Source organism: Myotis nattereri, assembly GCF_964212035.1.
Source record: "Myotis nattereri genome assembly, chromosome: 7".
In the NCBI taxonomy this organism is placed as follows: domain Eukaryota; kingdom Metazoa; phylum Chordata; class Mammalia; order Chiroptera; family Vespertilionidae; genus Myotis; species Myotis nattereri.
Window position 1 is genome coordinate 15994835 of NC_138082.1, and position 72089 is coordinate 16066923.

Here is a 72089-nt window from a genome sequence, read left to right on the forward strand (position 1 = left end):
TAACCTACAATGACAGCAGATGAGCAGTTGTTTAGGCCTAGGGTGGGGAGAATTGAGTAGGAAGGGTATAAGGGATGATGGAAATACTCTATATCTTGATCATGATGGATGTTAAATGGGTGTGTGCATTTGTCAAAACTCATAAAAATGTACAGTTAAAATAGGTACGTGTTATTGTATGAGGATTATACTTCAATAAAGTTAATTTTTAAAACAAGGGCTCTCTGATGAAGGTTGAATCAGAACTATCAGTGATAGTTCAAAAGATAGGCAGAAAAATTAAAAAAAATAGTCTGTATCAGTCAAGATGCAGGTAGCCTATGTGAATCGTATCTAAAAGCCCCAAATAACGATGGCATAAAAAACCACACATAAGGATTAATTATCGCCCTTATAAGTTATTTTATCTATTCTAAGACATATTATTTTTCACAACTTAACTTTTCTGAAATAAGAATGACCTCTGTATTGATGCAATAACAAAGCATTGAGTCCATTTTATTGCCAGTGGGCTTTTTCTTAATATATAAATAATGGTGCATCTTAAGATTTAATAAAACATGGTTTAAAAAAGAAACTTTAGAGAAAGATAGTCCAGAGCTGATATAACAGCTCTAGGAGGTCACCAGGGACCCAGGTTCCTTTCTATTATTCTTTTCTGCCTCCATTCTCAAAGTACTTCATAGTCCCATATGGCTACTGGTGCTCCAGCCATCATATCCACTTTCCCAGGCAGGATGCAGAAAAGGGATAGAAGGCAAAGAGGGCCTTTAACTGGCTCCCCTGAAGTTCCTCTCAACAATTCTATAACTCCATTGTGTGGACATATCTAGGTGCAAGGAAGACTAAGAAATACAGCTATTACATTGTCAACCTCCATTAATATAGGGATTATTATCTAGGAAGAAAGGGAGAATAGATGATGGTTAGGCAATGGTCTCTACCCTTTTCGAAAACAAAATGTCTATAACAGCTGAACGTAACAAGCTGGTTTGGGAGGAAGGGAGGTCAAACAAAGAAACAGCTAAAAGAGATTTGTTAAAAGTACATTCCCTTTTTTCAGGCTCTGTGGTTTTGCCCAGGATTGTTAAGAATGAGGAAGATATTGATGTAATTAGAAAGAATATTCTCATTACAAGTCTTCAAAGGTAGGCAAAGGTAGTTTAGGACCAAAATATGGAAGGATATGATGCAGGTTTAAGTAGGGAATGTAAAGTTTATTCTGTAGGTATTAGTGGAAACATTGAAGATTCTTGCATTAGTAAAATAACAAAAGTGTTGTTTTTGAAACACTAATCCCATAAATCGTTACACTGAACAGGCATATCCAGAAATACTGGTCAAAAATAACCACAATTAAAACATATCCCAACATTCTGATTCATTTCATATGAAATGTGAACATCATGGCAATTTCTTGAGGTCAACTGAAGGTGTTACATAGATATTGTAACACCAGTTCTATTTCCTCAATAACATATCATGTGTAAGAGCATATGACAGTTGTATTGATCATGATGGGCCAGGTTAAAATGCAGTAATACATAACCCCAAAGTCACCGGGACTTAAAAAAAAAATGTTTATTTTTACCACACACAGAGTTTGTTGCAGGTCCAGGCAACTTTTCAGAGCACTTCTCTTCCATCTGTTGAATTTTTATTTCATACTTTGATCTTAAGTTGCTCCCACAGCACTTTTACAATTGCAGCTACAAGATAAGACACGTCACTTACATCTATAATCCTTTGGGAAGGGCTGGTCACACAGTCCTGCCCAATTGTAAGGGAATAAAAATAAGTAAACTTCTGTGCAGAGATGAATATTAAAACTCTCTACTGCAAAAGTCATGTAAAAATTTTTTTAAGTGGCATCAACAGATGAGACTACATCTAATCCCAGCAACCAGGATCTAGTTGGCAGTTTTTGTAGCAGGTATTTTTAGTTACCTATTTGGTTTCTATTCCATAATTTCCCTTTCCTAATAGTTTTTAGATTTTCATGCTAGTAGCAGCCCTCCACACAGCTCTTGTGTTATGTATTCCTACCTGTATGTCTCTAAATGGGTCCTAATTGACTTAAGCCAACTAATACATTCCACTTCCCTTGGCACATCATTGATTCAGAGGTGGGCATGTGACAAAAACTAGCCCCATGAGAGGGAATTTCAGCACTTAAGCCTAACATGCTGGGCAAACATGCATTCTTGCATTCTCTCACCCCAGACATGAACAGGAAAGCCCATCCCATGACCCAGTTTTGGAAGTAGGCCTGCACTAGAAATGGTAGAACAGACATGGAAAGCAACTGGTAAAGTGAATCCTATTGACAAAGTGAAACTGTTCAGTCATCCAGCTTTGAGTTTGCCCTAACTCTGAGCTTTCCAGTTTTGTGAGCTCTTTCTTCATCTTTTTAGCCAGATTTGATTTGAGTTTTGTTTCTTGCAACAGAAAAAACTCTAAAACTCTAATATAATACTGTGTGTGTGTGTGTGTGTGTGTGTAAATTATTTATTTCAGAATAAGCCCATAAATGTTGGATTACTTGGGCAGAGCTTCTGTGCATTTTTACGGCTTTTTTTTTTTTTTTTTTTTTTTTTTTTAATTTCAGAGAGGAAGGGAGAGGGAGAGAGAGAGAGAAATAGAAACATCAATGATAAGAGAGAATCATGTGCCTCCTGCACATCCCCTACTGGGGATCGAACCCACAACCCAGGCATGTGCCCTTGACCAGAAATGAACCTGGGACCTTTCAGTCTGCAGGCCAACACTCTCCACTGAGCCAAACCGGCTAGGGTTCTAATATAATACTCTTGTAAACTGAAACATAACTTCACTTGGGATATGTTAAGATAAACTTCTGGTGAATTTAGGTTTAAGGAAAAGTATGATTTTTAATAAAGTAATTTCAGGAGGGATTTTATGAAACAGAATATAAAATAAAATTTAAAATAAACAAATAAATTTGGTAGTAGCTTGAAACTAGAAAAATCCCAACTAAAATAAACTAGGGATCTTTGGAATATGGCTGATTTCAGCTATAGGGCAAAAATTGTAAGTGATGGGCATGGGTAATTTTGTTGTGCTGAAGTACAAAGACTCTATAATAAGTAACACAGTATTACATGATACAGTATCTGGTATTTGCCTTAAAATAATCTATGACTGTAGGAGGTACATGGGGTTATAGATTACTAAAAATTAGTCATGAATTGATCATTGTCAAAGCTGGGTGATGTATCCATGGTGGCTAATTATACTAGTCTCTATTTTTGTATGTTTGACATTTTCTATAATAAAAAAGAAAAAATATAATAACAAACCTGAAGAGACTTTATCAATCATTTTGGCAAGTTGATTCAAAAATTTGTATAGAAAGAAAAATTAGAATGGCCAAAAACAATTTTGAAAAAGAAGAATAAAGTTGGAGGAATCCTATTATCTGATTTTAAGGCTTTCTGTAAAGATACTATAACCAAGCAGTGTAGTTTTGGCAAAGGAGGGAGGGATATACATAGATCAATGAAATGGAAGAGAGTGCAGAAATAGACTCGTACAAATATGGGAATGTAAGAATGTAAGATTGGTTCAAATATAATTTGAGAAATATGGTCAATTAATTTTTACAAAAATGCAAAGGCAATTAAATTTTAAAAAGGATACTCTTTCCAGCAAATGACATTGGAAAAATTAGACAACTAGATGCAAAAAAAATGAACCTCAGCTTACATCTCAAGCCTTATAAAATTACTAACTGGAACATAGATCTAAATGAACAATGTACAATAAAAGTTCTTGAAAGAAAACTTGAGTTTGGTCAAAGAGTTCTTAGATATGATACCAAATAAATTTGAATTCAAAATTAAAAACTTTTGCTCTACAAAATACCCTGTCAAGAGGATGAAAGGACTAGATACAGCCTTGTGACCGCCTCTGGAAGGCAGGTCTTGTTAGGAGCTGCTACAGATCATGTCTCACTTGTTTCCCTATCTACCAAGGAGGCAGTTATGAGACATTTTCTAATTAAGAGTTTAATGGTGGGCCTGGCCGGTGTTGCTCAGTGGTTGATCATCGGCCTATGAACCAGGAGGGAGGCCACGGTTTGATTCCCATTTGGGCACGGTCGGGGCACATGCCCGGGTTCCGTGGCTGGATCCCCAGTGTTGGGCCTGCAGAAGGCAGCCAATCGATGATTCTCATCACTGATGTTTCTATCTCTCTCTCCTTTTCCCTTCCTCACTGAAATCAATAAAAAAAATTTTTTTTAAAAAAGAATTCTAATGGGGTCTGAGGCTTTCTGCCTCACTCCCCACCCTTAAGGAACACCTGTAGCTATAAAACTTAGTAGCATCATACATTGGACCACTCAGCAATAAAATGTCCCATCATTCTTGCTTTTATTTCACTGTCACCCTGTGCAAGGGCCACAGAAAACTAACACCTATGGTTACTGATTTTTTCACTTTCTGTGTAAGCAAAAGACTGAGTCTCAAAAAGGCTTATTGCTACTTTACTGGCTGAATTTGTCAGCCTGACTTTGCCTTGTGCTTGACAGTGTAGGGATATATGAAGAATTCTCAAAGCTCATTATTTAAAAAAAAAAAAAAAAAAAAAAGCAACCCAAAGGAAATAATGAACAGACAATTTGCCAAAGAAGGTACTTAGAAGTTAAATATGAAAAGCTTTTCATTATCATTAGACATTAGGAAAATGCAAATTAAAACCACAAACTTATTAGAACAAAATAAAATAAAAAATACAAGTGCTGAAGAAGATGCAGAGCAATTGAAACTCTTACATTGCTGGTAGGAAGGCAAAATGGTGCTGGCATTCTGAAAAACAGCTTGGTAATTTCTTAAAAAGTTAAACATATGCTTTCCTTTCTGGCACAACAATTCCTTTCCCACGTATTTAGTCTGGGCAACCAAGATGTCCTTATCCAGGCGAATGAATAGATAAACTGTAGGACATCTGTACAGTGGAATACTATTTATCACTAAAAAAGGAAGGTACTATTAATTCATGCAACATGAATGGATCTTAAATGCATTTTGCTAATAGAAAGAAGCCATTTGTAAAAGGTTACTCTTTCCATGATTCCATTTATATGACAGTCTCAAAATGACAAAATTATAATTAACAGAGAACAGATCAGCGGTTGCCAGGGGTAAGAGGTACAGTGAGAATAACCATAAAGGGCATGAGAGAATTTTTGTAGCAATGGAACTGTTGTGCATCTTGATTGTGTTGGTGGTTGCATGGATCTATACACGTGCTCAAATTCAGAAAACTAAAAAAAGGCATTTTTACTCTGTATGTAAACATAAAAACAGAGGGTGGGGATTTGCTGGATGTTAATTAAAAAATAAAATTTAGAAAGAGGAACAAAGAGAAAGTTTCTGTTATAAAATAAAAGACACTTGGGAGACAATACAAAAATATGTAATTTGTGGACTGTTTGGATCCTGATTTAAACAATCTAACCCCAAAAGGCATTCTTCATACAACCAAGAAAAATTTAATGTTAATTTGGGACTATATGTGAAATTTAAGTTTTTAAAGTATGGTAATGGCCTTGTAATTATGTAAAAAAAAAAAAACTTCATCAGTTAGAAATGAATTCTGAAATATATGTGTGTGAGAGAGAAATAGGATTAAATCTGCTACTTGCTTTAAAATAATTAAGAAAAAGTAGCAGGAAAGATACATTAGCAAATGTTGAAGCTAAAGGCTCATTATAATATCTTTCTATTTTTGAGTGTGTTTGAAGTTTTCTGTAATTTGTTTTTCTTAAAAATGGAAAATTAGGTTTTAAAAATAGAGAACTTCTCTTCTACATGTATTATAAAGCAGTAGACACAATAGGTCTATGGTTGGTTTCCACCGTAATGTCAAATCTTTCCAATGACTCAAAATAAATAAATGCTGTGTGTGCCAAAAATAATACTGACATATGAAAAAATCCAGTCTCTCAGAAATCTTATACCTTAAACAATAAACTACTAAAATTACTAGATTAGTAAAGATTTGCAGTTAGAGTTTACAATAGCATATCAAAACAGCTTTTTTCCCCACAATGTCATTTCAATGACACCACCAAAGAAATAAAGGGTAAAAATAATTTTAAAACAATAATTATGATTCTAAAAATCTCAGACAAAACCCCAAAATTATTCAAGATTTTTGATTCTCATTAATTATTTACACAGTGTAGCTTTCTTGCTGTGTTGCTCCAGTCTGTTCTTTTGAGCAATATTGTTAATTGTTGTTTCTTGAGCACTTAGCACTGTGTGAGATACAGACCATAAATTTCCTCCCTAGGGGACAACAATCAAAGCCACACAAGCAAAACACAAAGATTAGCTATTTAAGAAATGAAAACCCAATGAAAGGTTAAGAAGCATATTCTGAACTCCCTATATTTTTCTCAGCTTTAAGCTCATGATATAACACATGCTTCTTTTGGGGATGCAAAACAAGACTAGTTGGCAAGATAAACAACCAGTTTAGAGGAGATAGGAAACATCCCAGAGATCGTCCCAAGAAAATATCCTTCCTTAGAGAGCCTTTCAGTTTCTGGTATATATAAATCACTAGAACCCATTCCCAGCTCTAGTGGGCTGCAATAGCTTTGTATGTGAGTATGATTTACGTCTGCCCAGCAGACATTTCTGTTCCCTTTCTTTTGATAACACCACTGTTTCAGGAACTGCTTCCCCAGTCTCTGTGTTCCTGATGGGACTATCAATCATAGTGCACCTTTCCCAGACCTTATAAAAACACTAGAGGCCCGGTGCATGAAATTTGTGCACTGGGGGGGGGGGGCGGTTGTCTCTCAGCCCGGCCTGTGCCCTCTCGCAGTCTGGGACCCCTCAGGAGATGTCCACCTGCTGACTTAGGCCCGCTCCCTGCCCTCCTCACTCCTTACAACCCACCTGCTTGCTGCTCCTTAGCACTGCAGTGAAGGCGGGAGAGGCTCCTGTCACCACCACTGCGCTGGCTTCTGGCTGAGCAGTGCTCCCACTGTGGGAGCGTACTGACCACCAGGGGGCAGCTTCTGCATTGAGCACCTGCCCCCTGGTGGAAGTGCGCATCATAGCGACCGGTTGTTTTGGTTGTTCCTGGTTGCCTAAGCTTTTATTATGTAGACTAGAGGCCCGGTGCACAAAAATTTGTGCACTTGGGGGGGGGGGTCCTTCAGCCCGGCCTGTGCCCTCTCGCAGTCTGGGACCCCTCGGAGGATGATCACCTGCTGGCTTAGGCCTGCTCCCCGGGGGTATTGGGCATAAGCTGGCAATCAGACATCCCTCTGGCAGCCTAGCAGCCCTCGAGGGATGTCCACTTGCCAGCGGGGAGCAGATCTAAGCTGCAGTCGGACATCCTTAGCGCTGCTGAGGAGGCAGGAGAGGCTCCCACCACCACCATTGTACTGGCAGCCATCATCCTGGCTTGTGGCTGAGCAGAGCACCCCCATATGGGAGCGCACTGACCACCAGAGGGCAGCTCCTGCATTGAGCATCTGCCTCCTGGTGGTCAGTGTGTGTCATAGTGACCAATCATTCCCAGTCTTTCTGCTGTTAGGGTCAATTTGTATATTACCCTTTTACTATATAGGATAGAGGCCTGGTGCACAAGTGGGGGCCAGCTGGTTTGCCCTGAAGTGTGTCCCGGATCAGGGTGGGGGGTCCTGCTTAGGTGCCTAGCCAGCCTGGGTTAGGGGCTGATGGCTGTTTGCAGCTGGTCACACTCCCTTCAGGGTGGGGATCCCCAATGGGGTGCCTGGCCAGCCTGGATGATGGGCTGATGGCTGTTTTCAGGCTGGTCACACCCCCTTTATGGTGGGGGTCCCCACTGGGGTGCCTGGCCAGTCTGGGTGAGGGGCTGAGGGCCGTTTTCAGGCTGGCAGGCAACTGAAGCTCCCAGCCTCTCCTTTTTTTCTTTATTCTTTTTTAATTCTGGGATTTATTTACCTTCTATAATTGAAACTTTGTTGCCGTCACTGGCGCTCCCACCTCTGAGGCCATGGCTGGCTGAAAGTAGGTATCTGGGGTTTGTTTGGCTTCTATAATTGAAACTTTGTTGCTTTTGGAGCTGTTGCTTTCGGAGCTTAGAGCAGGCCATGGCAGGCGGGGAACCTTGGCTTCCTCCATCACTGGAGCAAGCAAGCCTCCTGCTTGCTTCAGCTGCGTGGCTGCCAGCCGCCATCTTTGTTGGCAGTTAATTTGCATATCTTGCTGATTAGCCAGTGGGAAGTGTAGCAGAGGTATGGTCAATTACCCTTTTTGTCTTTTATTAGATAGGATTGTGCTCAAGGATGTGGCCCTGGGGCAGCCCAAGGTCATTTTTATAGGCCCTGTAATGAAATTTCTCTGCAGTTTCCAATAGGCCAATTTGCAAAGAAAAGTAAAAATAAGTGTACATAGTGTAAGTGCTAGCAGGTGTTAAGCCATAGAATCAGGCCCTTGAGACTGTAGTTTCTACAGTTCTTTAGATTATATGAGCTACTCCCCAACCTTTTCAGCTAGCACACTCAAGTTTTCGCTTGGGATGGTGTGAATTGGGTTTCTTTTGTAATTTGCACCTGAAAGAATCCTAAGTTAAATAAATTTCCCAGGGCCCAGTGGCTCCTAAATGACAGGGTTATCATTCAAACTCAGTCTGTCTACTTCTACATGGCAGAGTTTTTCTACTATGCCAATTTACTTTGTATCCTAAAGGTGTTGTATTCCTAAAATATAGTTTTGTTTAAGACTGAGAAAGAAAAGGAAAGGCGCTGAGGTGAGGAGCTTGGTCTATCTGATTCTATACTGTTTCCTGGTGGCATGAGGGAGGTGAAAGCTGCAAATACAGTAATATCTAATAAAATATTATTTTAGCTCATTTTGGTGTTTAATGCATATCATTAATGCAAGCTGGCAATCATACAAACTTCCACCCAAGCACAAATCAAAGGTGTATAATTCCAGGAATGGTATCCAAGTATTTTCTCTCCCCTCTGCTCTAGCAAGTCTGTAAAGATTGCATTAAAAATAATGTTTAAATAAATAAATTACAACAACACCAAGAATACATATATTTGTTTCCATTTACAAACTACTTTATTCACGGTTTCACCAGTATATGCAAAGAAAAACAAGTACTGAAATGATGCTAACAGTTTACAAATTAAATTAATGGCTTATTTTTTGATAAGAATTACTTTTATGTCTCAAGTCAAATGTTTCCTCCCTTTCCTATTTTAAATGTTTACTTTATTTCTCTTACTGCATTTATGATTTGAAATTATCTTGTTTATTTACTTCTTACATTATTTATTATAACTTGTTTCTTCATTTTTTAGTAGGAGTCTTGCCAGTTTTATTTGTCATCATATTTTTAACAGCCTGGCATATAAGAGACATGAAGTATTCATTAAATTAACTTAAAAAGCACACTCTTCCAAAATAAAAGTCACTGTTTTGATACTGATAAAATGTACCAATAGCTTAAATCTAAAGGATGGTGGATTCTTCTGTGTCCTCCTACAAAACTGGGCTGGAATTCTGTTGCAAGCCCAGGTGTCAGCAGATGAGAACAAACAGCATTCTCCAATGGGGTTAGGCAAAGGCTTAGCTGAGTCCTAAGAAGGCTTCCTGATTCAACTAGAGCAGCTCTTCATTTATCAGCATTTTACAGGGACTCTGCATGAGCTTTTGTTTGAAGAACGGGTTCCATTACTTAAAAACAGGATCTTGGGGTAGGTGGTAGAATTCTACTGTTCTAGGAAATTTGGACCAAAAAATAGTTGAAATTATTTACAATTCTAAATTATATTTTTTCCCTTTTAAAGTAAATGTGCTGTAAGTACTATTAATGTTTTTGTAGTATAATAACAAAATTACTTCTGCCTCAATTTTAAAGATTTAAGCAATTATGCTTTATTAGAATTTTAGGGGAAAGTGAGGCACTAAGGCTTCTAGAATCAGAAAAATCTTCACCTTTTAGCTATGTAAAAAATTATAAAAGTTAACCTTATGTTGAAGAATTTTAGAATCTTTGGATTCAAATATTTCTTCTTTCTTTGTGTTAATCTTATATTTACATTTGACTTTTTTTCTATAAGACAGCATATGAAGACATGTTTAGTATTTCCACCCTGTCCAGGTTGCATTTTATCTTGAGTAGATTTAAAACCAGATTAGTTGTAATAGGATTCCAGGATGTGGGCAGATGTCTATTTGTCTCGGACGATGTCTCTTGCAATCAGCTCCTTCATTATTTCATTGGTACCACCATAGATTGGTTGAACTCGGGCATCCACGTAAGCTCTGGATAAATCAGAAGATGATTGAATGACTAAAGATATTAGAAATTATACATTTTGTCTTACGATGTAACTCTTAATTACTTTAAGGTATTCAATTAATGAAATCCAAGTAATACATGTTTTTCATAATTACTTTTTTCCAGTATGGCCTTCATCCTTGACTGGTATAATTATCAAATTCTATTAAGATAGTAATCACCTGTATAGCTTTGTTTTAGTTTGCTTAAAGAGGTTACAAATTCAAAGTAACATCTATAAGTTTGTTTTAATTTAATTTTGTAAAATTCAGCACATATAATAGCATTCTAAAAGAGGGCATTTTAGATAGATATTGATAGAATGTTTTAATTTCTTGTTATCTTTCATTATTCCCAAAGAAGTTGAAATCCACTGGTTTCATAGAAAACAAAAGAGAAAATACATATTCTCTAACATTCTACCACTGCTGCTGCCATCAGGGGTATAAACTGATGCTGTAGAAAATATTACTTCCCACAAAGTTAACAAGTAACTTATTTTTTTGGAAATGGTTAATAGTCACTCCAGTGGTGTCTGAGGTTAAAATACTGAGTGTCTGAGTCCACTAGAATGTGCGCGCGTGCGCGTACAAACACACACACACACACACACACACAGTTATAAAAAATTCACTTTTGGTAGGCATGACCGTAACCATGACACTGTATAGTTGTTTTTACCTGTTCTCTCAGCTCTGGGGGCAGAGAGAATAAATATTATATTGTTTTCCAGCTAAAGGAACTGAGGTACAGAGAAGTTAATACATTTACTATTTAATGGGCAAATAGATAATTGGCAGACTGCAATGAGAAGGTAGGTATCCTGCAAGTATCTTTTTTATTATATCACAATAGTTTCATTGACTCAGGCATATAGGACTAGTTATTGAGCTTTGGACTTTCCTAGTAGAGAAATTCAATGGCATTTCTTTTTCAAGCACAAAATCTTTTTTTAAAAATTGAAATTTGAAATGTGCTAGCTCTCTAGGAACATGACCAATTCTGTATTTATCCTTCTTCATGCTTATCATAGGGCCCTGCAAAGAGTAAGCACTCAGTAAATACTGACTGAGTTGATTTATTGTATTACAAAGGAATTTTAGTGTCTCCATACCAACTTTCTGAAGAAACTTGAAATCTGGAGACATTAGTGTTTTCAAATATATATTTTTTTCTTTTGAACACATTCCACTGTTGCCTGCAAAATCCAGCCCTTGCATTTAGAGGGCCTGCCTAGCATTTCAATCTACTTCAGCAACCTCAATGCTTTCAGACATTTTTGGTCTGGGTTGGTCTTTTTTTTTTTTTTTTTTTTCACATTACAGAAGTTCCAATGGAATTGGTAATGACAAGAGATCAGTAGACCTTTTTATAGGTTACTAATTAAATTCAGTCATCAACTAGAATTAACAGGGAAAGACAGCAGAATAAATGTTTAACCACATAAATGTCGAAGCTCTGTATCCCAGGCTGCTCTTCCTAGCATGGCAGGGAATCTTGAAATGGCAGAGAGTAAGCCTCACTTCTCACAGGCCCCAGGCCTAATGGGTAAGACTGAAGTAATTCATGCTAAAGAGCAGTTATTTAAAAACAAACCAATGAAATGAAATAAAACAAAAAAGCACCTCTTTTATTTGTGAAACCAAGATTCAGACACACACACACACACACACACACACACACACACACACACACACAATATAGCTTAATCTGAGGACATAAGAAACACAAATAGAATGATTTTTTCCCCTATTAAATCACAGTCTGTACACATCCACATACTGCCTACGGTTTCTCATTAAGTTTTTTGATATTATCTATTATGTTCTCTCTTGCTATTTTATATTAAAAAATTCCTTCCCTATGTCTTGGGAAGAAAAATAGCAGTCTCGTTGAACATTTCCAGGGATTTCAAATATGAAGCCATCCAGCTGCAGTGTTTGCTTGCTACTGGTCTGAAGGAATAGCCTTTTGGGCCATGTACGTAGTTCACTCCTCTTCACCTCATCGGCCTTCCTCAGAACCCAAACTAAACCAGACAAACACCGAGCTACCACTTGTCTTCTTGCCCAGCAGTGACAGCTGCTGCACAATTGAGTAGAAAAATACACACACCCATTATTATTCTACTTTCCTAGCTTAGTGAATATTGGAAATGGACTAATATTGTGAGTAAAACATGAAAATGTACAGGAAAAATTTCAGTAATGATTTAATTTGTGCTAGCATAATTCAGTGTTTACTTTTGATTTCATGACAATGCAAAGTAAAAAAATAAATAAATAAATCTGTGTTGGATTAAGACTTGTTTGAAGTAGTTCTAAAAGGATCTACTGAAATCCAAACCCAAGGATTGATTTAAAAAAAATTGTTTAGCTACTTCATGCCCAGTCCCAAGAAAGGAAAAAGCCCTACTTATTGCTGAGATTTTATAAAAGGTTATAAATTATATACATCCTGTGATTAAAGCTTTACAAGCTGCCCAATGGCTACAGAAAATTAGTAAATTATATCTATGCCGAAGCTTCTGTTCTTAATGTAACTTTAATAAAATGTTTATTTTCCTCGTTAAGGACTAAAAGTATATCAAATGTTTTCAATTATGCTTGCCAAAATGATGCATTTGAAAGTCAGTTTGAATGCTAATTTGATAATTTCCCCTTTACATATCTGTATTTAGATTAAAATTAGAAAAGGTTTTTAGAAGTCCATAGCTTTCCCATTCTCTGATTCAAAACTAAATTTGACTTCTCTTGAGACAGCAGAAACTTCCTCGGGAAAATTTTATAAGCTGAAAATATTGCTAAATAAGAGGAGAATATATTTTCTAGAGTGGTGAGAATTGCCAGGGAGAGATTATTGAGGCAAAGATTTATGGAAAGAAGGAAAGAATAAATTATGAGATTATGAAATAGAGGAAGAAATATAGAAAAGGATGCTGCCTTATTGATAAATTGGTATTGCTTTGAACTTATAGCAAGGATATTCATATGTAATGCCATCATTTAAATTATTTTAGTTTGAAGGAAATAAAATTTCTATTTGGAAAAAAATACTTTCATTTTTTTTAGAGAAAAATAATCAAATATTTAAGATATGAAAACTTAAATTCTTTTCATACGCAGGCTGATTTTTCTGTAGGGTCTTTCCTCTTTTTCTAATTTAAAAAAAGTGACATTTCCATAGAAGAAATATAATTGACCAACAGGTATATATATGAAAAAACGCTAACGTCACTAACCATCAGGGGAATGCAAATCAAAATCACAATTAGAAATCGCCTCAAATATTGACAAGGATGTAGAGAAACTGGAACTTTGCCTATGGTTGTAGGGAAATGCAAAATGGTACAGCTGCTATGAAAACAGCATAATGGTTCCTCAAAACATTAAATAAAACTACCATATGATCCAGAAATCCCACTTGTAGGAATTTATTCAAAAGAATTGAAATCAGGACCTGCAGGCAATACTAGCACTCACACGTCCAATGCAGTATTATTCACAGTAGCCAAGAAGTGGAAACAGCTTGACTGTTCCTGGACAGATAAATGGGTAAAGAAAATGTAGTGTATACATATAGTAGAATACTATTCAACCTTAAAAACAGGAAACTCAGCAGCATGTGATAATTTGGAAGGACCTTGAAGACTTCTGCTTAGTGAAATAAGCCAGTCACAGAACGACAAATACCACACTGATTCCACCTATATGAGTTATCTAAAATCCACAGACTCAATAAGGAATCTTGGTTGCCAGGGACTAAGGGGAGGGGAAGATGGAAAGTTACTAATAATGGGCTTAAAATTTCAATTAAGCAAGATGAATAAGCTCTAGAGGTCCATACTGCAACATTGTACCTATAGCTTACAATACACTATAGTACACTCAAAAATTGGTGAAGTGCCTGGCCGGTGCAGCTCAGTGGTTGAGTGTCAACCCAGGAACCAAGAGGTCACCGGTTTGATTCCTGGTCGGGGCACATGCTGGGGTTTCAGGTCCATTGCCAGTAGGGGATGTTTCAGGTCTATGATGTTTCTCTCTCATCAATGTTTCTATCTCTCTCTCTCCCTTCCTCTCTCTCTCTCAAAATCAATAAAAAAAATTTGTGAAGAGAGTAGATCTCATCTTAAGTGTTCTTAAAATGGTAAAATAAAATAAAATAATTAATAGTCAATGCAAATTAAAGGAAGAATGACAACTTTTTTTTTTACCCATTAGATTAGCACAAAGTTTAAAAGACAGTAACATTCATAGCTTAGGAGGAAAGTCATCGGTCTTTGTTCATTTAAGTATGAGTTGCTACTACCTGGAGGAAATAATCTGGAAATTATAAACATTTAAAATATGCATACTTTTGAACTTGCAATACTACTTTTGAGACTCTGTCTTGTTACAATAGAAAACACATGTATCTAAGATACATGTAATAAGGTGTTTGTTGTTGCATTGTTTATCAGAGTAACAAACGGAAAAATAACCTGAATAATTGTGGTTAATCTATAAAATATAACATATTACGTAACAATTTCAAAAGTGATATTAGTCCTGAATAAGAATTCAAATAAAGCCAAGCTTTATGCTTTAGGATACTGCTCTCTTCACTTCCTTTAAAAATGACAAAATCCTCGGGGTGAGCCAATAACAGAATGCTGTTCCATCTGCTTGAATACACTCTGTAGTCAGTTGAAAAATGAAGACTTTGCACCTTCTTTCCTTCAGTGTACAAAGTTCAGTAATTTCCCTTTTTCTTCACATTGGCAGAGGAGTGTAACAGAACAGTCATACTCACTTTGCAATTGGGTACTCCCACATGTATCCCCAACCGCCATGGAGCTGCACGCAGTCATAAGCCACACTGTTCTGTAACTCAGATGCCCTAGATGAACAAAATAAAAAACAGAAATGGAATATTTGAAATGGATTTGCATGAGGTGCTTCACAATCAGGAAACAAGTTATTTATCAAATGCATACATTTATCGAACAATTAAAAGTAGGCATATAGCCCACCAGAGATATAATTGTAATTGTGTATAAATTACACATGAAATAAATCTCAGGAGAATTTTCACATAATGAATACCTTCTTCATCAATTATATTTTTGGCTGAGTTTTTGTTAAAGCTATAAACAAAATGTGGAAAGCATAGACGATTAGGTTTTGGCCACTTTATGCCTGAGAGGGATATAGTAAAAACTTGAAGTTGGTCCACTTTATTTAGATTCTCTATATGATCTAAGTCAGGGGTCCTCAAACTACGGCCCGCGAGCCACATGCAAATACAAATATTGTATTTGTTCCCGTTTTGTTTTTTTACTTCAAAATAAGATATGTGGCCAAAACCGGTTTGGCTCAGTGGATAGAGCGTCGGCCTGTGGACTGAAAGGTCCCAGGTTCGATTCCGGTCAAGGGCATGTACCTGGGTTGCGGGCACATCCCCAGTGGGGGATGTGCAGGAGGCGGCTGATCGATGTTTCTCATCGATGTTTCTGACTATCTCTCTCCCTTCCTCTCTGTAAAAAATCAATAAAATATATTTAAAAAAAAAATAAGATATGTGCAGTGTGCACAGGAATTTGTTCATAGTTTTTTTTAAAAAACTATAGTCCGGCCCTCCAACGGTCTGAGGGACAGTGAACTGGCCCCCCGTTTAAAAAGTTTGAGGACCCCTGATCTAAGTTAACAGTATAATTATACAATTACCTATTTCCTTTTGTCTTTGAATTATGTCATAACCCCCTACCCCCAAAATGTCACTTCCTACCTTAACGCTACTAGTCTGAATTCAAATAATTGTGGAAAAATTTTTTTTAGGGTTTTCAGAAATAAACTGAAAGTAAAAATGAAAGCCTAAGGAGGGTTCACTACTGTTAAAGTGCATGTTATCATATAGGAAACTTATTAAAGATTATGTAGGAATTATTGTCCTTGAGACAATATGAAATACTTGAGAAATATTCTTTTCTGATCTTATCACAATAATTTCAACTATCATTAAAGGGTTTTTATTCATCTTAACATAAAAGATCAGTTAGTTCAGAATTACTTTCAAAATATTTTTCAGTAGTGTGAAACAAAGCAAAGGTAAGCATGGACACATTTTCCTATTAAAAATAATTTTTAACTCCAATAGGACAGGTGAGGATGTTCCCAAGAAATACAATAATGGTATAATGATTAATAGACAAGACTCAAGGGTAATAATATTTGGAATTCTATACATTTTTGTATTTGGTAAGTACTTCAGTGAACTATTTACCAGACTATAACTAGTTGCTTACTCTGCTACAAGATGAAATGCCATATGTTTATGCGTCTGTAAACCCGGTGTTTTCAAGGACAGTGAAGTCCATAATTATCCAAATATCTCTTTTCTGAAAATACCTAAAGCTATTTTTACACTTTTTAAACTAACAAGAAACTTGCTGTAAATGTCTCCCCTTCCCAAAGTGCAAGTTCCTAGTAATTCCACCTCAATTTCAACCTGGCAATTTTATTATTTTGGAATCATTACAGAAAGCACTGTTCTGTATGTTTTCCCATTCTACTTCTGACTGAACTGAACACAAGTTAATGAATAATGACAGGAATTTTTTCTAGGTTATTTTGGGCTAATGAGATGTGAGAATGTTTGCTTTTAAAACAGAGACCAAACCCATGTCCAGACTCTGATTTAAACTATGTTCTTGCATCATAAAGTATACAGAAGCCTTGTAGGAATCTTTTTTCAATCAACTCACCTTTAATACCATTGCTAATCAACTTTAGCACAAATGAAAGTCTTTCTGAACATAATAGGATATTCTTTCCTTTCACTTAATAGAGCATGTACAAGTTTTGAGTGGACAGTCAATTCTTCAGAAATTTTTCTTTGATCTGAAAACACCCTGAATAGGAAAATCCTGTCCAAGCTACTCATTTCACAGATATCAAAATGTTGTCTCAAAAAAAAATTAATGATTGTTATTTAATGAAAGAACTGTGACTCTTTAGGACTTCAAGTTTTACTGTAAATTTTTGGTCTCACTATACTGACACTCTTCAGATAATTTTAAATTAAACTTAAATAAACTAATCAGTCATCCTACTTCAGTCTCTTAGTGCTTATTTTCAATGGCATGCTAAAAGTTAAATACCAACTCGAGTAATTTTTAGCATATTATAAGTAGGCTAGATGGAACCTTTCAGCATTTTTTATAAGGTGGTTCTTATTGCTAGCTTACATTGACTCAGCCTTCTTCCTTCAGGACCCTCCAGGCTGAGTTTAAACTTAAGAGAATTCCATAACAGTCTACACAAACACCACATTTTAATTACTGTAGCCTGCATACCAGTATTTCGCCATGGAAGCCGAGGCAGAGTCCAGACGTTTTGCTTCATGCAGCTGGATACAGCTGTCCACAAAAGCTCTGGTTACACAAATGTGTGTTTTTAATTCTGCTAGTTTATGCTGCACCGTCTTGAGTTGAAAGGAAATGAAGAATAAAATGAGCATGGTAGAAAAGCATGTTTTGAGTTACCTAGTACATCAAACATAATATAATAGAAGATTGTTAGAGCAAAACAAAAGTGGAATTACTGGGTTGTGTGTTTTTCTTTCCTTCAACAAAAAACAAGCATATGTTTACAAAAGAGCTTAAATTTAAATGCTGCTGTATTTCAATGCTAAGGAAACTTGTAAGAAAAAGATGCAAAAATAAATACATAATTATCTGATGTCTTAGATGAAAAAGTTTTAGACCATGTAGGGAAGCTTCTTGAAAACAGCATGACTGATGGGTGAGCACCATCTTGTGGTACAGTCCTGTAGGTACAGCTGCTGAAAAAACGTATTTTCCTCTGGAATCTAAACCCATGAAGACATTTTCTCTATTAGTGAAATTAAGTAATCACATTCCTCTATTTTGCTTCTTTACCTTGGAAAAAAATAAAGTAACAAGCTGGAGTGACAACATACAAAATATTATTTTATATTGCAAAATATTTACTCTAGATCTGTAAAATGCAATAAAAGAAAAGAACTAAAATCTCAAGAGATCAGAGTCCAGTACCCTCAACCTCTTCTGAATTCTCCCCACCCTTCTTCTTCTCTCTCTCAATAGCTTGTCTAGAAGAATCTCTAACTTGAATTAGATGGTCAGGAATTGTTAGCACTAATATACCTATATACCTTCTCCTGTTAGCCATAGACAACCAACAGTGCCCTTGAAAATCATCTCATCTAGACCATTCTCAATCATCTCAACTGCTCTCGCTTCAATCACCTTTTCTTGTATTCCTGACTCTTGGCTCCCACACCTTGAACTTTAAGTTTATATCTGGGCTCTTTACGCACCAACCCTTGAACCTCCTTCAGGAACTGGCTTAGATTTGAAATACTGGCTTTCTACTCCAAAAAAGGCACTGCATTAATTGGCCTCTTGGGTTCCAGGTCCAGCTATGGTCAGCTGGCTCCACCTTCCTTGTGGAAATTCAGATAGAAATAGAGTTCTGATCATTCTGCTGTGGAATATGTGAGTGAGACCTACACTGTGGCGAATTAAAGGCATGGAAGTTAGTGACACAGTGACTCAGTGAAACTTAAACTAGAAATTAAATGTACCCCACACTGGCAAGTCCAAAGTCATGACTGAGTTCTCAGAGGAAGGTTTTGGGGACCAGATTCTCAGAGGATGCTGCCTTTACTCCTGGTTACAGCAATTCTCAAACCATAAAACTAAACCTTTCAGGATAGCTGTGGTGGGGGAAGTTTGGGTACTTTACATTTCCGGAAAAGGGTAGAAAAGGAGTCTAATCAGACCCAGGACCAGGCAAGACCAGGGTGTGTCAGAGAGAGTAGGTACTCTGATGAACAGATTCCTTGTAAGTGTACCAACATAACGGCTGTGCTGAGGAAAAATCCAACTGACTGCCTTTCACTTAGCTTCACACCATCCTGTTCTAGAAACAGACAACGTGACTGGCATCTAACGATTCCAAAACCAAGCAGTCAGAAGGCTGATGACACACTTTTCCCACCTCTGTGCCTTGGACTCTAATTCAGAACATTTAAACCTTCTCATTCTTTCCATTATTTTTTCTATTTCTCTTTCTACTCGCTTAATTAAGCCAACTCCTTACCCTTTCATCAGCACAAAGTTTTCCACCCCCACCCCACATATCCGCATTTACTCATAGAAAATCTAAAGAGGAAACAAGGAATGAAAAAAGGTGGGGAAATACTCTTCTATGCGCTGAAAACAGATGAGGCTATGTTCCACAGAAATCCCTGAAACTCAGTTCGAAGCCTGCTTCCATCTCAGTTCAGTGACCCTCCATTTGGAAAATAAGGGGGAACCTGACAAGTCTCAAGACACTTTTGCCCTATCCACCCCAGTGGGTGGCACGTTTGAGAATTTATGCACTATTTATAGGAGAGGATCAAGAACTCTAAGACCAATTCTCTCATATGAGAGCTGTTCCAATGGGAATGCTGGGAGCTTCCAGAGGCTGAAGTTAAATTTCAGACCAGTATGGGCTCATTTAGAATTCTGTGTCAGCGCATTCAGCGAGGTCCAGAGGTCTGAAGGAATGAATGCCTCCAGTGGTACATCATTCACTCTCCGGAGATACAGAGATTAAATATTTACCTGTTCTTGGCATTGAGTTGGGTGTTACTATTTGCTCTTTGCTTTTCAGACACTGTGTCATACTTTTAGAAATTATTCTCTAATGAACAGCAGTTACTAATTGTACCACACATTAGCAAGGTACTTTTTGTGAATGATCAACATGCTCATAGCAGTATTGTTTAACATTCATTAACAGTTGCTAATAGATAATATTGCAGCTAGCATTAAAAAAATTTCCTTAAGTTATTAAGTAGACCAGATAGAGTCTCTTTCAGACTTCTGAGTAAAAAAAAAAAAAAAATTCTTAGAATCATAGAATTGTGGAAATGGAAGACACCTTGGAAAGTTATCTAGCCCCAGTATTCCATTTAAACAACACCATTAGTTGAACTCTCATATGTTGTGCCTGAAATATAAAATATAACATCTTAGGTTTGCTATCTAATATTGTAGTTAATTAATCCTATACTCAAGATCTTAAGAACTGGATATTCGGTTTTTGGAGGAATGTGAGAAAGAAGTGTTGTTTTCTTCTCCTATTTCTTTTTCTAATACTTTGTGTCTTTAGAATCAAGAGCACATACCACCTAGGAAATAACTAAAGCTTGTGTTAAGAAAGAACACTGAATTTTCACTTCATTGAACATGGGTGAACATGTAGGAAGGGAAGGAAAAAGAATAAAGTCTATCTACCTTAAATTTCCGGGTAGTAAGACTAGTGCCTGAATTAAGAGTGTAGGTTCCGGAGTTAGAATATCTGTGTAATCTTGGGCAAGTTACTTAACCTCTCTATGCCTCAATCTCCTTATCTGTAAAATAAGGATAAATATAATAGTTATTATGCAGAGTTGCTGTGAAAAAAAAAATGAGACAATCCATTTAGCAATGTCTGGTACACAGGCACAATGCAAAATAATGACAAATGACAGTCATTATAATTATTGAATATCAGAATTTTACTGTTTTATTGTCTATTCCATGAAAAATCATAAGACAACATCAAATATGGAAAGTATGAATGAAATGAAATGGAAATCCTATAGCTACTTAAGTATGATAGATCTCCATCTTATAAAAAATTTATTGATTGATTTGAGAGAGAGAGACCAACTTGTAGTTTCATTTATTTACATATTCATTGGATGTGCCTGACCAGGGATCAAATCCTCAAACCTGGTATATCATAATGATGCTCCAACCAACTGAACTACCCGGATAAGACTAAATATGGTAGGTCTCCATCTTAAAAAGAAAACAAATTTTTGTGAAATGCATCCAAAAAGTCAGAGAGGATCAACATGTTCAAAATTCAAGGATAAAAAAGAGAAAGAAAACAGAATTGTTATGTGCTCATAAAATGACATTTGGCTAAGTATAATATGGCATTTAAAGGTCTTCTATTTCAATTTAATAACCAGAACCATAGTGTACCCAGCACTAGAATAGGCTGTGTAGGCATGTATTGGTCATTCATCTTCTCTGAATAGATTAAATTCCTAGATTCAATATGAAAATATTATTCAAATATATTTAGATAAAACAGAAAAATTAGAAGAAATATATCAGAATTCTCAAAACATACATTTACTTGGAAAATACTACTTGACAATAATATAGTGGTGGAAGCAGAATGCTACTTTTGAAACTACCTTTGAAAGAAGGCAACCAAAAAATGGCACCTGCTTTGAAAAGGATTAAAACTATTTCTTCTTTTTTTGGTATTTTACATATATATTACATATATATTAACAAATATTTCCTGCATATTTAAAATCCAGAAAATGTCAAAACACATTTAACATTCTTAGTTATACAATCTGGATAATATTATAGTCATCTTTGTTGTGATTTAATATGAATTCCATAAATATAGGAATTGTCTATTTCTAAGGGGATGGAAAATGTATCTATTTAGTTCATTTTTATTTTAATTTTATTTTTTTTGTTAATTCTCACCTGAGGATATTTTTTCCATTGATTTTTAGAGAGAGTGGAGGGGGAGAGACAGAGAGAGAGAAACATCAATGTGTGAGAGACACATTGATTGGTTGCCCCCCACATGAGCCATGACCAGGGCTGGGTATCAAGCCCACAATCGAGGCACATGTCCTTGACTAGAATAAAACTCCCGGGACCCTTCAGTCTGTAGGCTGATGCTCTATCCACTGAGCCAAACTGTCTAGGGTTTGAATGTGTTTGTTTTTTTTAAGATATATTTTATTGATTTTTTACAGAGAGGAAGGGAGAGGGACAGAGAGTTAGAAACATCTATGAGAGAGAAACATTGATGAGCTGCCTCCTGCACACCCTCTACTGGGGATGTGCCCACAACCAAGGTACATGCCCTTGACCGGAATCGAACATGGGACCTTTCAGTCCGTAGGCCGATGTTTTATTCACTAAGCCAAACCGGTCAGGGCTGAATGTTTTTAATAAGCATTTTTATGTGAAAGTGGTGGTGGCTGGATTTCAGAAGCAAATGACACTAATTCTATTTTGGGTAAAGCTGGGACAGTCACAGAGTGATTCCCAGTAGTATTACTCCCTTCGTATTGCTAGAAGTCTCCTGAGTGTGTACTTCCAGAGTCACACCTATGAAATTACATCTGAGCGCACAACCTTTCGAAGGCGATCAATAAATATTTTCTCAGTGAAACAACGGATGTTGGTGTTTTTCAGGGGGAGACTACTGGCATTTGAGTGAGAAATTAGTTGGTGATCTCTGAGTTACAGAATGTTTAACAACACTAGACTCCAGGGCTCACATCTCAAGTCTCTGTACTATCCTCCCTGACTCTTCTAAATGCCTGGGGAAGAGGGCAGTCATCGAGAATCATTAATATCAGTAAATCAGTGATACATAAATGAAAGGGAATATAAAGTATAATATCTAGGGAGGTCAAATCATACTGTTTTAAAAAATGTTGTCTTGACCAGGTGTGTGCCTTATGTTTACAAATTCAGAACAACTGTATTTAGAGCTGTTATCTCAATAAGGATGGAAAGACATATTTTTAGAATGGGAAAATGTTAAGTTGATGAACATATAGGTAGCAAATAGGTCCCAAAATGACATAGAGTTTGTCCAACTGATAAAAAAGACTCCCTCTATTGGAACAAAATAGAGGAAGATATTAAATAAGGGGGTGGGGTGGGGCAGCTAATTTAACGAGAGCTTACTTTGCCAGACAATATTCTGAGCACTTCATGTATGTTACCTCATCTAGTGCTCATAGTAATCTATGGGGTGATATTACTCACATCTTACAAATAAGAAAATACTCTGAGAGAGATAATACAACTTGCCTAAACCACAGATATTTGAGGAGCTATGCTAAGATTTAACTGGATTCAGTAAATTTAACTGAATTTGCTTTCTATAATGTTGCTTCTAAAAAGCTACCATTGTGTTCATTTCTCCTTTTGCCTTCACAAGGCCTTTCAGCCAAGTCATTCTGTTATGGGGGATATATATGAAATCTTATGCTAACCAAGAAAATAACCTTCTTAATTAAATAACATATAATGAACAATGCATCTCGCCAAATCAGGGAAGAGTAGGTATACCTTAACACGAAGGCCCGGTTTGTCATGCCGGCCATAAATCACTAACAACCTTTTGAGCATATTACAGAAACTATCTTCAGGAAAGGAGGTTGACTCCAACAACCAGATGTTCTGGTTCAACCATAAAAACTGGACCTTCACTTGCCCGCTTTGAAAATAATCATCTGAATGGACTGATGCTAACTTATACATAGAGAACTTTCAACCCTCCTGCCCCTCATTTATTTGTTCTGCTTTCCCTATCCCTCCTGCTAAGAACCCTAGCCTGCACTGAGATGTTAAGATGGCCTTTGGGATGAGAGTCCCATCTTCTCAGGTTGCTGGCACTTGAATAAACTGTTTTCCTTCTTACCAGCACCTGTCTTAGGAGTTTGGCTTTCATTGCAGCAGGAAGCCATACCTGCATTCGGTTACAATTCTACTTAAAACTTTTCAAGTAGATTTCCAAATCCAGGTGTTTTCTTTTTGCTGATAAAATATTTCAACAATTGGACGACTGCATTGTTAATAAACTGTTCCTTCATATAAGGCAGCGGTTCTCAACCTGTGGGTTGTGACCCCTTTGGGGGTCGAACGACCCTTTCACAGGGGTTGCCTAAGACCATCGGAAAACACATATATATTTACATATTGTTTTTGTGATTAATCACTATGCTTTAATTATGTTCAATTTGTAACAATGAAATTGGGGGTCTCCACAACATGAGGAACTGTATTAAAGGGTCGCAGCATTAGGAAGGTTGAGAACCACTGATTTAAGGTGACACTTGAGGGTCTAAAATTTGATTGGAATATTTAGTGATTATGGCCACCATATACTGCATTCTTTTGAAAATACCTTAAAATACTGGCAAAACCCACACTTAATTAAACACCATCATCCACTTCCTCTGTGCTTGAACCTAGGCCGCTAAAACCTTCTAGAAAGGCTGATATACAAAAAATCAGAGAAGGTGCCCCTATAAATTCATGATCAGTAACTGGAATGGGTCCTCAACACTGCTAGCAGGCTCACCATATTTCTCTAGCTAGTTCTATTTTTCACTCTGAAGAGGGTATTTCAAACTTTCCTTACTCTCCTCCAACACTGGCATCCCCCATTTATTCACATCTTTTCCCCTTATTGTTATGTAAGGAAATGCAAGCCTTCAGAAGAGAGCTTTTGTAATTTTCTACCAGTAGAGCTGAACCCATGCCCACCCCTTCCTCTTTTCTTCCTGTTACAATGGAGGAAGCAACTCTCCTGTTGGGATGGGAAGGCCTATCTTTCCATGTGCTTTGGCACCCATATCCTTATACTTCCTCACAGATCCTGTGCAGTTAATTATATGGTCCATACCTACAATCTATCCCTCTTTAGTAAATCCTGTTTCTAGTTCTTAAAATATGCTCCAGCATTTTCATCCTAATAACAACAACAATAATCTCCAAATATCTCACCTGGCCCCAATATACCCTTCCCCTATTCCTTCCCCACCCTTTCTCTCCAATTAATATTCACAGCCAAACTCAGGAAAGAGTTGCCTGCCATCAGTATCTTTACTTCCTCATTTCCATTTACTCCTCTGGCATCACCTCCACATGAGTCCATTAATGGCCCTTACAAAATGACCTCCATATCATGTCCAGGGGGCACTCTTTGACCTTACTCATATTTTCCCTCCAAGTAGCCTTGGGCCTACTTCCTCCTACTTGAAGTTCTTTCTCTCAGCTTCTGTGATGCTTGCCTTATGAGCTGTCTCCTTTGTAGGTGTTCATTTTCAGTTGCCTTTGAAGGCTCTTCCCTTCCTATTTCACCTTTAAGTTCTGTAATATTTTTCTCAGGTTTCTGTCCTAGGACCTCTTCCTGTCTTACTGTCTACTCTCTCTCCCTCAATGATCTCATCCACTTCCATGGACTTTAATACCACCTGGATGAAAATTACTCTATATTTATGTTGAGCCTAGACCCATTTCAGAAGGGTAAATTGATATCATCTAATACTAAACCATGGCAACAGGCTTACCTGTATATGTGCAACTGTTTTCCCAAAAGCTTTTCTTTGTTTAACGTAGTCCCTGGTTTCTTCAAACATGAATTCACTGGCTGAAACTGCTATCTCGGCAATCAAAAGCCTTTCCTATAACCCAGAAATTAGGTCTTAAACGAGTGATTTTCACATGATTTCAATGATAATAAATCTCATAAGTAATCTTTATAAAACTCCAATTAACTTAGTTCTTAACTTTTTTATAAGAATATTTTGACATATCTGTAACAGATCCCTAAAGCAAACCCTTCATTTTTATGATTGATTTTCTTTACTATATATAGATATATATGTAATTTATTAAACTCCCTCTTCTTTCTATGTATCTATGAGAAAAGAAATTCTGAAGTTGTTGATTTTCATCTATTGATCTCTGAACAGCACATATCCTGCAATATTCGTGGAAAATAACATTTTAAAGTACATAGGTTAAATTCTGCCTATTAGCGTAAAAGCGTCCACAGTCAGTTAAATTCCATCTTGCTGGTGATTTTCATATTCCACTTCTGTGCCAGTGTTCCTCGCCCTGGTCTCAGTTTCATGTTTAGCCCATGCCGTGGCAGTTACTAGGCAGGTGCAGCCTCTTATGTAAGGCTCAATGATCACTCAGCCACTACACTCCAAAAACACAGGTGTGAGGGCGGATCCTATGTGGCTAAAACTATTTCATCTGAACTTAACATTTCCCCTTTAGATTCCCAGGTATTATTAAAAATCAACAACAAAAAACTACCAATGTTTTGGCTGATATTTCTTTGCAAAGGGATATAAATTCTTTTTCCCCCCTTCAGCATGTGAGTGAGAAGGCATAATCTACCCAGAAGGAACTTGGGATTGAAGTATACATGTAGGCAGCCAAAGAAAGGCAATGGAAATTATGCATCGCCTTCTCTGAAAACCTGAGGCATGCCAGATTTTATTCCACATTGCCCCTATCCTGAGGAGGGGACTATTAGGCCCCTTGGAGAGAGAATCACCTTGGTTGAGATAAAATGCCTTTTTTAAAAATCTTTTATCCTCTATTCTTCCATTTTATTCCTCTCTCTGCTTCAGTTTAAATGTTTGCCTATTGACCTGTCATTAATTCACTATTCCTGTTTTCTACTGTGCCCAGACTCTATATTCATTCAATGGAGAGATACAAATTCTTGATTTGTGGTTCAGAAGCTAAAATCATTCCAAGAAGGAATCAAATAACTGAAATATCTATTTTCCCTATTCACTTATAAGCTCTGAATGAATATCCCCAAGTTCAGTTATTTACTTATGTAGCCTATAAAATTCGTATTTTCTTTTTACTTTAAGTTACAGTCGAATGATCGGCTATATCACAACTTTTGTATACATGGATTTATATAGTTCTATATTATTCTATTCTATTTAACACTTCTCACCTGTGGAAGCTCTTGCATGAGGTAATAGAAGCCTTTATTCTCTTCTCCAAGCAGGGCGCTAGCTGGCAACCGTACGTCTTCAAAGAATAATTCTGCAGTGTCCTAAGAGATCATACAGCTAAGTACAAAATTATTTCATTTAAATCTCACAATAACCTGATGAGATTATTTCCATTAAACAAACAAACAAACAAAAACAACAAACCAACTGGGAGCCAAGTTGGCATAATTAATAAATACAACTAGTCAGTGGTAAACCAGGGATGCAAACCCAGGTTCAACTAATTCCAAAACTTCTGGCTTTTCCAGTGCAATACACCATCATTTTGGCTCCAATACTGTCAGATCTGTGGGTACTGAGGACTAAGGGTTTCTAATGCACATTAAATAAAATGTTTTTCATTTCAGCAACAAAAAATTACCAAGTCATTAGCAAAGAATAGGAAATTTTTCTGTTCTTAGTTCTTCCTTTTATTTAATCAATTTCATAAATAGGAGGCCTATTATAATTTAGTTAATTTTGCCATTTCTAAAGCAGATATCTAAAATATCCTGATTCACTTTTATTGCCGACCACTAGGAGGAGGTAAAGCTGCATGAACGGTGGAAAAAATCTCCATTATCTTTTCTGAAAAGCATATTTTAGGAATTCAGCATTGGAAGGTATGATTTGCTTTATGCAGTTCTCTATATAAGGCATAATTGAGTAAATTCAATAATTTATAAATATTAATACAAATTGAGTAATCTCAATTATTACCTAAATATGATTCATAGTATGACTTACCTGGGCTTTCATTCCCATTTTATGTAGCTTTCGTCCCTTGATAAATCCTTTCATTCCATCTTCCACCAGAAAAAGGCTAATGCCATGGGCAGGGGAGCGAGCTTCACGATTTGTGACTGCCACTACTATCACGACGTCACTTAGCCACCCATTGGTAATGAACACCTGGAAAACCCCAAGGACACTGTGATGCTCCACTCTAATCCAAGTCCATGTGCAAGTTATGATGAGGGGAAAGCATATTCACGAAGACTAAACCAGACAAGGTATGTTTTTAACTCTATATTTCATCCATACTTTATAACTCTACTAGAGGCCTGGTGCACGAAATTGTGCATCAGTGAGGTCCCTTGGCCTGGCCTGTGGGATGGAGCCAAAACCAACTCTATGACATCCCCTGAGGGATCCTGGATTGTGAGAGGGTGCAGGCCAGGCTGAGGGATCCCACCGGTGCAAGATCGGGGCCTGGGAGGGACCTCAGGAGGGCTCCAGGGCTTGTCCAACCCCATCTTGCTCAGTCCTGATTGACCGGACCCCAGCAGCAAGCTAACATACCGGTTGAAGCATCTGCTCTCTCGTGGTCAGTACACGTCATAGTGACTGGTTGGCTGGTCAACTGTCTGCCCCCGGTGGTCAGTGCAAGTCATAGCAAGTGGTTGAGCAGCCTTAGCATATCATTAGCATATTTTACTTTGATTAGTTGAACGGCTGACCAGACTACTGGACACTTAGCATATTAGGCTTTTATCATATAGGATATTCTATCTGAAGCATTAATTATTCATATATAAGGTTATTAAATAGTAGAAGGAAAATAGCCCAATGCTTCAAAGAAAGAAGCCTATGCAGACCTTATAGGAAATGAACATCTTTTCTTAACACTCAGTCAACAACAAATATTTACAGAGTTTATACTAGATAGTTTTAGGCAAACAAATCCTGTGATCAGTGACATTAGATTCTAAGGGATATATTTACTCTGGAGCCTGTGTGTAAGCTTACTTGGAGAAGCTTTTCAATTTTATCGTGGGTTGATGGGCTCTCAGAAGGATTGAAGGGCTCTCAAATTCGATCAACGGTATCTTTTTCTCCTAAGATCTTTTGAAACTCTTCCTGATAATACAGGAAAGAGTTTTCCCCAGTTTCTCATCAACATCAAATTCATTGCTATAGTTAATCCCATATTTGAAAAATGTGAGCCTTACATTCCCCTTTTCTGGTTTGATGAGGGTTGTTTGGAATCAAAAACAGTATTTTCTATATGAGTGAGGAGGTGTGCAAAATGAAACACGGAAATGGAACAGATCTTATATAATATAAATTTGCAAAATTCTGTTTCCAAAACACAACAACTCAATTCCTATGTGAACTCAAATAATCTCAGTTCCTGTGTGAGCCTCCCTAGATATAATCAATAATCAATAGTCTTTGAGACACTGTCACCCATGGCATCACTCTGGAGAGAAGGGCTATGAATGCCCCTCTATACACACCTTGCTGCCATTAAGAATCCAGTCACTTCCATCCTTTTTAGCATGTGTTCTTACTCCTTGCAAATCACTGGAATTGGGGGGAAAAACATGATGAAATTTCATTAGCTAATAAAAATTGAATTATGCCAATGTTGTTAGGTAAGTATGAATATAACATGATAATTCAAACTGGTTACACAATTATAAAAATTATTCTTTAGTATGAAAAATGCTCACACAAATGCATTAAAATCATATCTGATATATTCTTAATCACTTATACAAATAAATATGTGATTTAAAAATACATAAACTAGCCATATATTATAGAGCACAACAAGGCCCAATAAGCATTCTAGATCCCTAAATTGGCCTCAGGTGACTTTTCAAGGCCCACCATATCCCTGAGATCATTTGCCATACTGTTCTTGCCTATATTCACCTTGCTTCCTTTCCCTACCTCTATTCATCAAAAGCTTAGCTATTTAAAAGATTGTTTCAGCCGAAACCGGTTTGGCTCGGTGGATAGAGCATCGGCCTGCGGACTGAAAGGTCCCAGGTTCGATTCCGGTCAAGGGCATGTACCTGGGTTGCGGGCACTTCCGCAGTGGGGGATGTGCGGGAGGCAGCTGATCGATGTTTCTCTCTCATCGATGTTTCTAACTCTCTATCTCTCTCCCTTCCTCTCTGTAAAAAATCAATAAAATATATTTAAAAAATAAATAAATAAATAAAAGATTGTTTCAAATGCCACTTCTCCTAACAAGCCTCCTCTCAAAGTAGACTATTTTTCTAAATATAAAATAATTTATATTTTTAATAATATAAACAAATATTCATGATTAATACATGAAAAATACAGACAATATTCTAGACAAAGGAGAAATTGATTTAATAAATAATTTTGCTTCCTGGAATGAACATTTAAAAAAATATATTCTTTCAGTATTTCTCCAGGGAAACAGATACACACATATATGCATTTTTATAAAAATGGAACCATATATATAACTTTGATCTCTTAATAATATCTAATGTTTTTCTATAAGATACATTTTATTAGCAGCATAGAATTTCATCCTATGGATTTACAATGCTTTTTTAAAAAAACAATCTCTTCTTGTTGAATGTTTAGGTAGCTTCCAGTTCCAAATATCCTATAATGACGAATGACCTCAAAGAGGGCAGGTCCTAATCCCTGGAATCTGCAAGTGTTACATTATACGGAAAACGGGTGTTGCAGTTATGTAACATGAGATGGGGATTACCTAGCTGGGCACTAAATGAAATCACAAATGTTCTAATGAGAGAGACACAAGCGAGATTACACCGACGGAAGCGGAGAGCCAACATGACTACAGAAGCAGAGATTGGAGCTATATGGCAAGGCAAGGAATGCCGTCAGCCACCAGAAGTTGGAAGACGCAAGAGGTGGATTCTCTACAGAAGGATCACACTATCTCTATATTTTACAGAGATTATGACGATAGCCCAATAAGAAAATCAGCATGAAAGCATATAAATTATTAAAGTACAAATGTACGTAATTATACATAATGGAGTTTCCTATGTATGCGGAAGGGGAAAGGGCCAGGGTTTTTAGCAAACTCAACCTTTTTCTGTGAAAGTCAAATCAAAGCAAGAAAACGGTGCCTGCATCTCTGAAAGCAGGTGACATGAACCATGTCCCATCTGCTTTCCTCTTTCACTCCCATATGCTTTTGCTTTATTTCTCACCGTAATTCCTCAAAACTTCAATCTTCTTCATGTGCGGCTTTTCTCCACTCTTGCATTCTCTTGCCCACATGGCCCCTTTTCATATCTCTAAATAAACAAACTGATTGACTATTTTTCCATTACTCTCACAAACTTCCAAAAAACACTGCCTCTATTTTCTCCATTTTTATTCTCACTTTCCTTCAGAATTAATAACTACAGATAAGGACAGATAATCTAAATAAACAAGAATCAAGCAAGCCTTTGTTTGTATGAGTTCAATTAGAGCTAAATCAAGATCTCTCATTTTGTGTTGCCTCTAACATGAGGTAGGTTGGAATTGGAACATAGAAAGTATGATGCATCAGAATACTGGGCCGTCAGCCAGTTATCTTAGAGAATTATCTTAAAAGCAAAGGAAGAAGATTCAATTACTACTTCTGTATGTCACATTTTTAGGCAAAAGAAATAGTCAAAATCCTTTTATTTTGGCAAAATTAAGTATCAGTGTTGGCTTATAATTATAGATTTATATCTGAGAAAGATAAATACAATTTAAGCATATTGCCAAATGACACTATGAATATTGACATTTAAAAATAGCCCTGGCTGTGTGGCTCAATTTGTTGACACGTCATTCCATACACCAAAAGGTTGTGGGTTTGATTCTCAGTCAGGGCACATACTTAGGTTGTAGGTTCTATCCCCAAGTCAGAGCGCATATGGGAGGCAGCTGATCTGATCGATGTTTCTTTTTCACATCGATGTTTCTCTCTCGCCCTTCCTCTCTCTAAAAACCAATAAAAACATATCTTCAGGTAAGGATTAAAAATAAATAAAAATAAGCAGCACTATCAAAAGAGAAAATTTAAAATATTACGGCCTGAGCTTGGCAGAAACAAGTCTTAGATGTTCAATTCTGCTTTGCCACACCTATACGCTCTTCCTCTGCATTGCCTGTTTCCCATTGGTCTATATGTCACTGCTCTCCTTACCATGCCAGCTTGTCAAACTACTGTCCCCTCTCTACACTTCCTTTTACTGCCCAACAGAAAAAGATTAGTCTCTATTCTATGCCTGTTTCTCAATACCCATATCACACCTTCCAAAGTAACTTCTGCCCTTCCTCTACTGAAATCACAACCAAAGATCACCAGTAGCTTCCCATGACCTTTTCTCAGCTCTCAAGCTCCTTGTGGCCTTGACATTACTAACTCCTCACTCCTATCCTACTGTCTTTTCAAACTCACTTCTTCTTGTGCTTATGACGGAACACTTGGCTAGATTTCCTTCAAAATCAATCCTCTCTATTGCCACATTTTTTTTTTTACAGGTTCAAGGCAAACGTAATATCCAAGCTTTCCACCCTTCTGTTTTACTCCTTAAAATCCAGTTCCACCATGTGGAAGCTTTTCTCCTCGTTCTTGAATAACTGGTTATTTTTCATTTACCAGATCTCAGTGTAAATATAGCAACTTTTTTTCCTGTTAATCTCACCCAAGGGTATTTTTTTTCCCCATTAGTTTTTTAGAGAGAATAGAAAGGAAGGGGAGAGGCATGCAAGAGAGATTGATTGCCTCCTGTATGTCCCCCGACCGAGTCTGCAACCAAGGTACGTGCCCTTGACCAAAATCAAACTCGAGACCCTTCAATCTGTAGGTAGATGCTCTAACCACTGAGCAACTGACTAGCTCAATATAACAACTTTCTATAGGCTTTCTCTAGCATTTCTGGCTCTAACATAATAAAAGTACTTCTCATATCTAAGTTTGTTTTTCCCTTCCCTACCAGGCAAACATGCACCATTAGTCTCTAGCATAGTACCTTGTTTTCCTCACAGTACTTAGTATTTATCCCAATTTATAATTGTGAATATATCTGTTTATTTGTTTTTTACCTCAATAAGGACATAGGTTGCATCTGTTTTGTTCACCACTATATACATGGCACCCTAATGGGTCTTACTAAGTAACAGTCAAAGGACTGAGTAAATAAACGTATTCATTTTTATGAATGGCTTTTAAAACCTATTGCCACTCCAGCCTGTATCCAGAGTTCCAAATCTGTATTTTAAGAACCTGCTTAGCCGAAACCGGTTTGGCTCAGTGGATAGAGTGTCAGCCTGCGGACTGAAGGGTCCCAGGTTCGATTCCGGTCAAGGGCATGTACCTGGGTTGCGGGCACATCCCCAGTGGGGGGTGTGCAGGAGGCGGCTGATCGATGTTTCTCTCTCATCGATGTTTCTAGCTCTCTATCTCTCTCCCTTCCTCTCTGTAAAAAATCAATAAAATATATTTTTTTTTTAAAAAAAGAACCTGCTGAAAATTTCCATGTGAATTTCGCACTACCTCTAAAATTCATTATGCCCCAAATTCAACTCACATCCTACCATTTTATTTGCATTGAATTATGTAAATAAGATCTCAAGCACAGCAGATATTACAATCAGCTTTGTAGCTATCTACAATAATAAAAGACAAAGATGCTAATTGACCATACCTTCACTATGCCCCAAGGCATGCCCACCAGCCAATCAGAGCGACTATATGCAAATTAACCCAACCAAGATGGTGGCTGGCAGCCACGGAGCTGGAGCAAGCAGGAGGCTTGGTTGCCTGGGCGATTGAGGAAGCCAAACTTCCCGCCTGCCCTGAGCCAGCTGCAGCCTCCGCTCATGCCAACAAAGTTTCAATTATAGAAGACAAATAAATCCCAGATACCTGCTTCCAGCCAGCCTCCCTGGGAGCTTGGATGGCTGGGGGCTGTGGCCAGCCTGCAAACAGCCATCAGCCTCTCACCCAGGATGGCCACATCCTCATGGGGTGAGGGTCCCTGCTGGGGGGGTTGGCCAGCCTGCAAACAGCCATCAGCCCCTCACCCAGGCTGGCCACACCCTCATGGGGTGAGGGTCCCCGCTAGGGGGCTTAGCCAGCCTGAAAACGGTCCTCAGCCCCTCACCCAGACTGGCCAGGCACCCCAGCAGGACCCCCCACCCTGAAGGGGCTGTGGCCAGCCTGCATACAGCCATCAGCCCCTCACCCAGGCTGGCCAGGCACTCCTATATAATAAAAGGGTAATATGCAAATTGACCCTAACTGCAGAATGACTGGGAATGACTGGTCACTATGACACACACTGACCACCAGGGGGCAGACGCTCAATGCAGGAGCTGCCCCTTGGCAGTCAGTGCACTCCCCCAGGGTGAGCTCTGCTCAGCCACAAGCCAGGCTGACGGCTGTCAGTACAGCGGTGGTGGTGGGAGCCTCTCCCGCCTCCTCAGCAGTGCTAAGGATGTCTGACTGCAGCTTAGGTCTGCTCCCCGCTGGCAAGTGGACATCCCCCGAGGGCTCCCGGGATGCCAGAGGGATGTCTGACTGCCAGCTTAGGCCCAATCCCCCAGGGAGCAGGCCTAAGCCAGCAGGTGGTCTTCCCCCAAGCGGTCCCAGACTGCGAGAGGGCACAGGCCAGGCTGAGGGACCCCCCTGAGTGCACAAATTTTTTTTGCACTGGGCCTCTAGTGTGTATATAAGGCCTTATTTTCCTATTGGAGTTTGAAGTTACTTGAAGGTGTGAATTACGCTGTGCTCGTCTTTGTATTCTTCCTAGCATATTGCTCAGAGTTTTGTATGAAGCAAGTAGAAAATATTTTGCTTCCTAGACTTCAAAACCAGCTGACTGATCATTTACCTTCCAGCCCCAGGCTCTGTCATTGCTATGGCACCAATACATTTCCCTGCAGTCATCCGGGGAATGAAGTTCTTAATCTGTTCTTCTGTGCCATAGTTTGCAATATAGGGCATGACGATATCTGAATGAAGACTGAAACCTGGGCCTGTACAATTCGAATATGCTCTTAGAAAAAAAAAAAAAGAAGAGAATTTAAAGCACAGAATAGTTATTTTGTTCTGTTTGTAGTTTCTTTGATTTTCACTTAAAACAACAACATAATATTAAAGGGCTTAGTTTTATAATACCCTGTCTCCTCCCAAACCAATAAAGTTCCTGAAGGTTTTCTTAGTTTTTACTATTCTTTTCATTTCTGGTTCTAACATAATAAAAGTACTTTAATGAAGCTCAATGAACACATTTAGTGAATTAAAAGATAAAACATTAAAAATATTAATCACCTACAACTGTATTCTCTAACACAGCAACTATTTTCATTTTGTCAAATTACCTTTATCATAACAATAGATTCTAATATAGCTGCAGTCATGGCATGAATTTTGCACTTAGCTGTCTTCTTAAATTATAGGAAAAATATCTCATTTTTTTACATAGTTGTTGTAATAATAATCTTCAATAGCTACAAAATATTACAAATTGTTTACATACTACAATTTACCTTTTTTATTTTTTCACTGCCAGACATTTAGAGTGCTTCCAAATTTGGGGATTATGATCAAACATGATTAATTATTTCTCTACATATCTGATGTATTTTTCCATTACATTATTTCCTTAAGTTAAATTCCCCATAGTCGCATCCTAGATCAAAGAGCATAAATATTTTCATTTTTGATATGTATCCATATTTTTAATCCACCAAACATATATTGTTCTACTTTATAATGCCACCAAGAGTATATGAGTGTGCCACTTTCACTACAACCTTGTTAGCATTGGGTATTATAATTTTTTGTTTATACTAACTTTTGTAGATACTCCCAGTTAATTTAATTTACATTTGATGGTAGTAAGGATGAACTTTTTGTTTTGTTTTGTTATTTTTCTTGTAATGTCTTTATGTGTTTTTTAAAATCTTTATTGTTGAGACTATTACAGATATTCCTCTTTTTTTCCCATTGCCCCCTTCCATCTGCTTCCTGCCCTGCCCCAGGCCTTCGCCACCCTATTGTCTGTGTCCAGAGGTAATGCATATACATATATATGTATATATATGCATATAAGATCGTTGTTTAATCTCTTCCCACCCCCACCCCTTCCCTCTGAGAATCGTCAGTCTGTTCCATTTCCATGCCTCTGATTCTATTTTATTCACCAATTTATTCTTTGTTCATTAAATTATTCGTTTATTTTGATTTTTAGATTCAATTTTTGATAGGTATGTATTTGTTGCCATTTTGTTTTTCATATTTTTTATCTTTTTCTTTTTCTTCTTCTTCCTCTTCCTCTTCCTAAAGAATGCCCTTCAACATTTCATATTATACTGGTTTGGTGGTGATGAACTCTTTTAGCTTTTTCTTGTCTGTGAAGCTCTTTATCTAACTTTCGATTCTAAATGATAGCTTTGCTGGGTAGAATAATCTTGGTTGTAGGTCCTTGCTATTCATCACTTTGAGTATTTCTTGCCACTCCCTTCTGGCCTGCAAAGTTTCTATTGAGAAATCAGCTGACAGTCATATGGTCATTCCCATGTAGATAATTAACTGCTTTTCTCTTACTGCTTTTAAGATTCTTTGTCTTTAGCCCTTGGCATTTTAATTATGATGTGTCTTGGTGTGGTTCTCTTAGGGTTCTTCTTGTTTGGGACTCTCTGTGCTTCCTGGACTTGTAAGTCTATTTCTTTCACCAGGTAGGGGAAGTTTTCTGTCATTATTTCTTCAAATAGGTTTTCAATATCTTGCTCTCTCTCTTCTTCTGGCACCCCCATAATTTGGATTTTGGTATGCTTGAAGTTGTTCCAGAGGCTCCTTATACTATATTCATATTTATTTATTCTTTTTGCTCTTCTGGTTGGGTGTTTTTTTGCTTCCTCATATTTCAAATCATTGATTTGATTCTCAGAACCCTCTACTGTTGAATCCCTACATATTATTCTTTATTCCAGTCAGTGTATATTTAATTTCTGACTGGTCCTTTTCCATTTTTTGAAGGTTTCTAGAAGATTCTTGAATAACCACGTTTTTCAACTTTGTATCCAGTAGTTTGCTTTCTTCCATTTGTTTTATTTGTTGCCGGGAGCTGGTTTTTCATGCTTGCTGTTTCAAGGGACCTGGCATATATGGCATACTATTCTTAAAATGTTTGCTCACCTTATTGGCACTATGTGTTTTAACCAAGGTCTCCTCTCTGAGAAAGATTGTTTCCCCAGGTAGGGATTTTCCCCTGAAGTTAGGGAGGGAATAAAACCCCTCAACTAAGTGCCAGGAGGGTAATTAATCACTTTAACTACAAGCAATCATGCTTAAGCTACATAATCTTTACTCCCTGGAATGGAGATAAGAAACGCCCTAACCTTTGTAATAGAGATTGATAGGATTGAATCAACTGGTATAAATACAGATGTAAGAACACAGACACAGAGAGAGACAGAAATTGGCACAGAACCTACACAGAACGTTCTCTAGAGACAGAAGAACTTCGCTGGAGAGAACATGGCAAAAGATCCTGGACAGAAACTGGCCTCAGAACCTAGAGACAGAACCTAGCGAGAGAACATGGCAGAAGATCCTGGACTGAACCTGACTACAGAAATTGGCAAGAGAACCTGACTAGAACCTGGTGACTGAACCTGGCTGGAGAACCTGGACAGAACCTGGCTGGAGAACCTAGCGAGGGAACTTGGCTACAGAACCTGGCTGGAGAACCTGGAGAACCTAGCAAGACAACATGGACACAGAACCTGGCTGGAGATCCTAAGCAGAACCTCTCTGGAGATCGAGACCAGAACTTGGCTGGAGATCCTGGCTAGGCTGCTGATCAACTGAACGCTGTCTCCGTGTCATTCCTTCTTCGCCGACTCAGTCCACGCCTTTGGGAACCCCTGGACCTGCTGGGGTTGGACCCCGGCAATTTGTGACATGTTTCTTTGGCTCTGCATTTTGGCCGCTTCGCTGTGTTTGTTTCAATGTATTGGGTAGAGCTGCTATGTCTCCTTGAGTTGGTAGAGTGGTCTTGTGTAGTAGGTGTCCTATAGGGCCCAGTGGCTCAGCCTCCCCAGTCACCCGAGCTGGGAGCTCTAGGTGCACCCCTTTGTGGGCTGTTAGCACAGTCTTGTTGTAGTTGAGACTTGATTGCTGTGGGTGTCCCTGGGAGGAATTGACTTCCAGGCCAATCGTCTGTGAGGACCACCTGCTACTACAGTGGGAGAGCTGCTGTGTAGAAGTTTGGTGCTCACTGAGTCTGCCCCTTGAGTGTGTTGCTTATAGATGTGTAGAGTTGTAATCTGATATGGTCTGACACTGACCACTGGGTACACTAGCTCTTGGGTCTCCAGGGAAGTGCAAAGTTAGCCACTGCCTGGGGCCACCCACCAGGAACTACAGAGAGATCAGCAGATTCCTCCACTTTGTATCAGGTTTGGAAGTGCCCAGATGAGGCCCAGCTGTGAAACAAGGCAGGCTGGTGCTGGTGCCGGGTCTTGGGTCTTTTATTGATAGGTTTGTGGCTCCCTGATCCAGCTGCAGCTTGTTTGAGATTTTAGCCTAAGCAAAGACAGGCCGTTCATATGCAACAGCTGCTGCACACAGCTTGGGTGTGGTTGTAAACTGGATGAGGTGGGGGTCTTAGGGAATCACTGGGGCAGAGCAAACAGAAATGGCTGCCAGTCATCCCTGCCATCGGGGAGGTCCCAGCACAGGAACAATGATCCCTGCAAACACCTCCATCTGGGAGTAAGCCACCCCGAGTTCCTGCCCCGATGCCAGACAATCCAGTCCCTCTTCATATGTGTCTGTGTTCCCCAGAGCCTCAGAGGAAGCAGGACCTTGTAAGTTCAGTTCGTGGTGCCAGCCTTTTAAGAGGAATAGTTGAGTCTCCAGCAGCCTCTGTTTCACTGAGCCCCAATCTGCACTGGTTTTTACAGCCCATAGGGACTTCTTTTCCCAGCTCTGGGACCCTGGGTGGGGTTCGGGTGTGGGTTTGGTACCCCTTGCTTCCCTGGGCGGCCTCCGCAGAGAGGATCTCCCTCCCAATTAATAAAGAGGCACATGTGGGTGCTGGGCCAGCCCTCTCTGGCCTCCGCACCTCCTACCAGTTTCAGGGTGCTTTCTTCTTTACTTGTCTAGTGCTTTACTTCTTTACTTCCATTCAGCCAGCTTTTCAGCAGTTCTGGATGATAGTTGTTCTGTATTTTAGTTGTAATTTTGATGTGGTTGTGGGAGGCAGCGAGTACAGGTATTTGTTTACCTATGCCACCATCTTCCTACTGGTCCTTGAGCTTTTATTCACCTAAGAAAAAAAGCCTATTTGCATTTCTTTTCTGCTGAATTGTTGGTTTAAATCTTTTGCCCATTTATCAACCAAAAATACTTGTATTGTAAACTTTTAGTATATTTGATGGAAATATTTTTCCACTCTTCTTTTCTCTTTCAAATATCTTTTAAAAGAGATAAAAATAACCAAGTGGGTCAATTAGAAATGAAACTCTCTCTTTAATTTTCAACAGCACCCAGTTAAAGAACATAAAAGCGAATTTTCCTACCTTCCCCCATTTAAAAATGTGCAACAGTACATGGGGAGTATAGACCTTCACATTTTATATTGAATTTTCAATCTCAGAAAAAGATTAGAACGCATTCTTTATCATTTCAGAGAAGTGGGCAATGTGCTTACAAACAAGACTTAACTTCACGTGACCCCGTACTTACTGCTCCTCCCAAACCACAGCTGCGGAGAACAAGTCCCCACCAATGCCTCCATGTTTCTCTGCTATGTTGACCCCGAGCAGTCCTTGTTTTCCGGCTTTTTCCCAAAGCTCCCTACTCACTTCTCCAGCTTTCTCCCATCTGCAAATAAGAAACGTTTGAAAATCAGAAAAGCTTTTTTTCATATGATTTTAAAAAGTGACCACTGAAATTCACAAACAATTTTGTGCAGAAATGCCCTTTTAATTTAAGGTAATTTTGTTGACTTTGTTCATACCCTTCTATTTGCATCTGACTTGTTTATTATTTCTCCTCCTCCTTGTTCTCTTCTTTACTTCTTCATTTTGCCACTTTTTTTCACCTGTACTCCCCATTCTTACTGAAAGGTTACTGCCTGTCCACAGGCAGGCTAAATAGCCATCTCAGACGGTGGATAGAGAAAAATTGAATTTATTTAAGGGAAGGGGATGCGGGAAAGGATATTCAAAGAGGAGACCTGCACAACACGGAGCCCAGGGACATTGGGTCGATGATGGCAGTACTCAGGAGCTGGAGTTTCATCCTATGTGCAGTCACTGGGAAACTTTTGTCAGTGGGTTTGCGGGCTGAGGTGGTGGGCTGGGAATGCGGATGGAATGCAGGTGTGAGATCGGGTGTCTTTAGGACACTTTCAATTCCTTATATGGTCTGACTCCTGGTGTCCAGCAAGCTTTTCCTGGCCTTTGGTGGAACGTTTACAAATGGCCATTAAGGATTATATTGCCCTATAGTCTTAACACCTACTATTTATTGGGCCTGCAAATTGCATCCAGGGATATTCATGGGTGTAGTCTCTCTCAGCTGGTACCCTTAGGTGGTTGTGTAAATAATCATGGAATTTGCCCAACCTGCCCTGTAAAGGCAACTGCCTCCTTCATATTTCCTTAAAGTGCCGAATCGTGGGATAAGCACATATAAGGACTGACAGTTTAAGTAGGAAAGCAGAGGAGAGAAGCACCTTGCAGCATAGCTCTGTCAAATGAACTTCTGAAAGGGTTAAAGGTTTGCCTAAGATTGTGCAACCTCTGATTTTCTTCTTTGAAAATGAAAATGGGTCCTACCTTGTTTGGCTCAGTGGATAGAGCAGCGGCCTGTGGACCGAAGGGCCCTAGGTTCAGTTCTGATCAAGGGCACATGCCCAGGTTGCAGGCTCCATCCTCAGTAGGGGGCGTGCTGGAGGCAGCTGATCAATGATTCTCTCTCATCATTGATGTTTCTCTCTCTCCCTTCTTCTCTGAAACCAATTTAAAAAAATGAGAATGGCATGATGAGGAAAGATATGGCTAGCTGGAGGTAGTTAAAGAACCTGAGATTTTTTTTTAAAAAAGTGGTAGTTAGGTATAGTGAGTAAGATATGGGCTATTTAAAGATACTAATTAAAGGTAAATACAGATCAGATACCTCAAGAAACTTTAAAGGAAAGAGTTGATTATCATGTGTTTTTTTGGAGTGTTTTGTATACTGCCTAAATATTTTTACTATCAACTCCAACTTGTCAACTTCTATCATTTTTACTGTAAGTTCTCACCAACAATTTTCTGGAACGGAATTTAAAAGAGTAAAAAAAGGAACAAAAAACTGTCTTAGAAGTATACTACATTTCTTTTGTCTTTAAACATTTAATTAGCTTATTTTTACCTTTACAAATGTTTGAAGCATCAATTTAAACTTCGGAGAATAACTACTTTTTATGATTTAAAGAGTGAAAACTCTAGCTATTTCAGATATCATTGAGATTGGAATATTTACATTTAAATGCCTAACTGCAGGAAAATATTTGTCCTTTGGAAGGCGGCCCTGGTGAAAGGTGCCTGTGGCAAACCGCCAATTACAATGTTAGGTCCTGGATATCTGACTGTACTGCCAGTGCCACCACATCTTAAAAATACTGCATCATTATCATCATCATCATCATGCTCAGCCAATACTCGCTAAGCTCTTTAGGACAGCAGTGGCATTAGGAAGTTTTAAGAGAACATTTACTTGGTAAATTACAGAGGTAGAAAAAGTAATTCGTAGATGAAATGGGCTTAGGAAACAAGTTATGGAGGGAAAGGAAGGGCCCTTGAAGTTTGGAGTGAGGAGGCTAATGGTAAAGTGCCTGGAGCGTGGGGGGAGAGGGGAAAGTGGGGGAGGAGGAGGGCCCCTGCTCCCAGGAGGGAGAGCACCCAAAGATTAGTTATGTGTGGCGCCAGAGTTTAGTTAGTTTTGGTCAGTCTTACCAAAAACTTAATAGAAGCTATTTCTAAATATTTTTTAAAACCACTCTAATTGTAGGAAAGTATTTGGCATTGAGTAACTTTTGAAAACACAGCAAAATCCTATTTTAATAGAAATGACAACTTTTGGTCAATGAGGTTACCCATCCAGTAATAAAAATAGTTTGAGGTAGCCTGTTGGCTACTAAGATTTGCAGTATGCTGGCCTTTGAGCTTTTACGCATTTTAATTCATTCATGAAGCAGAAAAAGAAAGACTATGGAATGGACTAATATTTTATTGTCACTTCACCGGTTTTCCAAAATATTATTCTTAGATTGATTTGAGATTTTCACATTTAAAAAAACTGAGATATAACACTATATTAGTTCAGGTGTTCAACATAATTCATTGGATATATTGCAAAATGATCACCACAATAAGTTCCATTTACATTTGTCTCCATACATAGTTACAATTTTTTTTTCTTTTGATGAGGACTTTTAAGATCAATTTTCAAATATGCATGTAATTATGGTATTAACTATAGTCACCACACTGTACATCACATCCCCATGATTTATTTTATACCTAGAAATTCATACCTTTTGACCAACAACCCTTCTTATTTTAGAATTGTATATTTTAAATTTCATTGACAAAGCTTTGAACTAGCTTAAAAATCCTGTAATCTTACAGCACTATACTGAAAACAGTAAAAAAGGTTTATAAAGCCCTAAACACGATTTTTTTTTTATAGAACAACACACAGCATTCTATGAAATAGTTCTTATTTTACTCCTAGGGTGCATTAAAGAAAATGTGCCACTTACTCTGTGTGATGAGGAACCACTTCTTCTTGAAAAAACTTTCTTACACTTTCCCGGAAAATGTCATGATCTGAAGAGAAGATTCTTCTAATTCCTATATCTGTTAATTTTTTAGCAGAAGAAGTTTCTAGACGATGCTCCCCTCCGGAATGAGAACATCTTAAAAAAAAATGAATATATGTACATTAAAAAATTAAGTAAATTGTGGATTCTCACAGCCAGTTGGCCTGGAGGTCAAATCCCCCCCAGTATTACCTACAATCAAGGCTTACCTACAAGACTGCGCACAAAGACCACAAGGGGGTGCACCAAGAAAGCATAAAAAATGTGGAGACAAAGAAACAGGACACAAATGACAGAAATGGAGGATATAGAGATCAAAACCACACTTTTAAGGTCTCTCAAGAACTGTCTAGAAGCTGCTGATAAACTTAGTAAGGCCCTCGAAAAGACTGGTGAGACTGCCGATAAATATAGTGAGATCCTCATGAAATCTATTGAGACCCTCGATGTTGTGATAAAGAACCAACTAGAAATTAAGCATACACTGACTGAAATAAAGAATATTATACAGACTCCCAACAGCAGACCAGAGGAGTGCAAGAATCAAGTTAAAGATTTGAAATGCGAAGAAGCAAAAAACACCCAACCGGAAAAGCAAAATGAAAAAAGAATCCGAAAATACGAAGATAGTGTAAGGAGCCTCTGGGACAGCTTCAAGCATACCAACATCCGAATTATAGGGGTGCCAGAAGATGAGAGAGACCAAGATATTGAAAACCTATTTGAAGAAATAATGACAGAAAACTTCCCCTACCTGGTGAAAGAAATAGACTTACAAGTCCAGGAAGCACAGAGAACCCCAAGCAAAAGGAATCCAAAGAGGACCACACCAAGACACATCATCATTAAAATGCCAAGAGCAAAGGACAAAGAGAGAATCTTAAAAGCAGCAAGAGAAAGAAACTCAGTTACCTACAAGGGAATACCCATACGACTGTCAGCTGATTTCTCAACAGAAACTTTGCAGGCCAGAAGGGAGTGGCAAGAAATATTCAAAGTGATGAATACCAAGAACCTACAACCAAGATTACTTTATCCAGCAAAGCTATCATTCAGAATTGAAGGTCAGATAAAGAGCTTCACAGATAAGGAAAAGCTCAAGGAGTTCATCACCACCAAACCAGTATTATATGAAATGCTGAAAGGTATCCTTTAAGAAGAGGAAGAAGAAGAAAAAGGAAAAGATACAAATTATGAACAATAAATACGCATCTATCAACAAGTGAATCTAAAAATCAAGTGAATAAATAATTTGATGAACAGAATGAACTGGTGATTATAATAGAATCAGGGACATAGAAAGGGAATGGACTGACTATTCTTGGGGAGAGGGGTGTGGGAGATGCGGGAAGAGACTGGACAAAAATCGTGCACCTATGGATGAGGACAGTGGGTGGGGAGTGAGGGAGGTGGGTGGGGTGGGAACTGGGAGGAGGGGAGTTATGGGGAGAAAAAAGAGGAACAAATGTAATAATCTGAACAATAAAGATTTAATTTAAAAAAATTAAGTAAATTGCTACCCTTCATACCCAAATTAATGTCATAAAACAATATGGAAAAATATTGATCTTTTTTCCTCCAGAGACACTTTAGAGACAGGGAGAATCTGAAATTTGACAAACCTGCTCAAATTTGAGCATCACCACTTTTGAGAGGATCTACCTTACCTGGATGAGATTAAGAAGTAATTTACCCTTCTTTAATGATCTCTTCACTTCCCAATTCATAAAGAGGAAATCATGTCTACAACTAACTACATGTGTGAGTTAAGGTAAAATAGTGTTGTCAACGATGTAGATTAAATTACATAAGATTCAAATATTACAATAAAATATACTGTTAAGTCTTCATGTCATGTACAGTGTTTACAATAATGCAACACTCTCCAAATTAATATTTTATCCAGAATCATATAATTTCAAATGGCAGGTATATAAGACATAAACAATGTTGATGCTACTGCTACATTAGAGAGCCAATTTGGGTGTAAATCTAAATCAAAATGCCCACCAACCTTTATAAGGATTATTATGAAATTACTCAAGGTCTTCAGAAACTGGTCCTTCCCTCCCTCCTTCCCCTGTACTAAGCTGAAAATCAGATGCTGTGTAGTTCCTTTAGTTCAATGGTCTTCAGATTCCTCCCTCCCCCACAAAGTACTCTTAAAAAGGTTTGAAAATAGATGTATCACTTTCTACATATTCAAGCTCCCATCTAAAAACCATTTGATCATATATTCAAATATTGCCAAAGGACATTTTCCTCTTTTGCACAAATTTCTGTTTTGGGTTTCTCTCTTCCTTAGCTGGACCCTGCTTTTTTCAGTCTCTGTCCAGAAAAGACAGTCTTGTTGATTGGCAATGAACTTGTTTAAATCTTTTATTTTCATCCTTCCCCAAATGGATTATCTTGTTCTGCTTTATGTATCTTTGCTTAATGCTATAGACTGAATTGTGTCCCCACCCAAATTCATATGTTGGAGCTCTGACTCCCAATGTGATTGTATTTGGAGCTAGGCTTTGAGGAGGTAATTTTAGTTCAGAGAGGTCATTAGGGTGGGGTCCTAACCCAAGAAGATTGATGGCCTTGTAAGAGGAGGAGAAAGATCTCTGTACAAAAGCCCCAAGGGAAGGCCATATGACAACATAGGGAGAAAGCAGCCATCTACAAGCCAGAAAGAAAGTCCTTCCTAATATTTGAATTGGTCAGCATGTTGGTCTTGGACTATTCAGCCTCTAGAATAATTGAGAACTAAATTTCTGTTGTTTAAGCGATCTAGTCTATGGTATTTTGTTATAGCAGCCTGAGCTGACTAACACACTTAACACACATTTTGTGTCATTTTGTTTTAGGTTTGTCTTTTATGTGCTTTAGTTTGTTAATGCAATCTGAGATGACTTTTAAGTGGTAACCTTTAGTTGTGAAGATTTACTACTACAATTTCTATACTTGGTCTGCCTTTTGTCTTCATAAAAAATGTTCTGACTGGGGAACTTATATGCATATATGCATAGCCCATGGACATAGACAATAGTGTGGTGAAAGCCTGGTAGGAGCAGGTGTGGGGGGGGAGGGGGTCAATGGGAAAAAGAAAAAAAAAGGGGGGGGGGGACATCTGTAATACTTTCAACAATAAAGATAAATTTTAAAAATGTGTGGAATACAACAGTGAGTTAAACAAAGATCCCTGTCTTCAGGCTTACTTTCTAGAAGGGGAGACTGAATAATGGTAAATGATCAATAAATGAGAGAAGCAAATTATATAATACTAGAGGCCCGGTGCATGAAATTTATGCACAGGGTCGGGGTCTCTCAGCCTGGCCTGCACCCTCTCTCAATCCAGGACCCCTCGGGGGATGTCCGACTGCCGGTTTAGGCCCCATCCCTGCAGGAACAGGCCTAAACCGGCAATCGGACATCCCTCTGGCAATCCGGGACTGCTGGCTCCTAACTGCTTGCCTGCCTGCCTGCCTGATTGCCCCTAACCACTCTGCATGCCTACCTGATTGCCCCTAACCACTTGCCTGCCTGCCTGACCATCCCTAACTGCTCACCTGCCTCCCTGATCACTCCTAACCACCTCTGCCTTGGCTCCCGCCGCAGCAGCTTCATCCGGAAGTATGTCTGGAATGACGTCCGGAAGGTCGTTCGGCTGTCCGGTCTAATTAGCATATTATGCTTTTATTATTATAGATATTAGAAGGTAATAAGGGCTACGGAAAAGAAAAGTAGAGCAAGGGTCAGACTGTGTGTGTCTGGACAAGGCAAAAACAAAGGTTTCAGTGTGAAAGTGCAGTGAGGGTAAATTAGAAAAATGGATTTGAGCAAATGCTTAAAGATGCTAGATTTAGCCAAGCAGATTGCAGGCATAAAACGATGTTTGACCAAGAATAAAATTAGAGCAAAGGGTGAAGCAAGGTGATATTTGATGGGCTCTTGATAGATCAAGGAGGCTAAGTGTGGACGGAGTGAGCAGAGTGGCCAGAGCAATAGATGAAGTCAGAGGTAACGGGGCCAGGATATGCAGGATCCTTGCAGACCATTGTCATATTGTATCAAATAGACTAAAAATACTTGATCCCATAATTAAAAATGACTGCTTCCAATTTCTTGCAAGTAGAAATAAAATTGTAATGAGCCATATAGGTTTTCCTTATTTGGTATTTTTCCTGGGCAGGGCGAGGAATGTGCTGAGATGAGGGAACTGTTGCTTTAGGACACTGAATCATTTGTTTAAATAATTAGTAAGTAAAAGAGCAGAATTTACATTCAAGTCTGCCTGGATCTTAAAATTTTTATTTCCCATGCTATGTTAAGGAAACTTTTGGAATATATATATATAATTTTTTTTTTTGAGGGGGAGGGGTAATTTCTGAGTAAGATACACCAGGGCACAGGAAAGTGAAAGAAGTGCCAGAGAGAATATGCAGAGCAAGTTAGTTGGAACGTCCATTTCTTAAAGACCAAGGAACCTGTACTGAATACATTGACCCGTGTTTCCCTAATTTATCTGTCCTAATAGCCTCCTTAACAAGGCATCCTCAGGGAACCCAGTTTATCCGATGAATGGGTTCTACGTGTCAGGCAGCATCGGAAGCTTCCGATCTTACAAACACGACCTTAAGAGTCACCAAGCTGCTTAGTCTCCACTAATCCTCTGCGTCTCGTGAGTGAATGAAAGCATTTGCTAGTCATCTCAGGCCGATATCCTTGATATCCTTGTCTGATGGGGCCGTGGCCAGGAAGTCTTCCCGGAGAGCCTGGTCCAGGCCAGGTCCAGGCCAGCGCCAGCGCTCTCCCGGCCCCGCGAGTGCGAGTCCCGCCCGGGCTCACCGTGGGCCGCCGCTGCAGCCGCGGTTCTGAAGCCAAAGGTCGCAGCCCAAGTTCAGCGCCAGAGTGTGCGGGGCAAGGGGGCACCCCAGGACCCCGCGTGTGGTGCCCACCGCAGAACCTGAGCCGCCGGGATGGAGCGGGAGAGTGGGGGTGGGCGCACCCCCCTTTCGGCTTTCCCACGCTCAAGTGAGTGCCACCCCCTCCCGTCCCCACGCCCGGCCCGGCCCAGCCCCGCGGCCCAGCCCCGCACCGTGGCTGCCACCCTCGCTCCAGCCGCCCGGTTCCTAGTCCCCAGGAAGGTGGGTGTCGCCGCCCGGACCCCGCAGCCTCCCGGCCCGGACGGCGGGACGGCGGGACGGCGGGCACTCACCTCGCGGACCGCGGCGGACACGGAGCGCACCGGCCGCCCCATAAGCGCAGGGACCCACGGAGGAGGCGGGAGGCCATGGCTGGGACAGCGAAGAATGACTGGGGCGAAGGACGCGGCGAGCTGGCGGCCCGGGGTGGGGCTGGGGGGTGGGAAGGACTGTTCGCGGCCCGTCCCACTGAGCGCGCCGGGATCAGGGACCGATGCGTCCCGCGTCCTTCCTTCCGCGTCTGGAGGCTGCAGCCCGGATCCCCAGGCCCCGTGGGCGGAGTTTGCGAGGTTGCAACAGGCGTTAAGAGCAAAAAACGGTTTCTTTTCCCCGCAGCGTTCTTCCTCCTTCTGAGCAGTTGTTCTTTTTGGAATTCTTGAACCGCTTTGAGACACGCGTGCAGCCGGACCCACACACAAACCCACAAAAGTTGCGTTTTGTTTTTGTCCACATTGAAAATTGCTTTACTCGCACAGACAACTATGCACAACTAGTTTAAAGGAATTGGGCCTTTATCATTTTTTTTTCTGGCAAAAATTAGTAACCACTTCCTCGGAAAAAAATTAAAATATGCTCAATATGCAAATAAACCTCTTTAGTTCCTTTCTCCAATAGTATTTGATTTGCATTCATGTCTTGCCATTTTCTCCTTCCTCAAGTTATCCAATACTGTTGGGTAATCGACATTTACATTGAATAAAGTTTGAGCAACTGACATTTATGGGGTTGGTTTTTTGATACTAGCACATCTCTGAACTTTAAAAAGTTTGCACAGTGGATTTAAAGACTGTCAGGCCATTTTAATAATTAAGGACAATTATCAAGAGCCTGAAAGGGTGCAAGCGAAAAACGGAATTTGTGTTAGAAATTAAGAACTAGCCCTGGCCGGCTTGGCTCAGCGGATAGAGCGTTGACCTGCGGACTGAAGGGTCCCAGGTTCGATTCCGGCCAAGGGCACATGCTGGGGTTGCGGGCTTGGTCCCCAGGGGGTGCGTGCAGGAGGCAGCAGATCGATGATTCTCTCTCATCATTGATGTTTCTATTTCTCTCTCCTCCCTTCCTCTCTGAAACCAATAAAGAAATATATTTTTTTAAAAAAAAGAACTAACAACTAACCAAATGCAGGATATAAACAAGTGAAAAAAAGAGTAAGATTCATTTTAAACAGTAGCATGTGATTATTGGTTGACAGGGGCTGCTCATGGCCCCCCAGGCAGGCTTGCTAGAATTCTAGACCTGCTGGCTGGCGGTCCTAATAGCTCCACCACTAGGAATCTATGCCAGGGTATCTACTGGCTTCTTGGGCCCAATGGGGATAATAAAATACTACTTCGTTGTGCCTCTGTGTGATCTGAGAATCCCTACAGCAGCTGCTCTTGTTGAATGAGAATAACTGATGATGAGGTCCAGAATTCTGTATAGTAAACATGTCTCACAGGTGATTTTTTTTTTTTTTTTTTGCAGGCCTAATGCATTCAGTTTATTTTTCTTGTATAAAAACACGTGGTGGCCAATGCTGGAGCCTGGGTCCTCTGCATGGAGACGCTCCCATGGAGCTTGACTAGAAGGTCAGTGAATTCCTGACATGGAAACTTGGTCTCTATAGAGGTGTGTGAGTGACATAGATGCAGATCTTGGAAATGGCATCAAAGGTGGCCTTGGCAAAGTTGCCCAAGGTGGCAGTGCAGCTTCCTTCATACCAGCCATCCTCGCCAGCTTATTGGGCCAAGGGGCCCAGATGATGACCAACGTGCCTGTGGGGGTAGGAATGAGGTGCACCAGCACAGAGATGCAATGGCCTGTCACCTTGCCAGGGATGGCATGGGGTGTGTGAATCTTGATCTCCAGGAGCCTTGCCACCCAGCATCTATGGAGGGGAGGTATCATGGCCCCACACGGTGGTTACTATCTCTTCGGAGCACTTAACACCTAGACTAATACGGCCCTTATAGTTCCTGAGGGCAACAATTGCCTTGAACTTGTTCCAGTGGCCAGCTCAGGTCTGCTTTTGCATGGGCCTAATCTTTTAAGATTTTGCCCCAATTGCCACATGTATGTATTTTTTTCGGTATCATTTGAGAATAAGTTGGATACATCATACCCCTTCACCCCTAGTGTATGTTCCCAGCAACAAAGGAGTTCTCTTAATAACCATAGCACAGTTATCATGTGTAGGTATTTAACCCTGATACAATATTCTTAAGTAATCTACAGCTCGTATTCCTATTTTGACAAATGTCCCAACGATACCCTTTTGTTATAATGAATTCAGTTAAAATAAAAACCAGAGACCAGCCTTGAAAAGTCCCTAGGAAGACAAAACCAGTTTAGTCATGTGAAGCTTAATTTAATCTAACAAAGCTTAAACTAACTTGAAAATCAGATGCAAAACGTGAACTATTTCCCAAGGTTGATGTGAAGTAACCACCAACCAATTCCCTATCATTTTTGAAAATGCTGATACTATAACTGTGAAGAAGAAACAGTCACCATTTCCTCACCATGTAAGCTGCTTTATAACAGTATTTCCCTGAATCTCGTTCCATGTTATGATGTGAGTGCGTCCGGTTCTGAGAACGGTCATTTTGGTGTGTGTGCAATAAACTTATACTGATTACTACTTGGGTGATTCATTGGTTTTACTCTGGCTATTTCTTTTTTTTTTTTCCCCCAGTGATAACACTTTCTTTGAGGCATCAAGCTATATACTGAAAGAGGTGAGTCATGCACAAGTAATGTCCTTATTTCCATAACTGTACATTTGATACTCTCTGCCCTCTTCAAGAGGGTGGGGAGTAAGCAAAGATGAGAAACACATAGCTTTTATACAAAACCATATCTATGTAAGTGCTTGAGAAAGTTCGCTTTTAATTTAGTTTTTCCTTCTTTAAAAGGCATGTCAGTTTTATTTCGGAAAACTAAAATAAGCTAGTTCTGCCACTGAGGATAAAGTTTCTCCCCAGAGTTACTTATGAAATAATGCAGCTGCCTTTTTCTTTAAAGGGATTCTTGTCTTCTGGAATGCCTTTCACCAGAGGGTCCTCTCCAGAACATTCTTCAATGTAGTTTTTATTTCTTCAGAACATTTAGACACCTGTTGTCTCTGAAACTTCACTTCTTTGGAAAGTTGCTCCACTTCCATCTTCAGCTTTTCCTTTTCTGGCAAATCTTCAATGTGCAGGGCCGGCATCTTCAACCCAGAGCTGGGCCCAGAGACAGCTCTCTTCTCTGGCTATTTCTGAACTCTTGACAAGTGCAACTCTGGCATGGTTCCTCCGATTTTCTTTTTCATTCATGTCACTGACATTTTTGGAAGAGTAAACGCCAGGTATTTTTTAAAAAAAAATATATTTTATTGATTTTACAGAGAGAAAGGGAGAGGGATAGAGAGTTAGAAACACCGATGAGAGAGAAACCTCAATCAGCTGCCCCCTGCACACCTCCCACTGGGGATGTGCCCACAACTAAGGTACATGCCCCTGACCGGAATCGAACCTGGAACCTTTCAGTCTGCAGGCCGATGCTCTATCCACTGAGCCAAACCGGTTCGGGCAAATGCCAGGTATTTTGAAGAAATGTTTGGTTGTCTTGGGGTTTCCTCATGCAGAATTGGTGCACAAGTAGCATGGCATCCCCCTCAGTACAATGCATTAGAATGTCCCTGAGGTTAGTTTGTCCCGTTTTTGGTGAGGTTCATTTGAACCTCCTTAATTTTAAGCCCTTAATTTGGTTAAAATAGTACCCACCAGGTTGCTTCACTGTAGAGTTACTGTGTGTCAATTTGTGAAATAAGAACAAATATGCTTCTGAATGCAGAGTGAGCTAAAATGAAATGAAAGGTGTAGCAAACTACGCAGATAATTTAGGCAACTCACCCAGTGTTTCATGAACGCTTTGAGCCATTTATATCTTTCTGGCAGCTTTTACCTGGGAGTTCTACAGGGCGTGCTTTTATTAACTGAAGTGTCAGTTAGGGACCAGAGTAATTGGGAATGTTCCAGTTAGTACATGCTAACTTTAGGCGTTGACAGAAGGGAAAGAAAGATAAGGACACTAGAGGAGGGTGGAACAAAATTATGAAAGGGTTATAGAGAGGAAGGAGGGAAGGAAGGAAGGAAGGAAAGAAGGAAGGAAGGAAGGAAGGAAGGAAGGAAGGAAGGAAGGAAGGAAGGAAGGAAAAGAAACCAGTCTAACTGAAGGATATGTGCTGGGAAGAAGTAGGAACTCAGGTTCACCATCAGGAATTCAGATTTATACATGAAATTACCTGGGTTTGACTCCTGTCTGCTCCCTACTATCTATCAGTTGCCATTGTTGGGATTAATGGGCTGGTGCTTATAAAGGGCATGGAACAGAGGTTTGCTGTACTGTCATTATTCAGTTACTAGAGGCCCAGTGCATGAGATTTGTGCACTGCAGGGGTGTGTGTGTGTGTGTGTGTGTGTGTGTGTGTATGTGTATGTGTGGGGAGTCCCTCAGCCCGGCCTGCACCCTCTCATAGTTTGGGACCCCTGAGGCTTAAGTCGGCAGTCAAACATCCCTCTCACAGTCTGGGAGCCCTAACTCCTTACCACCTGCCTGCCTCAGAGGCGGGAGGGTCTCCCACCACCACCACCGCTGCACTTGCCAGCTGTGAGCCCGGCTTCTGGCTGAGCGGTGCTCCCTCTGTGGGAGTGCACTGACCACCAGGGGGCAGCTCCTGCGTTGAGCGTCTGCCCCCTGGTGGTTAGTGCGCGTCATAGCTACCGGTCGTTCTGCCATTCAATTTGCATATTAGGGTTTTATTATATAGGATTGTTGGCCAGTATGTTTATTATTATTGAATATCACACCAGGGAATTTAGGTTTGATGTGTAAAGAGCTAAAAGTCCCCATTTATTCTCTTACTAGAGGCCCGATGCACAAAATTTGTGCAAGGGGCTCGGCCCTCGCAGCCACTGAGGCTTGCCTTGGCCCAGGTAAATCGCAGCGGCGGCTGCCTCGGCCCTCGCAGCCCCAGCTTCGTCCGGAAGGACATCCGGTCTCATTAGCATACTATGCTTTTATTATTATAGATTCAGTAAATACTTGTTGAGTTCCTCCTGATATTAAGGACAGATGCTGTACAAGATAAAAGCCCTGCTTTCAAAGACTTTGAAATACAGTTGTGAAAATAAGACTATGAGATGATTTAAAATATAAAACTCCACGATAAATGTAGGAGTAAGCCAACGGTCCAGAGTAGGGAGCTGACACTGTGGGTGGCTTACGTGACTTGCTTCTTTTCTCACTTTATTTTCATGGAATAGCAGAAAGCACATGGCTATAGCCTTCCACTGACCAAGATGAAGGTTGGAAACCGCTGCTTGAGGTAATGAACGTCTCTACGTCTCTGTTTTCTTATCTGTAAAATAGAGATAGTAATAGTATCAACCTCCCAGGTTGTGAGACTAAAGGAAGGCAAAATATGCAGAGCATTCAGTCTGCAGCCATAGGAACGAAGCACCTAGTAACATCGTTACTGTTTTACCTGGCTTACTTCTTAGGAGCGGCCATACTCTTCCCACGTTGCCAGGGAAACCCACAGACCCTGAGCCTTCCTTCTGGATCAGTGACATTTTGGGTAGCCAAAGCCTCCTACCATTCAACTGCCTCTCTTTCAAAAGGGAATTTTCAGGACATAGGGCCTGGGTTGGGGCTGGGGTTTGGGCATGTTGAGTGGGTGAGGAAGACTTCCTATCTCAGGGGGAACACTCGTGAACAAACAGCTCACCCCTGCGAAAATCAAAGCCCAGGCCTTCCTGGCTGCAGGGGCTTTAGGGTTGTGAAGTTGAGGAGGAAGGGAAGAAAATGCAAAGGGCTTTGGTGCCCATCACTGGCACAGAACGAGAAGGGTAGATAAAGAACAAGTGCTGGAAGCTTGCTGCTGTGATGCAAGTAGCATCCCAGGGCAGATTACATTACCAGGGCTCATGGGGGAGCAACAGGAACAAAGTGTGCAGAATCCAGCAGAGGCAACCTGTCTGCCAGCCATGCAATGCTGTGCCAGCCCTCGGGGCCCTGGCTGGTTGCCTGAGGTCTATAGGCAGGCTTGTCCCAGCTACAGGCTACGTGGCATCTACAGACTAAGGATGAATGCTGCTCCAGCTACTAGGCCTAGTTGAAAGAATCCAAGGGATTTACTTTGATTACCCAGAAGCTGATAGTGGTTTTTTCTTTTTTTTTTAAAAAAAATTACCCAGAGGGAGATAGACACTAAAAAATGTTTGCATTATGAATTTTCACCCAGCTCTTCTTGTTGAAATACAGGTTATCTATGCTGTAGTATGTCTCCTTTGCTGCCAATGGAAATTCTAGCACAATGTTACCTTCCTAGGAGGCAAAGCATTGAGCAATAATGTCTTGCTTTCTCAATTTAAAGGTATTTGCCTTCTGGGATATTTACCAAAGTAACTTCATGATCTATAAATTAAGCCGTAAGTTTGAAGGTAATTTCATTTAAAGGTTCACTCAAATAAGATATATAGATTCCTTGATCTGCTCCGAAGAAGTATAACCTTGCTTTAGAGATTACCTTTGTCCTGGTGCACTATTGCAAAATTAGAGCTGTACTAAAAATATCCCCCGAGGTGAATAGTTGAATTCCAGTGGGGGGGAAAAAATAAAAGTTTTTTTCTCCTTTTCTAGTATTTTTGAACTTTCTTCCTACTGCAGAGGACAATTTGATCACAGTTTGATCACAGAAGAACTTTGTTTATAAATAATATACTTAAGTTGCTGACAATTAAAGTCCCTTAAAAATACAATAGCAGCAAAGATTGGCTCTCCCTCTAAAATTAGCATTGTTTGGAGATTCTAAACATGGTCTCTTATATTAGGATTTATGAAACTTGGAGTAATTGCTTGTGCTTTATTTTGAATAGGCACTCTATTCAAAGGAAACGTAGTGAATGAATTTTAACCTATTTGGCCATGTACAACCCTTAAGGTTCTTTTTCTCATATAGCAAGTAACTGTGGAAAAGTTCAGGAGGGGCGAAGGTTCTCCATTTCCACACACTTTGATGGCAGGTTATAATACAAGCAAGTCTCTGGCCAAATTCTACCACTTAGACATACATTTATTAAACACATACATTTGTTAAACACGTATTTGCAAGCAAGCACAAAACAACTCATACCACAAGACAAAAACCCCAGCTCTTTGTCCTCTTGAGTGCTTTCGTGACCTTTACATAAAAGTCTACTTGGAGCTGACTCAAAACTATTCCAGAGGCATAGCTGACACCACACATCCGATGATGGACGCAGGACCATTTGAGGGCCGAGCCCACGTGGGATGTGAATTATTCCTTTGTCTAGCGTATCCATGCCGAATATGCCATCTTCCTGTTAGTCACTTCGTAGTGATTTCGCATTAGCTTGACTGTCACATGATCTCAGTGCTTGTGTTCAAGTAACCCTTATTTTACTTCATAGTGGCCCCAGAGCACAAGAGCAGTGATGCTAGCAATTCAGATATGCCAAAGAGAAATTGTAAAGTGCTTCCTTTAAGTTCAGGGTTTGGTATTGTCTGTGTTTTCAGGCATTCACTAGGGATCTTGGGTTGTATTCCCCATAGGTAAAGGGGTACAACTCTATCTTTGACTTGTGGCCTCCAGGGTTGTCAAGAAAATGGAAGAGAGAGTGAGCAGAAAATCTCAAGGGAGACTGGACTTTAGGGCCAGGCCAGGAAGTAACCCACATTCTTTTGACTAATGTTCCATGGGTTATAACTAGTCACATGACCCCATGCGGCCTCACTGAGCTCCGTCCAGATTGAGGAGGCTAAAAAATATTGTCTGTCTTTGTACTTAGGAGGAAGAAGAAGGGTTGGTGACCATACAGCCCTGACAGCATATATACCATCTCCACCTAGTAAAATCCTCCCAATAGATGTGATTTTCCGTATTCTCATTTAAAATTTTTGATTTGTTGAATGAATTTTCTGTGTTTACTTTATTCTCCTTTTAGGTTGACTCAGTCAGTTAGGAACATGTGTAAGTACACATTTATTGAATTCCACAGCTTCAAAGGTGATCATGACCTGCTCCCTGCCCACAGAGCTCACTGTCTGGGGAGAGACATAGATGCAAAAGGCACAGTTATAAAGGTATTTACATTTCTCCGCCCCCATTTTCCTTTTGCACACACACCGTTGGTTTTTGAGGAGTGGATTCGCAATGTATATACTGTTTCTGTTTCTGTATTTACTATATCAGACTTCAACCTGGAGTAGCTGATGGCTTTTCATTTTGTGGATCATCTCTACCTGGAAGGTAGAGAGAAGAACAGGTGCAAAGTGGAGGGAAAGCCTGGTGGGAGAACAACCTGAAAGTTTGGGGTGCTTGGAATGTAATGTAGAGAGTGAGTGGGAGAGTAGTGAGAAATGGGGGGAGGGTATTGCAGTGTGGGACCAGGCCATTGGAGCCCAGGGTAAGGAGGTAGGATTTCATTTTAGGACAATTAAAAAAAAGCCACAGAGGGGTTTGAAGCAGGGCAGTGGATGGATTACTTGCATTTGTGGATTGGTGAGTGGATCTGTGGAGCCCAGTTAAGAGGTTACTGTGCTCTTCTAAGTGAGATCTGATTGTTGCCTAGGAATAGATGTGGTAGTGGAGATGGAAGGAAGTGAGCAGATTCTCAATATGTATTTTTTGGAGGTGGAATTGACAGAGTTTTCCAACTGTCTTAGTCTGTTCAGGCTGCTAGAACAAAATATCAGGGGCTGGGCAGCTTATAAACAATGCAAATATATTCCTCACAGTTTTGCAGATATAAAGTCCAAGATCAGAGGGCCAGCATGGTCAGGTGAGCGCTCTCTCCGGGTTGCAGACTTCTCGTTGTATCCTCACATGATGGGAAGGACAAGAGAGCTCTCTGGAGCCACCTTTATGAAGGCACTAATCCCATTTATGAGGGCTCATGACATAAGTACCTCCCCAAGGCCCTACCTCCAAATACCATCCATCACATTGGGCTTTAAGTGTTCAACATATGAATATTGTGGAGGTTGGGAGAACACAAGCATGCCGACCACAGCTTAATGCTATGGATGGAGGAGTAACATTCTACCAGAATATCAGTGGGAGATATGACTCATTAGCTGGTTGGAAAATGGTCGCTTTATAGTGGCGAAATAGTCATGAAACAGTTCTTGGAAAAGTCTGTCATTTCTTGCCCCTTCTACTCTGAACTGTTAAGTTTTTCTCTGGTGCTCGATTCTAAGTCTGTGAGATTGGTTCAAGGAATTGGTTCACTCTACCCTTTTAAATAACATGGGCCATTATTTAAACAGCAGTTACAGGAAGGAAATTACTCTCTTGTGTTATAAACTTGCCAGTGAGTTAATACAGGACTGGAAGATATAAAGTATAGAGTAAGGAGGGAGGGCAGGTGGGGAAAGAGTGATGAACGGGAGACTGTTGAGTCAGGTTTATAGAAGTCCAACTTTTTCATTCAATCGTACAGGCACCCAGTATGGCAACGTGACTGCAGACTTTGAACCTAGGTCTGACTGTGGGGTGATGCTCTCATTCCAGGAACACATATATCTTTCCAGAATATTGTCTAGGTGTAAGCAATTCAAGGAATCACTTTAGATGGAGATACTTAGACTCTTCTAGAGATCAGATTGTCTGAAGATGTGGACTTTGAGACAGAGATTTGTTGAAGCAGGTGTGTGGAGGGATTCCTTCGGATTTACACTTCCAGGAGGACTTGGTGCAGTCCTCCACTGGGCTTGCCATCAAGGCGACGTGACATCCCCTGCAGCAAACCTCTGAGAACACTGGGTCTGCTAAGTCACGTAGCCCAAGGCGTAGAGCTCTTGGCACTGCAGCCTGGACCTGCTGCAGTGCCTTTTGCTCCAGCCTCTCTCTGAGTTGGCAGCTTTTTAGCCACTGGTATATGTTGGGTCAAGTGTTATTCCCAGGTGTGGAATACACTGTCGGTTTGGAGGGTTTATCTCCCACCCTCTGGGACACAGGTGCTTTATTTCCATTTCTTGCTCATCGGACTGATTAACATGATGTCATTTTCATAGTGGAATGAAGTGATGCCTGGAAATACCCAAATCCCCTGGGTCCCTTCAGATCTCTTATGATAGAGAAGGAGAGATTGTCATCGCCTTGGGGTAGGGCCATACATGTGTACTTCTGCTCCAACAGGATGGAAACTGTTGCTTATCGTCCTTCTTGGTAGGTGTTAACGTAAAAAACCATTGAAACCTGTAAAGAATTTTTGTGAGTTTATTTGAGCCAAACTGTCGACATATGCCGGGAAGCAGAACCTCAATGAATTGAGATAGTGCTCCGGAGAATGGCAGGGTTACATTCGTATTTATACATGAAATTCATTGGTGACAGATTTAAGGAGGTGGGATTAAGCGAAGGGGGGGGGGGAACCTCTGTGATAGGATAAAAAGTAAAATGATGGACACATACTTAGGTGGGTGCAGGATCAATCAACATGATAATGAAGGAATTTGTAGTATCTGCCCTGGCACCCAGAACATTTGGTTATGCCCCAGGGGCTCCAGAAAAAGGGAAGTTACAAGTTACCCAGACACTTCAAAGGAATGTTATCTTAGAGGCAAAAAGGCAAATGGGCTCATAAGGATCAAAGTTGATCTTGTCAGTGAAGATACCGGCCTAGGACATAACTGCCCACCATAACTGCTTTTAGTCAAAGTTTAATTTCAGACCATCCTTTGTGGTTATTTTAGGTCTCTGAGTCTGCTAGGCTGCCATGCAGGCTTTCCCTGAGCTTGTCAGGTCAGTGTGTGGCCCCTTTCATCCACAGTAGGGATGGAAAATGATGTATTTGCCAAGTCATTGGCTGTGTACCATGTACTGAGGTCACTGCAATAGGTGCTATTTTTGTCCCAAGTTTGTCCACTCTTGTTCTCTAGCATCTGTCTGACTTCTGTAGGGGTCAGGCTGCTGAATTAATGGAAATAGGACTTGGACCAACACTCCTGCCCCCTTTAAAGGTGCCACAAATCATTGCTCTGGTATGTATATAGATGTATATAGTTTTTGCTTCACTATCTTGGCTGGGGAAGGACGGGGGCAGTTTCAGAGGCGTCTGTAGTAAGTACTCACTTCTATAAGCCAAGGGGCTCCAAAGATGGCTAACAAACCAGAAGCTAGGCATGGGGCAAGTTCTCTTTTACAAACATCAGCAGTAATCAGTCCTGCTGACACTTTGATCTTGGATTTCCAGCCTCCAGAACTGAGATGGTAAAATTCTATTGTTTGTGGTACTTTGTTAAAACAGCCCTAGCAAATGAATACATTCCCCGGGGCCACCTAAGTTTATAGACTTAACACATTGTATGCAGGAAACGTATTTATACGTTTTACGTTGACTGGTAGTATAGCGCGGGACACGTATTAATACGCTTTTTATAGACTAGCAGTAGAATGCGGGTAACATATAAATACATAAACTAAACTTATTGTAATTTTACTGAACGTTGCCATTTGCTCAAAAAATTAGCAAAAATGGCCCGCGCCACCTGTTAGCGCGCGATAAAAACTACCCGCACACAGTGTGTTAATATTTACACTTTCCCTGAATTTCTCAAATGCCTCAGATTTTGTCCCTTCCAGGACACTCCCTTGGATCAATATTCATCCTAGCTATCACCCATGACATTTTAAACAGTTGCACTGGTAGGCCTGCCTGGGGATATTTATGCTCCTCCTGCCTCCAGGGATGGGATCCTCATTGTCAGATGGTGGTGACCCAAAATGAGTTCCAAAATCTCATTTAGAATCTGCTTCTTCAGTCCACACATGGAACCGACATACTTAGGTTGAATAACTGAGAAATGACTTTGAGATGGACATTTGCTTGTAGGAAGTTTTTTGGGAAGGGAATGCTTTTAGAATCAGTACCAGTGAGTAGGGAAGAAAATTGGGCTGGGCAGAGGCAGGAGTTAAACAGTAATGCAGTTACAACCAAGGCCTTAGCCAGTCCCACAGGAGTGGCACAACCCTTCCAAGTTGTTCAAATTGAGACAAGGGTGCCAGGTCTTTATAGAGCAACATCGACTTGGTATTGGATTTGGGCTGCCACTGGAGGCAGGGGCGGAAAGCTATCGAAGCTGGGGCATGGATGCCCCTGTCATGAGGGGCAGGGAACTGGCCAGGACACAGCATTCATTGCTCTTTCCATTATAAAGCACATACACATATTAAAGAAGTATAACAAATATCCATAGAGAGACATTTGCTGTGCACCTGGCTGCATAAGTCAGCTTCTTTCTTTCTCTTCGTGAAAATTAAACAAAAGCAACAGACAGAGCAACTACTCACAAACACATTTTCTGCTAAATGAGAAAATGGGAATCTTTTACGACTTTATCATAAATATAAAATCTACATGAAGCATCTGCAACCTGATGGAAACCTCAAAACAGGAAGTGGAAAGTTGTGCATAGAGTGGGAGAGGGCTCAGAAGTGATGATCTAAGAAATGGCTTACAGAAATATGTATCTAAATGGGAGGCTTAACCTGAAATGCAAAAGACACAGCCCTTGCTTACAGCCACCAAGTGCAGGATGCTTTGGAGCAAAAGCCACAAAAATATGCTTCCTGAAAGTAAGGAAACTCCCCCTGGAGCCTAAAAGCTTTCTCCTTTGTTTGCAAATATAGAGTAGGGAGTGGTGTGAGTAGAGTTAAAATCAGGCAGAACCTCCTGGGGAAAAAGTGAAAAGAAGCATGAAGGATGGGAAGGGTGTCCACTGGCAGCAGATTTCAGAAAGTCCCCAGAAAAAATACATTTCCTAAAAGTGAGGAACTCACTTTGAGTTGGAAAAGCAATATTTTTGTTTGCAAAAATGGGTTGGTAGCGGGGCTATTGTCAAAGGCCTGTATGAAGTTGTGTGTGTGTGTGTGTGTGTGTGTGTGTGTGTGTGTGTGTGTGTGTGTTTAAGGAATTTAAAAATGGACCTTTAAAAAAATCAATAAAATGGACTTTATTTTTTAGAGCAGTTGTAGGCTCATGGAAAAATTGAGGAGAAAGTACAGGGAGCTTCCAGAGACTTTCTATTTGCCCCCTCACACAGTGTGCCCCACTATCAATATCCTGCAGCAGAGTGGTACACGTGTTACAGCTAATGAACTTACACTGACACATCATTATAACCCAAAGTCCATAGTGCATATTAGGATTCAGTCTTGTGTTGTACACACTATGGGTTTGGACAAATGCGTAATAACATTTTTCCATCATTATTGGGTCATACAGTGTATTTTCACTTCCCTAAAAATCCTCTGTGCTCTGCCTATTTATGTCTTCACCTCACTACCCTACTCCTGGCAATCATTAATATATATTTTTTTAAAAAATATTTTTATTGATTTTAGAGAGGAAGGGGAAGGGAGAGAGAGAATCATTGATTTGTTGCCTCCTGCATGTCCTACATGTGAGCCCGCAACCGGAGTATGTGCCCTGACCAGGAATCAAACCCTGACCTTCTGGTTCATAGGTCGACACTCAACCACTGAGCCACACCAGCCAGGCCAATCATTAATATTTTTATTGTCTCCATGGTTTTGCCTTTTCCAGAATGTCATATAGTTGGAATCTTACAATATGTTGTCATTTCACATTGGCTTCATTCACTTAGCAATATGCATTCAAGGATCCTCGATGTTTTTTTCATGACTTGATAGCTCATTTCTTTTTGGTGTCAAATAGTGTTTCATTGTCTGAATATACCACAGTTTATTTATCCATTCACTTACTGAAGGGCATCTTGGTTGCTTTCATGTTTTGGAAATTATGAATAAAACTGCTGCAAATGTTAATGTGCTGGGGTTTGTGTTTTTTTCAGCTCCATTGGGTAAATATCAAGGAATGTGATTGCTGGGCTGTCTGGTAATGACATGTTTAGTTTTGTAAAAAATTATCGAACTGTCTTTTAAAATGCCTGTATTATTTTGAACCCCACTAGCAATGAATGGGAGTTTCTGTTGCCCCATATCCTTGCTAACATTTGGTGTTGTCAGTGTTTTAGATTTTGATCATTCTAATTGATTTGTAGTGGTATCTCATTATTAAAAAAATTTGCCATTCCTAGTGACATCTCTTCATATGCTAATTTGCGATCATCTCTACTGCTGAGCATCTCTTCATAAGGTAATTTGTGATCTGCTTTCTTCTGTGGTTAGTGTGTTTAGATCTTTGGCCCATTTTTAAGTGGTCTGTTTTCTTATTGTTGATTTTGAAGAGTTATTTATATATTTTTGAATAATGGCCCTCTATCAGGTATGCCTTTTGCAAATATTCTCTCCCAGTCTGTGGCTTGTTTTCTCATTCTATCGACAGTGTCTTTTGCAAAACAGAAGTTTTAAACTTTAATTAAGTCCACCTGATGAATGATTTTCTTCATGATTCATGCCTTTGGTGTTACATCTGAAATGTCATCACCATACCCAAAGTCACCTAGATTTTTCTCCCATGCTATCTTCTCAGAGGTTAGCACTTTTGCATTTCACATGTAGGTCTATGATCCAGTTTGAGTTAATTTTTATGAAGGATGTAGTGTCTGTGTCTAGATTCATTTATTAGCATGTGGATCTTTAGGTATTCCACTAGCATTCGTTGAAAGACTATCTTTTCTCCTTTGCACTGCATTGGCTCCTAAAGATCAGTTTACTGTAGAGTTATAAGTCTGTTTCTGAGTTCTCCATTCTGTTCAGATGGTCTAATTGTCTATTCTTTTGCCAATACTATTTTGATTACTGTAGCTTTATATAATAAGTCTAGAAGTTGGATAGTTCCAGACCTCCAATTTGTTCTGCTCCTTCAATACAGGCATAGCACCGAGAGATTGCAGGTTTAGTTGCAGAGAGCCTCAGTAAGGTGAATATTGCCATAAAGCAAGTCACACAAGTTTCTTGTTTCCCAGCGCACATAAAAGCTATGTTTGCACTATATTGTAGTCTACTACGTGTGCAGTAGCATCAGGACTAAAAACAATTTAAATACCTTAATTAAAAATGCTTTATTGCTAAAGAATGCTAACCATCATCTGTGCCTTCAGAAATTATCATCTTTTTGCTGGTGGAAGGTCTTGCCTCGAGGTTGATGGCTACTGAATGATCAGGGGGTGGTTGCTGAAGGTTGAGTTGGCTGTGGAAAAAACATTATTTTTAAAATCCTCACTCAAGGATATTTTTCCATTGATTTTTACAGAGAGTGGAAGAGAGAGGGAAAGACAGAGAGAAATATCAATGTGAGAAAAACACATTGATTGGTTGCCTCCTGCACATACCCTAACCAGGGCCCGGGCTGGGGAGGAGCCTGCAAACCAACCGAGGTGCTTGTCCTTGACCGGAATCGAACCCAGGAGCCTTTAGTCTGCAGGCTGATGCTCTATCCACTGAGCCAGACTAGCTAGGGCTGGCTGTGGAAATTTAAAAAAATAAGACAATAATGAAGTCTGCCGCATTCATCAACTCTTTCACTTGAACACTTAGAGGCCACTGTAAGGTTATTAATTGATCTAATTCCAATATTGTTGTTCTCACAAAATAGGGAAACCCTAGGAGAGGGAGACTGGCTGGTCGGTGGATCAGTCAAAGCACACGCGACATATATTAAGTTTGTCATCTTATGTGGGCATGGTTCAGGGACCCTGAAAAAATGACAATAGTGACATCAAAGACGCTGATCACAGATCACCACAACAAATGTAATACTAATGAAAAGATTTGAACTATTGTGAGAATTACCAAAATGTGACACAGAGACATGAAATGAGCAAATGCTGTGGGAAAAACAGCACCAATAAATTTGCTTGAGGCAGAGTTCCCACAAACCTTCAATTTGTAAAAAACAAAACACAAAGCATGCCCTTGCATGTGCTGGGGGGTGGGAGTGGCCAATGGGAAAATAAAGGAGACATATGTAATACTACATGTAATACTTTAAACAATAAGGTATTAAACACACACACACACACACACACACACACACCACAATACCTGTGAAGCACAATAAAGCAAAACACAATAAGTGAGGTATGCCGGTATAGTGTTGTCTATTCTGGGTCTTTTGCTTCCCCGTATGGTCTCAGTCTAAGGTTGCGCTGTCTGTGGTAACCTCTAGGGTCCACATTCTGTGATACTAATTCCATGAAAATATGTCTTGACTATCTTCACAACCAGATTGACATTTATACAATGCACTTTCTAATGCACCCAGAAGATGGCAATAGAGTAACGTGAATCTCAACACTAAAGTTGCTTTATGTAGCTCTTGTCCTTCAAATTACTCGTATTGTCTAGTCCTCCAGCCTTTTGTTTTTCAATTCTTGCAAATAGCTTGTTATATAAGTGGGCTGACATCAAAACCCTCATAGTATCAGCATCCCCTGTTGTGTGCAACGGAATATCCAGACCCTTTCACAGCTAGGCAAGCTCTCTTTCAAGAAGTCTGTGAGAACAAACATAAGAAAGTGGAGCCCAGCCTGCATGGCTCAGTGGTTGAGCGTAGACCCACGATCCAGGAGGTCAGGGTTCGATTCCTGGTCAGGGCACATGCCCAGGTTGCAGGCTCAATCCCCAGCGTGGGGCGTGCAGGAGGAAGTCAATCAATGATTCTCTCTCATTACTGATGTTTCTATCTCTTTCTCCCTCTTCCTTCCTCTCTGAAATCAATGAAAATTATATTAAAAAAAGAGAATGTCCTTAATTTCTCACCCCCTCCAACCTACAAATTCATCTGTACCCACATGCAAATTAGGGAAACAAAAGACTTTCAGGAGATAGGAAAACCAGAAGACTAGCATCCTGAAGAAAGTGTTTCAAGAAGGAAGTAGTGGTCAATTTTGTCAAATCCGACCGATAGGTCAGTTAAGTTGAGGACTGAGAAATCGATTATGAAATGGGGAAAACTGTTGCTTTGATCAGAGCAGTTTTGGTGGAGTAGTGGGAATGAAAACCCAGTGGCTTCAAAAAGAAAAATTCTAGAGGAGGAGTTGAAGGCAATGAGTGGAGACAACGCTTTCAAAGAGTTTCATTGTAAAGGGGACAGAGAATTGGGGAAGAGCTAGAGGGGGCAGTGGGGTCAAGAGTGTTTTTACAATATGGGAGGTATTATAAGTGTGTTTATTAATGGAAATTATCATGTAGAGACAGGAAATTAATAATGCCGGAATGAAGGGATTATAGAAGATATTTCCTTGAGTGGCAAGAGGGGGTGGAATCTATGTGCAAGTGAACAAGATGCCCATAGCTAGCTTTTCCAGAGTAACTGGAGGGCAGGCAGAGTATGTGGGCATAGAAGCATGTAGGGTGGTAGAGAGGTGGGAACCTTATGGAAGCTCTCTTCTGATTTCTTCTGTTCCCTAAGTGAAAAGGGAAGCAAGGTCATCCTCTGAGAATGAGGTGAGGCAGAAAGTGTTGGAGATTCAAGAGGAGAGGAGAAAGTGTGACATAATTATCCAAGAGCATGTGAAAGTAAATGTTTGAGGGAAATGTGATAATTGTATTACTGGACTAAGGTCATGTAAGGTCATGAATTAAGACCAGTCACTGAGGTTATTTTTCCAGCCACTGACAACTGTGCAGATGTCGCAAAGTATCTGAAAAATAAATTTCACCAAAGCTGAGGTTTGGCCATGTTAGCACTGCAGATGACAAAAGAGGAAGGATGGATCAAAGAGTTAGGCAGAGGTGTGACTATAATTATTGAACATGGAAGTTAGGTAAAGTGTGAACTGAGGACATGGAAGGGTGAGAGAGAATCTTATGGAAATAGGATCAGTGGTTTACAAAGTTGTTGGATCAAGCTTTTAAAGAGGGTGCAGTCAAAAGTTAGGATATGATGTCTGAATTTGAGATTTTGGAGGGTTTGCAGTTATTGGTAATGGCAATGTCTAGGGGCCGTGCCATGAGATTATGTGACTGAGGTAGGATCAGAAGACAAGATCACTGGAGAGGAAAGGGCCATGGTACTGTGAGGTCAGCATGTTGGAAGAATGATTGCATGGATAGATCACTCCTCAACACTTGTGTGGGTGAGTGACTTGGCGTGTGTAGATGACTACAACAGCAGTTGACATGGCTTGATGGCAGGAACTTCAAAACGGGAGTGTTCTAGGGTGGAGGGAGAAGAATGTTGTGGAAAAGACTCATTTCATCTCCAGACCTTGTACATATGAGGTGTGGAGAGTAAATAGGTACCACTTGCCTGGAAAAAGAGTTTTCAAGGGAAGCCATTTTGGTTAGAAGATGAAAGGAACTTTAAGAGATTAAAGATATACTTCTTTTCTCTCTTTGTCTCTCTGCCTCTCTCTCTTTTTCAAACTGTTCAATGCATTTTTCCTGTAAGAGATTAATAATTGTTCTACCAAGGGCCTTTTAAAGAACATTGCTGCTATCATTGCTACATTAACTGGAGATGAAATGTTTATAAAGTAATCTGTAGTTTCCTTATGAAGCAGAGATTTTTTTGTAATGGAAAGTTCAGTTGAATGGTCTAATGAAGTGTAATGTAAGGCATATTGAACCTATTAATCTAGAAGGCTGATGTAAGAACAAGAATTTTTTTTGGTCAGATGTTCTGAGCATAATTATCCAAGACCATAATTAATAATAACAGTATTACTTAAGACAAGACAGGAATAGTAGGTTCACTTCTGATAAATAGTTGCCTTATCAAAAAGTGAACCAGTTTTTTCCCCTTACAAATGAAAATAAACTTTTATAATTATACTAGGGGCCCGGTGCACGAAATTCGTGCACTGGGTGTGTGTGTGTGGGGGGGAGTGTCCCTCAGCCCAGCCTGCCCCCTCTCACATACTGGGAACCCTCAGGTGTTGACCCCCATCACCCTCCGATAGCCTGATTGGCCCCTTGCCCAGGCCTGACGCCTCCGCCAGAGGTGTCAGGCTTGGACAGGGGACCCCCATCTCCCCCCGATCACTGGCTCTGGTCCCCGCCCAGGCCTGAGGCCTCTGACCCAGGAATCATGCCTGGGCAGGGGACCCCCATCTCCCTCTGATCGCTTGCTCCACCCCCCCGCCCAAGCCTGACGCCTCTGACACAGGCTTCAGGCCTGGGCAAGGGGACCATCATATCCCCCCAATCCCCGGCTCCGCCCCCCACCCAGGCCTGATGCCTCGGCCAGAGGAGTTGACCCTCATCACCCTCCGATCACCAATCACCGGATCAGCCCCTTGACCAGGCCTGAGGCCTCCGGCAGAGGTGTCAGGCCTGGGCAGGGGACCCCCAGCTCCCCGCGGTTGCAGGCTCCACCCCTGCCCAGGCCTAACGCCTCTGGCCTAGGCGTCCGGCCCAAGCAGCGGGGACCTGCAGTGGCAGCAGGGGGCGCCGCGATCGTGGGCTCTGCTTTAGGCCCAGGCAAGGGACCCCTAGCTCCTGGGACTGCCAGCTTCGGCCGTGCCCAGCTCCCATTGCTGGCTCCACCCCTACTTCCTGCTATCACTGGCCAGGGCGGCAAAGGCGCCTGATTCTCTGATTATGGCTGGGGAGCAGGGCAAAGGCGGCCCCAGGGCCGCCTTTGCCCTGCCCCCCAGCTCTTAGCTCCCCCCTGGGTTTCCAATCACTGTCAGTGGCAGGGGGCTTCTTCCTGCTTTCCCTTTCGCCTCCCTGCATTGTGCCTACATATGCAAATTAGCCGCCATCTTGTTGGCAGTTAACTGCCAATCTTAGTTGGCAGTTAATTTGCATATAGCCCTGATTAGCCAATGAAAAAGGTATCGCCGTACGCCAATTACCATTTTTCTCTTTTATTAGTGTAGATGGGTTGTCTTTCAATAAGACTTCCAAAAAATGATGACTCCATTTGTACTTTATAAATCAGTTTGATATACACAACCACTTGAATGGAGCTGAAGGAAATTATCCTGAATGAAAAAAGTCAATTCTATATGATTTGATTTTTATGGCATTCTTGAAATAACACAATTATAGAGCTGGAGAACAGATAAAGGGTTAGGGGTTGGGGGGAAGGGTGAGTATGGCTATAAAGGGGTAGCAAGAAGGAAACGTGTGGTTATGAAATAATTCTGTATTTTGATTGATGTGGTCATTACATGAAGCTACACATATAATAAAATTGTATAGAACCACACAGACACACACCCGTGCATGTATAACGTGATATTGGAATCAACTCTGGATTGTTCTAATGTCAACTTGCTGGTTTTGTTATTATACAATAGTTATGCAGGATATTGTACTGGGGGGGGGGGGTGGAAGAATGAAAAGTTCATGCACTTCTCTGTATATTTATGTGCATTTTCATATGAAAATACAAATATAAAAAGTTTACAAGAGTCCTGCTATATCTCCCAAGAAACAACACACACAAAATCAAACAAAAATATCACAGGAATCAATGGGTGCATAATTAGAAATGAATTGCGGAGGAAGAATGGTATGAAATTTAAAAGCAATAAGTAAAGAAGCCTTTCCTATTGTTATGCGTTGTGTAACACAAATAATGATTAGTATTCCAATTGATTTTCTGACATTTACAGACTAGGACATTACTTTTACTGCTTTCCACATATTTGCCTTATCAGCCCATCATTATCTATCTTTCTTTCTTTCTTTCTTTCTTTCTTTCTTTCTTTCTTTCTTTCTTTCTTTCTTTCTTTCTTTCTTTCTTTCTTTCTGCTTTACTCTTGACATAATTTTCCTTGGAACTGAGTTACAGAAACTCTACGTGTCTAAGAAGAACTGTTAATGCTTCCTTTTAGAAGATGATGATAGTGATATAGTCTAGTGTTTCCATTTTTGCCTTGACTCTGGAATTTCAGAGCTAATATATAAGAAATACAAAAAAGATTTACAGGCGATAGAAAAAAGAATTACTTTCATACATAAGTTTATAAATGTGATAGATATTTATAATATCAATAGAAGTGAGTTCTTAGTGACTTCTTCTGACTTTGTTCTTTTGTAGTCCTCTCTGTTTTATATTTTAGTAATTAACTCTAGTTTGTTACCACCTTTAATACACAGGGGATTTCAGTCAGCTTATTTCTTGTTTCTTAGAGCAGCCTGCCTCTGCTCAACTCTTTTCTTCTTTTATTCTATCTTTATTGTTGAAAGTGTTACAGAAGTCCTCCTTTTCTCCCCCATTTACACCCTCCCCCTGCCCAGGTCTGAGCATCTGTCTTACGGAATAATTCCTCGCTTTAGTTTTACTAAACACCTACAGGAGAAATGTGGAGCGACATGTACAACAGGGCCTCGGAAAGAACCAGGTTTTCTTAAGGTGGTGTGTTGCTCTATCTGTTGAAAGACTATAATCTAGAGTTTATTGATTATGCTTATTTAAGTTCTCAATCATAGGAGTCAGAGGGGAGAACTTGAAGAGACAGACCCTGGTCACATGTATACAGCTGGCTAGAACTGGATCCAGGGCTCCCCACTCCCCATTTAGTGTTCTTTTCATATGTATCACGCGCTTGGGACATGAACTGTTCACATATGTGCACATTGCTGACATTAGCAAGTTATGTAATAATTTTAAATGAAAGGGATTATTATGCTTTGAAATATAGTTATAGTGAAAGTACTCCTGAAAATGTGCTGCAATAATAGATATGCATATATATTTCTTCTATTTGTATATTTACACAATATTCCATTTCAGTAAGTGTCATTAGATGAAAGTTGTTCATTATAAAATGTTTTCTAGGTCCTTGTGGATAGCAGATTATAACAACAATTTACATTTATTTATCCAGTACTGTCTCAAATACTCTTATTTGATATTCATAACAACCAAGTGAAATGAGCAGCATTGGCTTTGCCATCATTTTGTGGCTTAGAAAGTAGCCATGGCCAGAGCCAGTGGTTTGCCAGAGTGAGAACCCAAGTCTTCTGATGCTGAATTTAGTGCTTCTCTGACTTAAAGTGCTTCTCAAGTCAGCAGATGTCGCTTAAAGGCCTGTGGAGGAGCAAGCTGTATCTCTCTCTCTTTCTTTTTTCCTTTGGTAATCCTAACCAGAGGATATTTTTCCATTGATTTTTAGAGAGAGTGGAAAGGAGGAGGAAGAGAGAGAGAGAGAGAGAGAGAGAGAGAGAGAGAGAGAGAGAGATAAAGAGAAACATAGATGTGAGAGAGATGCATTGATTGCCCTTGATGGGAATCAAACCCTTCAGTCCCAGGGCTGATGCTCTGTCCACTGAGCCAAACTGGCTAGGACAAGCTATATCTCCATGCTTGCTGCTACCCCTGCACCGAGGCCTAGAGCATCTTAAGGGCAAGGCAGTGCAACCCAAGGGGAATGTGGACCCTGGAAGTAGTTAATATCTGGCAATATTTATTATTTATTCTTACTTCAATTTCAGGAACAAGGTGCTATTCAAAATATAACATATTACTTCAGAAAGGATTTCATGAAAAATTACATCAAGCATTCAGACACTGAACAGGACTACTTAATGACAGTAGGATTCTAGCTTCTGTCTAAGGGATACTAATCTATAATCATATCTGATAAATTAGGTGAGAGGGCTTGTCAGAAGCTCCCACGAGCATCGAAGACAACTCACTGAGAAAAAATGGAATTGTGCACAATGCGTCTGATGAAGTGAGAAAGCCTTGGTTGGTTCTGGGGGTCGGGTGGGGGCAGGGTGGCGCTGAATATTGCCTTTCATTTGAGTTGATTCCTTTGCCAGCCCCAGTGAATGATTGTGTGTGTCCTGGGTTGCTGCCCTTCTCTATAGCTCTGTCTTGCAAACTACGTAAAGGCACCTCCTTCGGGTTGACTTGAATGCTTAATTCTTCATTTGGGCACAAACTGTAAACTCTTATGCAGGCTCCCATGCATGCCCTATTTAGGGAGGATATAAAACCATACCAAAAAACTAACTTGATTAAACTATCAGCTATCAGCCATATTAGCAGCCGTGTATAGAGACCCTTTAAAAAATTTAACCTTACGGAAGAGTGGCATTGTTGTCTACTTTTAGACAGAAAACTCAGGTCCTTTGACAACTTAAGATGCTTCAGTGACTCAGTAGGGGCAGGAAATAGTGGTGCCAAGCAGACATGGCCAAATGCAGCAAATGCACAGGGGCAGATTGTGGGTGTCCAGCAGATGTGCTGGTGCCTTATTGTTCCTGTGGAAGGTGGCAAGAACACAGCAGGTTTGGTAGTATCCAACAGGTGCCCGCAAGCTCAGGTGCATGGTGGTTGGTATTGGCGGCTCAGTCAGGCAGTGGTGCTGGAGGTCTTGCCTTAATAAGATGGTGGTGGTGGTGGTGTGTGTGGGGAAGATACATTACTTAAACCTGGCTTTTTGCCCATCTGCCCCCACAGGCTGGTGGCAGCCTGAAGTAAATCTGGTTACACAAATAAAATATGAGCTACACTACTTAATGCATCTCATACTTAATACTTTGTTTGAGGTCAAACATTACAAAGATTTTAGAGGAAAAATGTGACCTGGTATGATTCGTATAGGAATGTGATTTTATTTTTCTGGGAGAGCAAATTTGATAGGTTTTTTATGTTTTTGTACAAGCCACCTCCAAATAACCTACAATTAATTCATAACATAAGAAGAAATGATCCTCCACACCCCAGGAGTAACTTTCATAAAAGCGAGCTAGCTGAAGAGGTACAAATTGACAAGGAGTTGATTGGGGAGAGTCATTGCATGTGATGCACGAAAAATAGATTTTAAAATTTAACTGGATGGTCAAATTCAATGAAGAAGAAAATGGCTTTTCAGGAGGTGAGAAAATCACAGAAAAGTAGTTCTTTGGGTATTGTATCTAGTAATTAATTTTGAGAGAAATGGAATGCCTCACTGAAAAGGTGTCTTCCTATGTGAAAGAGGCAGAATAACAAGAAATTACTGCCCCAAATAACTATATTTTTGAGTGTGCTGGCCTTAATGAGGTACACGCAGGAAACAACTTTCTTCAGCCTTGACAATCTCCTGTAGTCTCTGAGTTGAATATCTTCCCATCTAGATCAAATTCTCCATCACTTACAATGCATTTTCCAGTGTTCTTATGAATGAAAACGTTCCTGTTATTTTCAGTTAGCGTATTAAAGCACTTCTTAAAAGCATATGCAACACTCTTCTCAAGAAAAGTTTTACTGTATTTAGTGTATCAATCATGAATGGTACCATTAAATGGATAAGCTCAGAATTTGTGAAAAAAATTCTTTCAGCCAGGTTGGTGTGGTTGAGCAGTTGAGCATCAGCCTATGAGCTAGGAGTCAGGGTTCTATTCCTGGTCAGGGCACATGCCTGGGTTGCAGGCTCCATCCCTTGTAGGGGGCGTGCTGGA

General features: G+C 40.0%; 1 protein-coding gene and 1 pseudogene across 2 annotated transcripts; both read right to left on the reverse strand.

Annotated features, from left to right (window-relative positions):
- Positions 1-9065: 9065 nt before the first annotated feature.
- Positions 9066-48033, reverse strand: ACADL (acyl-CoA dehydrogenase long chain). Its single transcript, XM_081095232.1, has 11 exons — positions 47782-48033; positions 42519-42674; positions 39452-39589; positions 34587-34751; positions 29205-29271; positions 27712-27876; positions 26925-27026; positions 25507-25620; positions 17654-17781; positions 15112-15198; positions 9066-10304 (listed from the first exon to the last, which is right to left on the reverse strand). The coding sequence occupies exons 1-11, from the start codon at positions 47856-47858 to the stop codon at positions 10211-10213; spliced, it is 1293 nt and encodes a 430-aa protein (XP_080951358.1). The 5' UTR covers positions 47859-48033; the 3' UTR covers positions 9066-10210.
- Positions 48034-50736: 2703 nt separating this feature from the next.
- LOC308522062 (guanine nucleotide-binding protein G(I)/G(S)/G(O) subunit gamma-11-like) lies at positions 50737-50957 on the reverse strand (annotated as a pseudogene). Its single transcript has one exon. The product of its transcript is annotated as a guanine nucleotide-binding protein G(I)/G(S)/G(O) subunit gamma-11-like (transcript).
- Positions 50958-72089: the final 21132 nt, after the last annotated feature.

Coding starts and splice junctions, on each gene's coding strand:
- ACADL (XM_081095232.1), bottom strand. CDS start 47,858: ATGGCCTCCCGCCTCCTCCGTGGGTCCCTGCGCTTATGGGGCGGCCGG. Junction 27,877..29,204: donor GGATTCTTAATGGCAGCAAG/GTGTGTATAGAG, acceptor GGGGTTTTCCAG/GTGTTCATTACCAATGGGTG. Junction 25,621..26,924: donor TCATGCAAGAGCTTCCACAG/GTGAGAAGTGTT, acceptor TCTGGGTTATAG/GAAAGGCTTTTGATTGCCGA.